Below are 72089 nucleotides of genomic sequence, written 5' to 3'. Positions count from 1 at the left end.
GCTGGGATCTTGGACAGACTCGATGCCTGTAGCCGTGTTCCTTATCAGATATTCTTGCCATTCTGTTCTCCTTCACCGTTTCCCATTGATGCTAAATTCCCTTGCTTTCCTGCCAATGGCTCTTCTTATCAACGTCCAGCACCTGGTCTGACTTCTTTTATAAGAAGACTTCTAGAATAAGACCCTATTGTATCTGGGCTGAGAAAATCCACCGAATGCCAATAAAGATACAGAAAACTCTCGATTCTTTGCTGCCCGCTAGTGGGCATTCAGATTTCTGCACCCTAAGTATGATTTCCTTTACCTTTATTGATCAACTTTTAGACCTGCCCATCTCTGACAGGTTTTGGAGAACCGGTAGCTGAAATTTTGAGTAGTTCGGAGAACCAGCAAATACTACCTCTGGCTGGTCCCAGAGTGCGGTGGGAATGGAGATTTTGCAATATCCTTCCCCTGGAGTGGGGAGGGAATGGGGATTTTGCAGTATCCTTCCCTTGCCGTGCCCACCATGCCCTTCCTTTCCAACGAAAGGAAGTTGTAAGTGAAGGATTACCTATAGTGCGTAAGCATTTGGCCAGCACGCACACAGTCAAACTTGCGACGACGTTCCTTCCAAGTCTCATCTCTTTCCTTTGCTTATCACACTCCTCAAGGCAAAAATAAACAAATTAAAAATGAAATTGCAAAAAAAACAAGCAGCTGCAAGTATAAAATGCAGGTAAATGATTTTTATGCATATAAATAGGGGTTTTTTTGAAAGAGTGACTTACTATTGAAATAGAAATGTATCTCCAATGCGTATTAACAGCCTAGTTTGCTGCTGTCCTGGTTCTAACTTTGGTTAGAACGTTGAGTAATGTTACGGTATCTGTTTTCTCTCTCGTTTCTCCCCCTCCCCTCCCTTCGCTTCCTTCTATCTTTAAACTGGCCTAGTTTTCTTGTTACTTCAAATAGAACATTGTCTTCTGTTAAGTAAGATGCATGACCATACAACCAAAGACTGACGATTTCATTACTCTTTGATCAGCGAAGAAAAACAAGCAAGGTGGAAATCTAAAAGAGAGGTCTATGCTTCCAGCAAGGGGTTCAATTCTCAGCGTAATGCCATTGGGCAATATAAGAGCCATGGTGGCGCAGTGGTTAGAATGCGGTACTGCAGGCTACTTCTGCTGCCTGCCGGCTGCCTGCAATTTGGCAGTTCGAATCTCACCAGGCTCAAGGTTGACTCAGCTTTCCATCCTTCCGAGGTGGGTAAAATGAGGACCCAGATTGCTGGGGGCAAAAGGCTGATTCTGTAAACCGCTTAGAGGGGGCTGTAAAAGCACTGTGAAGCGGTATATAAGTCTAAGTGCTGTTGCTCTTCCTTCCTTCCCTCCCTCCCTCCCTCCCTCCCAGTGGTTAAAATGCAGTGTTGCAGGCTAATTCTGCCCACTGCCAACAGTTCGATCCTGTCCAGCTCAAGGTTGACTCAGTCTTCCCTCCTTCCGAGGTTGGTAAAATGAGGATCCTGATTGTTGGGGGACAAGATGCTGACTCTGTAAACTGCTTAGAGAGGGCTGCAAAGCACTGTGAAGTGATATATACGTCTAAGTGCTATTGCTATTGCTATTACTCTTCCTTTCCTTCCTTCCTTCCTTCCTTCCTTCCTTCCTTCCTTCCTTCCTTCCTTCCTTCCTTCCTTCCTTCCTTCCTTCCCAGTGATTAGAATGTAGTATTGCAGGCTAACTCTGCCCACTGCCAACAGTTCGATCCTGATCGACTCAAGGTTGACTCAGTCTTCCATCCTTCCGAGGTGGGTAAAATGAGGACCCAGATTGTTTGGGGCAATATGCTGACTCTGTAAACTGCTTAGAGAGGGCTGCAAAACACTGTGAAGCGGTATATAAGTCTAAGCGCTATTGCTATTGCTAATACAGATAGTCCTCGACTTACAATCATTGGTTCAGTGATTTAGACTTAGAAGAACTTCATTGTTCCTTTGAATGTACACTAATTGGCATACATTAAAATGAAATTTCATTGCATACAGCGCTCAGAGGGTCACCACCTCTAATATACACCACATAAACAAAGACAAAATAAATAAATACAAAATTATGCATATACCCACATATATTATATGACATGGAGAAAGAACACAGTCTAGTCCGGATGTATACATGTACATGGTGAGAAAAATGAAACTTGTGCGTTTACCAGATGGATGGCCTAGGGAACAAAGCTGTTATAGAATCTGGTAGTCCTGCTAGAAATACTTTGAAACCTCCTCCCAGAAGGGAGCTACAGAAACAGACCGTAAAGTGGGTGTATGGGGTCTCTAACGATGCTTTCAGGTCTAAGCACATAGCGTTTATAAGCAGTATCCTGAATAACAGGAAGCGAGCTTCCTATGATCTTCTCGGCTGTCCTCACCACTCTCTGTAGGGACTTTCTATCTGAGACACTGCTGCCACCAAACCAAACAGAGATGCAGTTTGTTAAAACACTCTCAGTTGTGCCTCTGTAAAAAGTGGCTAGGATAGAAGGAGAAAGATGTGCTCTCCTCATCCGACGCAGGAAATGCAGACGCTGGTTTGCATGCTTCACTAAGGATGACGTGTGGAGAGACCAGTTCAGATTGTTAGTTATCTGCACCTCCAGTTTGAAGTTATAACGGCACTGAAAAAAGTGACTGATGACCATTTTTCACGCTTATGACATTGCAGCAGTGCAGTATCCCCATAGTCACGTGATGAAAATTCAGACACTTAGCAACTGGTTCATATTTATGACGGTTGCAGTATCCTGGATTCAAATGATCCCCTTTTTTGAGTTTCTGACAAGCAAAGTCATTGGGGAAGCCAGATTCACTTAACAACCGTGTTACTAACTCAACAACAGCAGTGATTCACTTAACAACTGTGGCAAGAAAGGTCGTAAAATAGGACAAAACGTACTTAACTGCCTTGTTCAGCAACAGAAATTTGGAGCTCAATTCTGTTCGTAATCTGTAAAGTAGTTAAGCAAAAGTAAATTTTGCAAACAGGACTGGGGGGCCTGTGCCCTTACTGTGATGTTCTCCTTAACTGAATTAACCAGTGAACAATTTTGGTCCATTGTTTACTACATTAATAAGGATCAGATTTGGGGAGAATCCCAATATATCTTGAGCAGCTTTAGATTTGCTCTAAAATAAAATCTCCTGTTGAATAAGGATTGATTTTTCGGAATGCTATGGACATATCCATGTAGATTTTTCAACAGTATTTTGGAAAGCTTGCTGTTTTTCGACTTCCCAGTCTGATCCATGGTCCTGAAATTTCCAGATTGCCTCTCATTCATGTACTCATCAAGTCTTAACCTGCTGAGATTTTCAAAAACAATTCACAGAGCCTGCAATATATCAAATCTGGGCACCCCACCCAGATGACACCCAAATGTCTTGTGGACATTTTTGTAGCTCACAAATAGGTAACAAAAGTAACATACTAATGTTACCTAACATTACACACACAGGAGTCCCTTTGGTTTTATAAATTAAAAGTAATTTGTGATTTATAAAACCAAAGGTACTTTGTGTGTGTGTGTAACATTACACACACAGGAGTGCCTTTGGTTTTATAAATTAAAAACAACTTGTAATTTATACAACCAAAGGTTTTTGAATATTTGGTGCGCTAAAATCGTACCTGGACAGAAAATCAGCCCTCATTTAAATCAAATCCCTGTATTTTATCTCTGACATTTTGCAGTATATTCTCACAAACGCTAACTCTGAAGATTGTAATTCAAAATAATGGGAGTTTATTGCCAGAGGATTGCAACTTTGGGTACAAACGTTCCTCATTTCTGGTTAAAGCCCATGGGAACATTACAGAGCAATCTAAATATATATTAAAAAGCTGAATCCACAGTCTTTATCTTGTACCACAAATATTTGCAGTTGGGTTATTTTTCCCAGAAAAGGCACTTTCTTCGACTGTAGATTGTGTTGCTTTGGTGCAGCAAAAAATATGTCACATTATACTTCAGATGGTCTCCAATTTTCCATCAGCTGTTTTAGATGTAGACTACAATGGATTATGTCTAGCGACAAGGACATGTGTTCTCGCAACCAAAAATATCCACATCCTTTTCCGCTATAGCTTATAAGGCCCTAATAAATGCAGTGTTTATTTATATTTTGTTTCTATTTAAAGGTCAGTTCTGCTTTTGTTTTCCCTCATAAACAGACTGGAATTAATTAACCAAGTATGAAAAACCCGCCCAGCCTAAAACAATGAAAATACAACAATTAAGGCAGCAGAATAAATATCAACACATTTAAAATCAGGAGTACCAGGCGTGTGTGTGTGAAAAATCTTAAGAGGCAGAAATTGTTACCTCCTTGTAAGCTTTAATGTGACAGAATGGAAAATGCTTAAATATATGACTGGAGTAATCCCCTTAACGGCATTTAATGTTAATTAAGTGAAATGAACTGTATTGTTGGCTGTTGTCCCATCTTCTCTTTTCTGAGGCAAAGACTTTGACATGTTCTCCATGACCAAGAGAGGATGTTTAGCCTGGGGGGGGAAAAGGCACATCCTTGACCTGAAAGCCAAATGAGCAAATATCCATCATCCAAGGAACAGAAACTCAGTTTTAAAAGTATCTAGCATAAATAAGGAATGAAGCCATCAGAGAAGGGGTATATTCTCTCTTAATCCACAGCTTCCTTCATCTCCAGCATAAATACAGAATGTTGCTTCATTCAATATTAACTGCGCCATATTTTTTCCCCCGAAACTCTATCTGTAAATGATGGAGAGTGCGCTTTTAATCAACATTTCATGAAACATGCCATTTTTATTTATGCTTATTTTTTGTGACTTGCAGGGAATGTTGGGGAATTTTTTTTTTCTCTTTTGGATTGAAGACTGAAGGTTCTTATTTTTTACCGAAACTCTTGTGGGGATCTGGGTCACACAACTCACTAAATGCACTGTAGTTTATTTGACTTTCTTTCTTTCTTTCTTTCTTTCTTTCTTTCTTTCTTTATTTATTTATTTATTTATTTATTTATTTATTTATTTATTTATTTATTTATTTATTTAATTCAATTTGTATACCGCCCTTCTCCTAGTGGACTCAGGGCGGTGCACAGCCAGAACTAAAACACATACCAATACAAAATTTAAAATTATTAAAAGAATTACATAACTTTGGCCCAAATTTAAAACAATTCAAATTAAAACCCATTGACAATTTAAAAGCTAAAAAACTAAAAAAGACTAAAGAAGGGGGGGGTTTCACGCCAGCCCTGCTTGATGGAAAAGAAAAGTTTTCAGGGCACGGCGAAAGACCCGGAGATCCGATATCCTTCGTATCTCCGGGGGCAAATCGTTCCAGAGGGCCGGAGCTGCCACAGAGAAGGCTCTCCCCTTGGGGGTCACCAGCCGACATTGCCTGGCTGACGGCACCCTGAGGAGTCCCTCTCTGTGGGAGCGTACTGGTCGGTGGGAGGCTATCGGCGGCAGAAGGCGGTCCCGCAAATACCCAGGTCCTATGCCATGGAGCACTTTAAAGGTGGTAACCAACACCTTGAAGCGCACCCGGAAGACCACTGGAAGCCAATGCAGCTCACGCAGGAGAGGTGTCACATGGGAGCACCCCCTCGCTCCCATAATCCCCCACGCGGTCGCATTCTGCACCAGTTGGAGCCTCCGGGTGCTCCTCAAGGGGAGCCCCATGTAGGGAGCATTGCAGTAGTCCAGGTGGGAAGTTTAGAAAGGTTTATGTAACAATCATTTTAAATCAGGCATATGGTTGTGCCTAGTAGGTTAAATATGCAGTATAAATAGTCCTCGACTTGTGACCGGGGCCACATTCAAAGTTATGACAGATCTACTTTGGAGCTACTTATGATCCAGTCCTGAAGTTCCGATGGTCGGCCCCCGCCTCCATGGTCACATGACTGGACTTTGGTTGCTTGGCAACAGTTGCATTTACAGCTGTTTGCAGCATCCCATGGTCAGGTGACTGCAATTGACAACAGATTTGCCCAAAACTGGCACTTATATCCAGTTTTCAGCAAAACCGTGCCATAGCAAACCATTCGTTCATTGACCGACCATAGAGTTTGCTTTACAACTGCCATAAAACAAGTCATAAAATGGAGTCAGTCATGTGACTGACCCAATTTACCACCATTACGACTTATGACCGTAATAATAACCATGCTCCATTACAGTCGTAGGCTGAGGAGTATCGGTAATATGTCAAGATACAGATTAAAATATGGTACGTTTGCACCCTTAAAGAGGTAGATATTTAAAGCGGTGAAAAAGCAGATGCATTTCCCAAATACCAAGACGCAATACTCTGTTTAAAGAAAGTGAATTTACCTTGGTGTAAATGTTATTGTTGCAGGATCAAATTGCATTTTTTAATTCTTTTATACCGTGCGGCTTTTAGTGTTACAGATAATTATGATAGTATAATAGTCATTACCAGCATCTTTCTTTTCAAAGTTCAAGGTTGATGGAATCAGAGCTGATGGCCGAGGCAGAGGGACAGCAAAGGTTGAAATCAATACACTTCACTAGTCTTCATTAATTCTAAAGCCCAGACAATTATACTAATGCAGGCAGTAAGAAAGCAAATTCATCAGTTACTAGGAAGCTTGGCTGATGCCATGCATTAGATATTTAAGGGGGAAGGGGAATGTTTTCTGGTCCTTTACCCTGTTCACTTTGCTTTTTCTGGTCAGCTTTTTCCCCGAACATGTTGTATTTTTTTAACATAGGATACCTCTGTGTTTACCGACTTACAATTCAGAAAGTTTCTGGCATGTTTTTATTAAATGTCTTTATACACATAGACGACAGTTTGCACCACAGAATGAGGTCCAGATTGCTCTCAAAGCTGTACAAAGGATTTGAAGGTGGGGTCCTTGGTGCTCTCTGAACTTGGGTGATTTTCTTGCAGATGTTTCATTACCAAACTAGGTAGGAACATCAGTCCTAGGACAAATGAGCCAGCACTGATGATATTACCTAGTTTGGTAATGAAACGTCTGCAAGAAAAGCACCAAGCTCAGAGAGTACCGAGGACTCCACAGTTCAACCCTGAGCTACCAATGTTGCCTTCTCTTGGTTTTGAAAATGACGAGTGCTTCTGTTGCGGTCCGCCAGCAGCCTGTGGAGCTGGCAGCGGAGTCGGACAGTGAGGAGGCGGGGGAGGACCATGGGCCAGTCCTGGAGTCTGGGGAAGGCCCAGACGAGGGCTCTGCGTCGGAGGCAGAGATGGGGCCAGGGCCACCTGGGAGTGATGCGCAGACTCCGGAGCCTCCAGAGTCAGACAGCAGAGAGGCAGAGGAAAAGGAAGAGCCTGTTCCTAGTGTGTGCATGCACAGAGGTGCCAGAAGGCATGAACAGTTAAAACAAAAGGGACAACTCGGGAGTAAGGCCTGGAGATGATTGGCCCCTCCCATAAGGCTTAAAAGAGGAGCAAAGGCACGTGGGCACTTTGCATGAAAGCAACATCGTTAATTCTGTTCCCAGTCAGCATCTCTGTTTGATTCTGGACTCCGTGGGGCTTTGCCAAGTAGGTCATTGGCAGAGTGTCAAGGGAGATAAAGGTTGGTGATTATCCCGAAGGACTTTTTGCAACTAATTGGGACTCAGCTGTGAATGAACGTAATTCACAGCTGTTGCAATAAAAGAGGTTTTTGGGACTACTCGTGTGTTTTAATGACTCAGGAAGCCTAGGTCACAACAGCTTCACATGCACTAACACCCGTCCTTGAAGTGTGACAGCAGTTATACATCAGCTTCAAAGGTGGCCTTGGTGTTTGCGATGGCCACATTGATTCATCCACTTCTCACCTTCTAAGGATCTTGCCAATTTTCTTCACTCGTCCTTCATATTATGCGTTTTGCAATTCAATTCTCATTTATTTCCTCTTTGTAACCGAATGAACCCACATCGTGTCTTAAAGGTGATGCTTTTGTTCATTCCACATTCATTCAGCATGCATTCGCTCTTGCATAACACACATATACCTAGTAAGGACCATATACCATGGAAAAAATAAATTTTTCTTGGAAATAATAAAGGAGGAACCTCAAAAGGGTCAAATCTGAAAGGTTCACAAGGATTAAAAATGGTTGGTGTTTATAAGGTTGGTGTTTATTGCTTTAGTTTGCAAAGGAAAATTCAAGAGCAAATCCAAGAAAATAATTAAAATAAATACATCTCAAGGACAGTAAGATTGATGTCAACTACACAGGGTAAACCAGATAGGAATCACAACTAGGTGAGCTAATTCTACAGTATTGTAAAACCACATTGACAAAATGTAGCAAGTCTGAAAGGACATAGGACAGGAGCCAGCAACCCATGTGGCTCTTTCATCCTCTGCTGCTGCTCCCAGTTGCCACCACAATTTTGAGAGGAGCTTCCAGTTATGGGGAGGAAAAGCACGGCACACCAGGAAGAGACTCTATGGCAAGGGGTGGGTTTTCCGTTCAGCTCCACAATTGATAGGGCTTTCAGTTAGGACAGGTAGAGGAAAAAAGATGCCGCGCTAGGAGGAGACTCTATGCTGGGGGAACCGGACTTCCGGTCAGCTCCAGAATTGAACGGGGGGCTTCCGGTTAGGACCTTTGTGGCTCTTTGAGTGTTGCCGACCCCTGACATAGGAGAACAAACCCATCAGGACAAGATTCAGAAGTCTATCTGCATTTAAAAGTTAAAGGTCGCTCTTGAAGACAGCAAAATCCACATTTTGGACAGAGAGGACTGCTGATTTAAAAGAGGGGTCAAAGAGGACATCTATGTTCAAAACTGAACAGCCCTCTCTCAACAGAGATGGAGGGATACAACATCATCTATCTCTACTCCACAACACAGTCCTTTCAGCAGTTCCAAGAAGGCTCCCCCCGCCCCATTTGCACTACTCAGGGGATACAAACCTCCAAGCGGCCTCAACAACTCTCTAAAAAAATACAAACCACCAGCAGTCTGCAAGGAATATACATCCTTCCATTCCCCACCATCCAGTCAGAGCTGAAGAAGCTTCTTGGATGAGAAGTGAAATGTCTTCAGAGAAAAAGAAGCCTGGATAGCTCTGCAGACAAGGCACTGTAATTTAACACCAGCTGTCTGCAATTAAAGTAAGTTCGAATCTTGCCAGGCTCAAGGTTGACTCAGCCTTCCATCCTTTCTAAGGTAGGTAAATTGAGGACCCAGTTTGTGGGGGCAATAAGCTGACTTTGTATAAAATATACAAAAGGATGAAGGCTATTGCTTAGCGCATTGTAAGCCGCCCTGAGTCTCCGGAGAAGGGCGGCATATAAATCAAATTAAAAAAAAAACAAAAAAAACAAGAAAGTCCAGTTGCTTCTTGAAAAAGCAACTTTAGGACAACTATGACCTGGATGACTAAGAATCTCCATAGATGTCTGAAAGAACACTTCTCCATACCTGTCTCTTTCACAATCTGAAAAATAGGGAGGGTCCTTCCTGAGCTTCTTGTCCTACCCATTATCCATCTGAGGGCTATCCTGTCTCTTACTGACCTTTCCCTTGGCAGAGTCTAGTCTCTCAAGGCCATTCCCACATACCATCAAAGTATGTTACAGATTCTGTCTATGAAGGAGTTACATCTGGCAGGACCCAGGAGGCAGATCTTTTCTGCTGTGGCACGCACCCTATGGAACATCATCTTCCCCAAGATAAGGTTGGCCCATACCTGATATCCTTCCAGAGGCCCCTTAAAATGGAGTTGTATCATCAGGCTTCAAGAAAGTGGTGAATTAATGAGATGGCAGTATTGCCTATAATAACAACTCCCTCTGCTATTCTGTCACTAGTAACTTGTCCTGCCAGTATTGGTGCAGGTTCAGCTTTCTCCTTAGTAGTTATCTTGATTGGGGTATTGTTTTCTGCTTGTTTGTCTGTCTTAATCCCTGCTTATCTGAGTGTTGGTTGCTGGAGAGGATGCGTTCTGGTATTGTGGTTTCTTTCTTAGCTTTTTTTATTGTCTCTTTTCAAAGGTGTGTAAATACCATTTATATCTATGTGTTTATTGATGGCTGATTTATCCAAAATGCCTTCCTGCTTCCAGGAATTCTCTACTGTTTTTTGCATTTAGCGTGGTCTAGGATTCTCTGTTTCCCAGTTCAAACTATGGTTTGTTTGTTCGTTTATTTTGTCAAACATGTACAAGATAGCAGGTATGAATATGAACATGGACATGAATGAAGGAAATGAATACAAATACAATGGGGACACAATGGGGACAGTAGGACAGGGACGGTAGGCACGCTGGTGCGCTTATGCACATCCCCTTTACGGACCTCTTAGGAATGGGGTGAGGTCCACGGTAGACAGTTTAAGGTTGAAGCTGTGAGGGTTTGAGGCTGTAACAATGGAGTCGGGTAGAGCATTCCAGGCATTGACCACTCTGTTGCTGAAGTCGTATTTTCTTCAATCGAGTTTGGAGCGGTTTACCTTGAGTTTGTATCTATTGTTGCCCGTGTATTATTGCGGTTGAAGCTGAAGTAGTTATTGACAGGTAACGGACAATTTTTTTTTTTTTTGATTTATATGCCGCCCTTCTCCGGAGACTCAGGGCGTCTTACAATGCGTTAAGCAATAGCCTTCATACTTTTGTATATTTATACAAAGTCAGCTTATTGCCCCCACAAACTGGGTCCTCATTTAACCTACCTTAGAAAGGATGGAAGGCTGAGTCAACCTTGAGCCTGGTGAGATTCGAACCTGCAGAAATTGCAGGCAGCAGATGTTAATTACAGGGTGCATTAAACCACTGTACTACCAATTTTGTGTACTACGCTTAGGCCAGACCATAGGCGGCATAGTTCTAGGTTGTCAAAGCCCAAAATTTCGAGCCTGGTGGCATAAGGTATTCTGTTGTGAGTAGAGGAGTAGAGGACTCTTCTCGTGAAATATCTCTGGACTCGTTCAATTGTGTTAATGTCCGATATGCAGGGTGGATTCCAGGCAGACGAGCTGTATTCGAGAATTGGTCTGGCAAAGGTTTTATATGCCCTAGTTTGCAGTACAATGTTACCAGAGAAGAAACTTTTTTTGTTTTGCAAAAAAGAAAAAAAATGGTTGAGTCGGTCCATGCAAGATTAAGAAGGTCTTATTGTCTTCTGACTGATAGTTGACATTCACACCTATTCACATTCTCTTCTCTTAGGATCAAGAACAACTACTAATCATTTGCAGAAGGAGCAGAAGATTTTGTCCAGTTTAAAAAAAAATCTGATTATCCAAATTTTTGAGGTGGGGAAATCTGTCTAATAATTGCATCCTAATCGGAGATCAAGAAAGGCAATTACAATTGTATCATTTCTGGCATTTTTCAAAATCCTTCCCCTTGCCCCAAGAAGATGTCATCTCATTCTAAGGCAATCCTGTTGTCCTGTTGGAGAAGGGCGGTATACAAATTAAATAAATAATAAAAAATAAATAAATAATCCAAAATATACCTAAAGGAAAAGGAGACACTGATCAACATACTAACTAAAATGTGTGGCTGCACAACAGGCATGAACCTGGAAAAGTGCAGCAAAACAGCTCCTTTACATAAAAAAGATAAAAAAATGTCTCAGCGTGAATGGAGTCTGCTGAACAAATTAAAAAAAAAAAAAAGAAGAAGAAGAGATGACATGGTTATATTACCTGAGGAAAACAATGCGATAACACATTGTCAAAAGCTTCTCTTTTATGGCTATTGCAAAGATATTAATGGCACTTCAGAGAACTGACTCTGTGAACGCCAGTATTGTATTGCAATGAGCTTCTAACAATGGAAAGAGCAGATTCTGATAATGAGCAATCTTCTTCTGGCAAACTCCTTTTTCTCTGCTTTATTAAACAGCCCTAAGACTCTTAACAGGGATGCAGTGGCTCAGTGGTGAAGATGCTGAGCTTGTCGATCGAAAGGTCAGCAGTTCAGCGGATCAAATCCCTGGTGCTGTGTAACGGGGTGAGCTCCCGTGACTTGTCCCAGCTTCTGCCAACCTAGCAGTTCGAAAGCACGTAAAAAATGCAAGTAGAAAAATAGGGACCACCTTTGGTGGGAAGGGAACAGCGTTCCATGCGCCTTTGGGGTTTAGTCATGCCGGCCACCTGACCATGGAGACGTCCTCGAACAGCGCTGGCTCTTCGGCTTTGAAACGGAGATGAGCACCGCCCCCTAGAGTTGGGAACAATTAGCATATATGTACAAGGGGAACCTTTACCTTTTAAGACTTCTGGTTTAAAAGATGAGAGTATTTTCCTCTAGCCAAGCAATTATCAATTACCTCCCTAAGTATTCTCAAGAAATCAACCATAGACTGTCTTCACCTAACAATGTGTTTAATAAATTTAACATGTGCATTGATTTTTTTTCTTCCTGTTGGCTAGACCTTTCCCAAATACGTTTTAATAGAACCGAAAATCATTCACCAAGAGAAGCATATTGGAAGACTTCTGATTTCCCCATGTTATCTGTTGAAGTGAAACAAACGACATTCTCATTACACCTCGTTTCAAATGTCAAATTTTCCCCTGTAAACTTGTAACCAAGCTCCTACAGTGTCTAAGTAGATTCTCAAGTCATCCAGGTCATGGTTGTCCAAAAGGCAACTGGACTTTTTTTTTCCCCTTGAAGACATTTTGCTTCTCATCCAAGTAGCTTCTTCAGTTCTGTTCAGTTCAGAACTCCAGAGCCTCTCTAGGAACCTGGGGAGGGTGAAAATGGCCTTCCCCACCGCCCTGGAGGCCAGAAACGGCCTGTTTGCTGACTTCCAGTGGGACCGGAAGGCCCGTTTTTTGCTCTCCCTAGGCTCCAGAGCCACTCTAGGAGCCTGGAGAGATTGAAAAATGGGCCTTTCCCCCCCCCCAGGTCCTCTGGAGGCAGGAAACAGCCTGTTTCCTTACTTCCGGTGGGCCCAGAAGGCCTGAAAATCAGCTGGAGCTGAGCTCGCGTGCCCACCAATATGGCTCAACGTGCCACCTGTGTTACCTGTGCCATAGGTTTGCCATCCCGGTCTACAGGAATCTAAAGCTATTTTCTATAGGAAAATGGGTCAGATATTGGATATATTAGCCCGTAAAGAAATGGATATACTCCCAAAATCTAAACTTCCAATTGAATCAAAACAACACAATCAGAGTAGCAACCATAATGGTCGACATTGAAGGAAATCAACGAATTCTTTATTCCTTCGTGAGGAAGCATTTAGAAATGTTCTCAACATGTTAAAATTGTTAAACAAAACAAAACCTTCTCCCTCCCACATTATTTACTGCATAATCTTCATCAAAGGTTCTCTCAGTAATTGGGCTATGCAAAATTGATTTTATATAATAGCAGATTTGCATTTTTTTTTTTAAAAAAAAAGGTTTCACTGAAAATTTGGTATGTTAAGAGATCCACCAAATCAAACAAGATGTATGCAAATATTGAGCTCTGCCTTCCTTCACATCTTTGCAAAAGTAAGCCTTGCCAATTTTAGTAACAAGCAGTATATTTTAGCAAGGGACGCAGTGGCTCAGTGGCTAAGATGCTGAGCTTGTCGTTGGAAAGGTTGGTAGTTCAGCGATTCGAATCCCTAGTGCCGCGTAACAGGGTAAGCTCCCGTTACTTGTCCCAGCTTCTGCCAACCTAGCAGTTTGAAAGCACGTAAAAAATGCAAGTAGAAAAATAGGGACCATCTTTGGTGGGAAGGTAACAGTGTTCCATGCGCCTTTGGCATTTAGTCATGTACACGGAGAGATCTTTGGACAGCGCTGGCTCTTCAGCTTTGAAACGGAGATGAGCACCATCCCCTAGAGTTGGGAACGACTAGCAATATGTGCAAGGGGAACCTTTACCTTTAACATATTTTAAAAGTATTTAACACAGAATGTTTTTTTTTAAAAAAGAGAAAGAAAAGCAAATAGGAACATCAAATGCTACAGCAGGAAAATAAAAGTTATATTGTTTTAAATACTTTAAATAATGCCCGCTTTATTAGTAGATGGCATGCTATTTTATACAGATCTCATTTGTTTCCACTCAAAAAACTATTTAGGAAATAAGACCTTCCAAATTGTATTGTTGGTGAAGTGTTATACTGTTCAGTTCCTTAAGATATTGTCATTATGTTAATAATTTCAAAATAGTGAGCAAACTGATCAACTAACATTCAACAGTGATACAGTTAGCATTGCAGTTACTTGCAATACTGTAAATAAACAATAACAATACTACACTGAGATGATTGTTCCGAATCACAACGCAAGCACCTTGGCTTCTGGACTCTTTATACCTTAGGAATTCATTACCAACACATCCCAGTGGTTAAGAATGAATTCTGGGCTATTGACAGCTGCTCAAAAATTATTAAAACAGTAAGATTATTATTAACAAAAAATATGCAATTATGTACTTAAAAATAATGATAGTTTTGATAGTAAAAGCATCAAGTCACTTCCACACACAAACATAAATCCCTAAATATGCTGATTAAAAACTACCCTTTTCAATTACTCTCCAAAGCTGATAATTTACAGGTTTGAGCGATCCGTTATTCAAGCTAGTATACTTTGTTTAATGGACTCTATCACCATAATCAGTATCTGTTTAAATAATGCCTGTTAACCCTCTGAACTGTGAATGCTCTCTTTTAAAGAGTGGAACATGATGGATTTATGCAATTTGCCAATGTGACTTCATTGTTTTTCAGATTGTTTTCTTGGTCGTAAGCAAGCCCTGTCTGACATCTTTTAAGAAGATATTGGACAGCCATTTGTCTGGAATGCTATAGGGTTTCCTGCTTGAGCAGAGGGTTGGACTAGAAGATCTCCAAGGTCCCTTCTAACTCTTGTTATTTTGTTATCCTTTACCACTTCTTCTCAAAGTTTCTGCTTTGGATTTCCTCATCCTGAATCGCCTTCTGGTCCACCAGCCCTTTTTCGCTCGTACTTTCTATTCTAGGAAGATGGCTGTTTAGACAAACCTCTTTAAACGTATGTGCTCTACAAAACTGTTGACACTTCTTTATTTTCCAACTCATCTTGAAGCTCACTCAAAATCATGTTGCTTCAGTTCACTTCTGCCTCCACTTCCTTGTGACATCTTTGTCCTTTTTTTGTTGTTCCCTTATTTCTAAACATTTTCATTCATTGGTAAACTAGCCAGAGTTTCTGGAAGTTGGGTGCCATGTAAATAAATAAATCTATGGTTATTTTTGGCAACTTGTCCTCTTTTATGTTCTGCAAAACAATTTAAACGCTCCCATCTCCCATATTTGGAGCTATAATTCCAGGAATTTCAAAAGGCACCAGACTAGGGAAAAACATTCTTGCCATATTACTGGAGGGTTTTCCTAATTTTCAAGCCTCTCCGCTGGTTATGTCAGTCCTTTGAATAAAATATTTCCCATTTCTCAGATATATTTATTATTAACCTCTAGTTAATGTATTTCAAATGGTTATGACGGTTCCATTTTACAGTGGTATAATCTGCAATGCATACATATGGCTATCCATGCAAGCGTTCAAAGATAAGCAATTACAACTCAGATTTTAACTATTTTCTTGCTTAAGAAGTTCTCTCTGGATATTACATTTGCATATTATATTCCCAATGCAATGAGGGAGTGTGCATAGTTGAATTTTCTTTTGTTTTAGTGACTCCTGAAGAAAGGAACAGCTGCCCTCCTACTTTTGATCTTCCTGGAGAAAAAGTTGACCCCGTTTCCTAAAGATTGCATTCTTGCACTAGATTATAATTTTAAATGACCTAATTTTGTTAGGCAAAGAACTTGCATGCTTTTAAAGCTATAGAAAATTTTACTGACAAGTCAGAATAATAATAATTAAAACCTTCCTGAATTATTTTAAAATATTACACATTGCAATACACGTGGTGGGAAAAATGTTATCAGCAATATACAAATCTCACCTTCTTGACTCAACTTCAAATTTGTGAGAATTGGAAATGCATGGAAAATATACTAGGATTTAGCTTCATGCATTGAATTAATTAATTCCTTTTGGTTATGGTGCTGATTACTTTTCACCTTCTCTTAAACCAAGCTATTAAACGTTTTAAAATATTTTTTTTCCAGATGAACTTGCCTTATGGGTTAGAATTGCGGTAATGACAAACAAAAGGAAATGCTTTCTCAGTTCTGTGCTATTTGTTTTCAAAAAAATGGATGCTCTTAAGAGTCATAAGATTTACTTCCGAATGCACATCCAGGGAGCAATACATCCTGCATTTTCCTTCCCCCCCCCCTTGATTTTTGGCCATCGTTTGCACACTGAATTTCCTGAGCAACTGAGGACATTCCTGAGTACATTTTAGATATTACTGCTTTTTAATTTAATTCATTTAGGTATGTTTCACAGCATTTTCGGTCTTTCTTGCATTCTGAGGCACTTTAAATGCTTTTATGGATAGAAATGGATACTTCAAAAAATAATAATAATAAATAACTGAAAGACCTAGTTATGCCGTAGGCACAATTCCAATTCATTTCACACAAAAATATATGTGTATATACACAAAACAATTTTCTTAGCAGTAATTAAAATTATATTAAAAAAATGTTCCATCTCAAAACATTTGTAATTACTGTGTAATTTATTGGGGAAAATTCCTCATACATTTCAACAGTATAAGTGATGGGTATCAATATAAATCTGAAGAATATATTAAAAATATTTTAATATGTTGGCCTACTTCATTCCTACCTAATTCCATTACTTAGTTCTATTATTCTGCAGAGCTCCTGAAGGTAGGACAAGACGCAATGGATGGAAGCTATTCAAGGAGTGAAGCAACCTAGAACTAAGGAGAAATTTCCTGACAGTTAGAACAATGAATTAGTGGAATGCCTCTAGAAGTTGTAAATGCTCCAACACTGGAAGTTTTTAAGAAGAGATTGGACAACCATTTGTCTGACGTGGTGTAGGGTTTCCTGCCTGAGTACATTAGACTAGATTTCTAAGGACTTTCCAACTGTTATTCCAGTCCAAGCTCTTTGATGTATTTTAGATTCATGTAAATATGCATAGATTTGATTTCATCTCAAGGCAAGATCCTTTTATAAAAGTTGGGATAAAAGTGCTTAAATACTGTACAATGCTGATTAAGAAAGCAATCACCACTTTTAACACCATCACGCAGTTGATATTTATTTGAATTTATTAGTTGACCAATTACAATGGAGCTGATCCTCCAGATCTTATTGCGAGGACAAATTAAGAGCATCCGAATCATGAGGAAAGCTATGAAATAAAATACGACATATAGCAATATAGCCGCCCTGAGTCTCCGGAGAAGGGCAGCATATAAATCAAATAAAAAAAAAATAAAAATAAGCTTGTCCAGACAGTCACTCAGGAACCAAGGTTGACTTGAGGGTCCAAAATTGTTATTCTGATTATTATACCTTTTCCAAGAGGCAACTGGGCTTGCTTTGTTTTTCTTTGAAGACAATTCGCTTCTCCTCCAAGAAGCTTCTTCAGTTCTGGCTGGCTGGTGGGGAAGGGAGGAATGTCTGCAAAGAGCAGGGATGAAATCCAGCAGGTTCTGGAGAACCGGTAGCGGAAATTTTGAGTAGTTCGGAGAACCGGCAAATACCACCTCTAGCTGGCCCTGGGATGGGAATGGAGATTTTGCAATATCCTTCCCCCAGGAGTGGGGAGGGAATGGGGATTTTGCAGTATCCTTCCCCTGGAGTAGGGAGGGAATGGGGATTTTGCAGTATCCTTCCCCTGGAGTAGGGAGCGAATGGGGATTTTGCAGTCTTCTTCCCCTGCCACGCCCACCAAGCCAAGCCACGCCCGCCACGCCACACCCACTAAGCCACGCCCACAGAACCTGTAGTAAAAAAAAAAATTGAATTTCACCACCGGCAAGGAGTATAAAAAAAGCACCTTTGGGTCCCCGGTTTTTCACGCTGCAGCCAATTCCCCTTGAATTGCAAAGGAGAAGATGGGACCTGGAGGTCGTTTCGCTCGCAGGTAAACTTGCATAACCAAACTCTCTTTACGTCTTCTACCCCCCAACCCCCAACCCCCCCTCCCTTTTAAGTCCTGCACGAATCCAACTCCTGCAAATGCAACGGAAAAACGGAGCGGCGGATGCAATTCAGGAGCGCTTTCCCCCCCCCCCCAAGGGGGTGGGGGGGAAAAGAAAAGGTTTAGCCGGGAAAGCCCCCCCCTCCCCAAGGCTGATTTTTGCAGCCCAACGAAGGGGGACCACATACCCCCCACACACACCCTCCAATTCGTACCCTAACCCAACTGCCAAGTGGTCGCATGGCAGTTTTGGACTTTTTTTTTTTTCTTTCTTTGCAAAGAGGGTCCATCGCGGTCCTTCCAACAGGAACAGGTGGGAAGCCACCACCCTTCCCTCCCCCCCTTGACGCCCCCTGAAGACCCCCCAACATGCCTGCGGGGAAGCGAAGGGGCGGGATGTACCACCGCTCCCCCCCCCCCCGCCCGCTTCATCCTCCTTTGCAAATCCCAGGGGAAAAAAAAAAAACTGGCGGACTCACCGCCGTTCCCGGAACGTGGCGCTCCTCCCTCCCCCCCGGCCAGGCTGGCTGGCTGTTGCCGGCCAAGCATCTCCCCCCCCCCTCCGCCGCCGCCGCTGTTCTTTCGAAGCGCGCGCGCTGGACTCTCTATCCCCCCCCGCCGCGTTCGCGCGCGCCACCCTTCCAAGCCGGGGCTGTTCCTCGCAAGAGCCTCTCTCCCCCCCGAGGCTGAGAGGCGGGGGCAGAGACTGTCCCGGCCGGCGCTGATCTCGAGCGGCGATTGGCCGCTGTCTACGCTGACGTCACGATCATGATGAGAATTAATGATCGGAGGCGCTGATTTCATTGTGTGACGCCGGGACCGACCCAGCCGAAACCGGCTGAATTCGGAGCCCTGGGGCCCCCCGTGGCCGCCCCGCCCGCCCCACAGAGCACGGTGGGTCCGGTAGAAGGGGGGGTTTGGGCTGGCGGGCGGGGAGGGGGGGAGGGCGCGCGGCCCCGGAGGGGGGAGGGGCGACGGTGGGGGAGGTGGGGGGGCCGGCCTTCCCGCCAGGCCTTGTCGAGGGTGGGCCTGTCAGAACGGCCCTTCCTCGCTTTACGGCTTGGCGGGCAAAGGCGCCGACGGGAGAAAGTGGGGGACAAAAAAATAAATAAAATAAAAATAAAGAGAGAAAGAATTGACGAGTTTCGTTCGGGGCTTCAGTCCGGAGCTCGCGGAGCAGAACTCGGGACGCGCATGCGTGCCGCTCGCCTCGCTCGATCTGCGGCAAGAGACGCTTGGAGCCGTCGGCTGGAGAGCGCGAGGGGAAGGCTGCGCCTGCGCAGAAGGGCGCTCCGTCGCCGGACTGCCCTCGCTTTACGTACCTTCGTCTTTTTGTACGTAAAAGTCGATTTGGACAGGTGGGCGGGGGGGTTGTGTGTGTGGAGAGGATGAAGGCGGCCGGCGAGGTCCAAAATACCTTTGGTGTCGGTCCGGCGCTTGCTTTTCATGCAGGCAGCCAGTTCTTTTACTTTTTTTTTTTTTAAAGTGGTTTGCGAACGTATCTTATGGGATCTGTCAAAAGAATGAGTTAGAGTCGGGGAGAAGCATCGAGGTAGCTTTTTGAGTCACCTGCCTGGAGTTTTACCGAAATAGGCTTTTGTCTATTTTAAAAAGTTATTATTTCTGTCTCTGCATCAGTACTTCTCATGCTATAAAATGCCTAACAGTTTATTGGCTCAGTGTGTGAACCCAATCAAAAGGTTTTCCATATATATATATCATAGTGTTGTACATAGGAAAGCCAGACAGTTGATTTCATTCAATGAAACATGGTTTGTTAAACCATGGATTAGTGCAGTGTTTTTCAATCTTGGAGACCCTAAATTCTGTGGACCTCAACTCCCAAATTCCTCAACCAGCAATTTGCCTGGGGGATTCTGGGAGTTGAAATCCACACAACTTAAGGCTGAGGAATTCTGGGAGTCAGGAGTAGAGACATCCTAAAGGTTGAGAAAGACTCACTATGCAGGTTAATATGTGTCATCTAGGCTGCTGCGCTAAAGATCTCTCTCTAGGAATCAAGGGATTAAGTAACGCCTCTTGTAGGGACAGACGTTATTCCATAACTAGTCTTCTGCAAGTAACTGATCAGTGCTTTGAAAATGGGAGCATTGCAAGGTTCTGGTGTTTCAGAAAACAGTTCTGCTTAGTTTAATTTAACTTAAATGTAAAGATGAGTTTGCATTTCCCATTGGGAATGCATGAAATGGGCCCTGTGTATTGTCTGATCTATTTATTTATTTATGATTCCTATTCTATTCTATTCTATTCTATATCCTATCCTATCCTATCCTCTTTTCTTTTCTTTTCTTTTCTTTTCTTTTCTTTTCTTTTCTTTTCTTTTCTTTTCTTTTCTATATCCTATCCTATCCTATCCTATCCTATTCCATTCCATTCCATTCCACTCCACATTTTCTATTCTATTCTATTCTATTCTATTCTATTCTATTCTATTCTATTCTATTCTATTCTATTCCATTCCATTCCATTCCATTCCATTCCATTCCATTCCATTCCATTCCATTCCATCCCATCCCATCCCATCCCATCCCATCCCATCCCATCCCACTTCACTCCACCTATTCTACTCTTCTCTACTCTACTCTACTCTACTCTACTCTACTCTACTCTACTCTACTCTACTCTACTCTACCCTACCCTACCCTACCCTACCCTCTACTTTCTATTCTATTTTATTCTATTCTGCTTAATTTGACTTTGAAATGAAACCTGTATTATATTAGTCAGCTCAGTATGGTAAGAAAATTGTAAGTTTTCCATTAGTCAGCATATTGCATATGTCCAAAGTAGGACACGGCAGAACAAAGGAAACTTTAAAAAAAAAAGCATAGAAGTTGGCCACAGTTATGCAAACAGGTGTCGGTGGGAATAAAATAAAATGGTTTCAATGTCATGCCTCAAATGCAAAAGCATGAGTGGCACCGTGAGCTTTGTGGAATATTTATTTATTAGTTCAATTTATATGCCGCCTTTCTCCGAAGACACCAAGGCAAGGTGTCACCTTGTTGCCAGTCTGTGAAAACATTGGAACAGACAATTATGCTTTTGGGGAATGAGCAGGTTCATATGCATATGCACTGGTCTTTCGTGGTTTCATTCATTTTTCTTTTAAAACTGTTTGAATAGTGACCAGAAACGTGCCAAGAGTTCAATGTAAAGTCCTTCAGTTTGGGGAAAAATACTTTTATGACAGTGAACTTTTGGTTGCCATATTAATGACTGTCAATTGGATTGGGATGGGTGGCTATAGAAATTGAATGAATGAATAAATGGATGAATAGATAAACAAATAAAGAAATACATGATTCAGCTGATACTGGTATTCTGTAGACTTGTGCTTTGAATTACAGCGTTGCTTAATAATTTCAGGGAGTGAGATGTGGCTTCAGTGCAGTACCCACCCATGATCTACAATATGGAGGTAATAGGGAGGGGTTGCTTATGTGGTTATATATAAAGTGCTTTGAAGTCATGACACTAAGTTATGTAATTTGTCTAGTCTAATTTTAAGCCGGCGTCAAGCTGAGATTGCTTTGGTCAATCCCAGAGCTGGCAGCTGTAAGGGAGAATACATTCCTGTTGGTTCCAATAAATCTCTCGGCTACATTTTTTTAAATTATTATTATAAAGCCTTATTACCCTTCCTGGCCTCCTGACATGGGAGATACCAGTTTGCAGGGTCTCTAATCCATGTTTAGAAATTGATATCTGAAGCTGGGGAGGGTTTCTGTGATGTTAGGTTTCAAATCCATCCCTGTGATATGTTTGCCTGTTTTCTTTTTCATACTGTCCCAACGTTTATTTAAAATATTGAAAGAGATAATTGGGAATTGTACTACCCTGTTTCGCCCCCAAATAAGACATCCCCTGATAATAAGCCCAATCGGGCTTTTGAATATCACTAAGTGACTATCATTAAGTGTTGTATCTTATGATTCTTGATGAATGTATCTTTTCTTTTATGTACACTGAGAGCGTATGCACCAAAGACAAATTCCTTGTGTCTCCAATCACACTTGGCCAATAAAAAAAATCTATTCTATTCTTGAGCACATGGCAATAAGGCCAAGCGCTTATTTCAGGGTTCAAAAAAATATAAGACAGGGTCTTATTTTCGGGGAAACATGGTATTACAATGATCGTTGGTCTCATGGTCAGCCAGATTGATTGATTGATTGATTTTATTTTTTATTTATGTAATTTATATGCCGCCCTTCTCCCGAAGGACTCAGGGCGGCTTACAAAGAGACATTCAACAAATTCGAAAATTACACAAAAATTAAAATCCAATTAAAAATTACTTTAAATTATTTCAATGTAAAAATCCCCCAACGGGTCAGCCCATTTGATGAAAGAGCCACGTCTTCAGTTCGTGGCAGAAGGAGAGGAGGTCGGGGGCTGTCCTAAGCCCGGCGGGCAACCCGTTCCAGAGGGTCGGCGCTCTCACAGAGAACGCTCTCCCCCTGGGGGCCGCCAGCTGACATTGTCTGGCTGACGGCACCCTGAGGAGGCCCGCTCTGTGGGAGCGCACAGGACGATGGGAGATGGTTTTACCCCTCCCATTTTTACATATAATTCAATGTAAAAATACTTGGTTCCCCTGCCATGTCCTCTTTTTCCCACCACAATCCTGTGAGTTAGGTTGGGCAGAGAGAGATTGGCTTTCAAAGGGAGACCTAGAATTCACCATCTCCTGGTTTATTGACAATCCCTACAATCAAACTGGCTCCCGTATTTATTATATTGCAGAATAACAGAGTTTTTTGGGGGGACCTTCTCGGTCTTCTAGTCCAACCCCCTTCTCAAGCAGGAGACCCTCCTAGACAATTCCAGACAAACGGCTGTCCAATCTCTTCTTTTAAAGGCCTCCAGTGATGGAACACCCCACAACTTTGTTTCTCTTTGTTTCTCTACCAAGGTAGTTTTTGTCATTGTTTCGAATCAATATCTGGCACAATAATAGAGTAGATATAAGGTAGTAAACTGAAGCATTCAGTCAAATCAAAGGTCCTTTTCATTAGAAAAAAAAAAAAGGCTGTTTTTTTTTCTCAGCTGGAGTTCGATCCAACCCTGGGGTTTTGCGAGTTGCAACTAATTGCATGTTGGTTGCAAACAAGCATTTCTTCTGTTAGCTTTCATATGCCGGACTTACTATGTGGTTGCTCAGTTTGCTATAATGGTTCTTCATTTTTCTGTTCATGCCTTCCTCAAATAAACATGGACAGTAGATTAATATAGTTAAGTAGAAAGCATGTTATTTTGCTGTTGTTAGTTGTGAAGTCGTGTCCGACCCATTGCAACCCCATGGACAACATTCCTCCAGGCCTTCCTGTCCTCTACCATCCCCCTGGAGACCATTTAAGCTCACGCCGACTGCTTCAGTGACTCCATCCAGCTACCTTGTTCTCTGTCGTCCCCTTCTTCTTTTGCCCTCAATCTTTCCCAGCATTAGGCTCTTTTCCAGCGAGTCCTTCCTTCTCATTAGGTGGCCAAAGTATTTGAGTTTCATCTTCAGGATCTGGCCTTCTGAAGAGCAGTCAGGGTTGATCTCCTCCAGGACTGACCGGTTTGATCGCCTTGCAGTCCAAGGGACTCACAAGAGTCTTCTCCAGCACCAGAGTGCAAAGGCTTCCATTCTTTGGCGCTCAGCACCAGAGCTCAAAGGCCTCATAATGTTCTTCGTTTTTCTGTTTATGCTGTCCTCAAATAAACATGGACAGTAGATTAATATACTTAAGGAGAAAGCATGGTATGGGCAGCGCCAATTTCTGTTGAGTTTAGGTGGCAGTCTGATTAAAAGTTAGCTTATCGAAATTTCTGGGGAAAATCATGCAGAATCACTCATAGCTCCAGAAACAGTATCTGTATCTTCTTTGCAACTTGCCAGCAAGGAACAAAATTTGTATTTTATAAAATACAATATGAGTACAAATGGTTCTGATAGGCTGCATTGCATTGCTTATTTGTGTCTTCATTCATTCATTCATTCATTCATTCATTCATTCATTCATTCATTCCCCGCCTTTATTATTTTCACCAATAACTCAAGGCAGTGATCTCATCCAACACAACTTCCTTCCTCTTCCTCTTATTTTCCCCACAACAACCCTGTGGGGTTGGTTGGGTTGAGAGAGAATGACTGGTTTAAGGTCACCCAACTGGCTTCATGTCTAAGGTGGGACTAGAACTCACTGTCTCCTGGTAAGTGGCCCTTAATGGCTTTGGCACTCAGCTGGCTTTCCTGGCTAAGGCAAGACTTGAACTCACAATCTCTTGTTTCTAGCCTGGTGCCTTAACCACTAGATCAAACCAGCTCTCTCAATTATGGCAGTGAAGAATAACATCTACTCCACTTTATACCTTATTCATCCTGAGGTTTGCTATGTGGTTATAGTAGTAGAAGGCTCTATTTATTTGTTGTTTTGTGGCGTGAAAATTACAAGGGGTTATACATTTATATGGTTTTTCAATTAAGTCTAAGCTTGTGTTTTAGAGAGGCATTTGTGTTGATGTGCCAATACTTGTGTTTTTAGCATCATAATAAGGGGGGGGGGATCCTCAGAGTGGTTCTAGCCAATTTACGCATTCTCTGGAAGTGAGCATATGGCTGCCTTCACAATAGAGCTAGAGAAGAACAAATGTGCAATTCATTTATTTGTAGTACATATAACACACATCTTTTGCCACCTTAAAGATAAAGAAATGTATCATGCCATTATTTTATATGTACCAGAAGCTATTTGTGGAGGGATTAATGAATGGAATGACTTGCCTTCAGAAGTTGTGGGGGCTCCAACACTGGAGATTTTTAAGAAGAGATTGGACAACCATTTATCTGAAATAGTATAAGGTTTTCCACTTCAGCAGAGGGTTGGACTAGAAGACCTCCAAGGTCCCTTCCAATTCTGTTATTCTGTTGTTCTGAAATAAAGAGATCGGTTGGCCTAGGTATAAATCATTTAGGTGATCCTGTCAACTTTTCTGAAATAGAAAAGCAAGCAAAACGCTTTAATGATCTATTATGGGCACATCTGATGTGATCACATTTACTTTAAAATACACGTGGTCCTCGACCGCAATTGAGTCCATCATTTCTGTTGCTAAGCGAGATAAAGTGAATTTTGCCCCATTTTGCAACCTTTATTGCCACCGTTGTTAAGTGAATCTCTGCAGTTGTTAAGTTAGTAACACGGTTGTTAAGTGGAATCTGGCTTCCCCATTGACTTTGCTTGTCGAAAGGAGGCAAATGGGGATCATATGAGCCCAGGACACTGCGACCGTCATAAATATGAACCAGTTGCCAGTTTTGGTCACATGACCATGGGGAGGCTGCAAGGGTTTTAAGTGTGAGAAACAGTAATAAGCCACTTTTTTCAGTGCTGTTGTAACTTCGAACAGTCACTAAACAAACTGTTCTAAGTCAAGGACTACCTGTAAGTTAATAACGGTAAGGATGGTTGTTATCGCTCAGCGCAGAACCATTGAGTCTCAGTGTGGTGGTGCAGTGGTTAGAATGCAGTACTGCAGGGCTAACTCACTGCTTCACTGCCAGCAGTTCGATCCTGACCAGCTCAAGGTTGACTCAGCCTTCCATCCTTCCGAGGTGGGTAAAATGAGGACCCAGATTGTTGGGGGCAAACTGCTGACTCTGTAAACCGCTTAGAGAGGGCTGCAAAGCATCGTGAAGCAGTATATAGGTCTAAGAGCTATTGCTAATACTATTTTCCCTTCCTTCCTTTCTCCCTCCCTCCCTCCCTCCCTCCCCCCCCTTCTTTCCTTCCCAGTAGTTAGAATGCAGTATTGCAGGATAATTCTGCCCACTGCCAAGAGTTCGATCCTGACCGACTCAAGGTTGACTCAGTCTTCCATCCTTCCGAGGTCGGTAAAATGAAGACCCAGATTGTTGGGGGCAAGAGGCTGACTCTGTAAACCGCTTAGAAAGGGCTGTCAAAGCACTGTGAAGCAGTATATAAGTCTAAGTGCTGTTTTCCTTCCTTCCTTCCTTCCTTCCTTTCTTCCTTCCTTCCTTCCTTCCTTCCTTCCTTCCTTCCTTCCTTCCTTCCTTCCTTCCTCTGCCCACAGCCAGCAGTTCAATCCTGACCGACTCAAAGTTGACTCAGTCTTCCATCCTTCCGAGGTCGATAAAATGAAGACCCAGATTGTTGGGGGTAAAAGGCTGACTCCGTAAACCGCTTAGAAAGGGCTGTAAAAGCACTGTGAAGCGGTATATAAGTCTAAGTGGTATTGCTACAGCACACATACTAGAAATAACAGCTAACTAGCAATCTTGAAATGGCTTCAGCAGAAGTGCTTTTATAGCATTGATTTCTTTGTGCCATTTCTTTGTTCACTGACTTCTATCGGAAGTCGTTTTCATTCGTGTTTGCTTCATTTCAGCTATCGACTTTTCAATCAAACTTGATGTCTCTCTGTTTAAAGAATGGAATCCATAGGCACCTTTGAGAGCCTGATTGATAATCCCAATACATTGATGCAAGGTTGTCAAAAGAGGAACAACTTTCAACCGAGATATAGATCAGCATCTTGCTCACCTCTGTTATTAAAGAAGTGAGTGCACAACAGGAGTAGAAAACAGGAGAAGCAACTGCTTAAGCAGTGTCCAGGTTCTTCCTGGTGGTGCAGCCCAAGTCCTCTGAATATTCAACAAAATCAGAGTACATCTTAGCCAAAGTCACCAACCATGTTAAGAAAAATATGCTTGAAAGAATCTGTTCGATATAACATAACATAACATAACAATGTTAATAGCATTTAGACTTATGTAGTGCTCCATAGGTTTTTACAGCCCTCTCTAAGCGGTTTACAGAGTCAGTTTATTGCCCCCAATAATCTGGATCCTCATTTTACCGACCTCGGAAGGATGGAAGGCTGAGTCAACCTTGAGCCGGTCAGGATCGAACACTGCTGGCAGTGAAGCAGTGAGTTAGCCCTGCAGTACTGCATTCTAACCACTGCACCACCACGGCTCAACCTTGAGCCTGTGAGAGTCGAACTGCTGGCAGTCGGCAGAATTAGCCTGCAATACTGCAGTGTAAACAAGTCACATTTTGCCATGGGTTGGATAAACTCATCATTCTAAGCCAGAGGTCTTCAAACTTGGCCGCTTTAAGACTTGTGGACTTCAACTCCCAGAATTCTCCAGCCAGCTATGCTTGGAGAATTCTGGGAGTTGAAGTCCACAAGTCTTAAAGCGGCCAACTTTGAAGACCTCTGTTCGAAGCCATGATGATAAGGGCATTATAGATTACTGGACAAATCATATCTGGCTCATTTCATGCTATAATGCAGTGGTCCCCAACCTTTTTATCACCGCGGACCAATCAGCCTTTGATAATTTTACCGTGGCCCGCTGAGCGCACGCAGGGGTGGGGGCTTTGGGCCACACGTGCATACCTGCGCGGGGCTCTCTTCCCTGGAGCCTTTGCGCACGGCCCAGGAGCTTTTGCGCACGGCCCAGGAGCTTTTGCGCACGGCCCAGGAGCCTTTGCGCTGCAGCGTTCATGTCCCCCGGCCGCTGCGCGGCCCGGTGCCAGGTACTCCACGGCCCGGCACCGGTCCACGGACCGGGGGTTGGGGACCACTGCTATAATGTCTCATTTCCAGCTAAAGTGTTAAACTCCATACAGTCTTTTGACTTACGATCACAATTGAGCCCAAAATTTTGGTTGCCAAGTGAAATGTTTGTTAACGGAATGTTGCCCCATTTTACGGCTTTTCATGCCACCGTTGTTAAAGTGAATCACTGCAGTTGTTAAGCTAGTAACACCTTTGTTAAATGAATCCGGCCTCCCCATTGACTTCGCTTGTCGGAAGGGGATCAGATGATCCCGGCACACTGCAACCGTCGTAACTACGAGTCAGTTGCCAAGCGTCTGGATTTTGATCATGTGACCATGGAGGCGCTACGACGGTCGTGAGTGTGAAAAAAAAGGTCACCAGTCACTTTTTTCAGTGCTGTTGTAACTTCAAACGGTCACTAAGGGTGGCAAGTCAAGAGCTACCTGTAAGAGCTTTGAGCTTAGTGATAGCAGACCGCTATACCCGTCCTCTCTGCAACTTTCCAGATATCTTGAGACTACAAATCACATTAGTCTCAGCTTAGCATTCATCAGGAGCAATAAAAGAGATTCAGGTTAGGAAAAACTGAATTAAGTTTCACAATCGTGTCTCTCTGTCTGCAACTTCACCCAGTATCCCTTTTCTTGTTTATTTTGCTTGTTTTCGTTGAGTGTTACAAGCCCATTTTTTCTCTTGTAAACAAACCTTTTAATCATTTTAATAGTATCGAAGTTCTATTTGTGTTGAGCTACACTTAATTCCTGTATGTAAATAGTTACTGCTTCATTTTGTTTCTGAGTTGTTTGTAAACTATATTTAAGAATATCCACAGGGGAACTGGAATAAATTAGACTCAGTCTGCTGTAGTTTTCTATTTCTTTAGATAAATGGGAGCCTGTACTTTTTTTTTTTAATGCCCTGTAAGTATTAAATTATTCCTCTTTTCAGAGTATCTTCTTTTATTTTTAGATGAATCTGCGTTCTGTATTTACTGCAGAACAACAGAGGATATTGCAGCGTTACTATGAAAATGGAATGACAAATCAGAGTAAAAATTGCTTTCAGCTCATATTACAGTGTGCACAAGAAACTAAGCTGGACTTCAGTGTAGTCAGGGTAAGTACTGAGGTTTCCATGCTCAAATTTACATAACAGTCTTAACAGACACAGGTGTTTGCTTACCTTATCTACAGGGCATGGAGCTGTGGGGGAAAAAAATCAGTAGCTTTATGCTTCAATAGAATGTGTGTTTAGAAATTTCTATTGAAAACCTGAGTTCTACTTTATTTATTAAATTTATTAAACTTATATGCCACCCATCTCACTGTTGCAGATTACAAAAGGATAAAAAGGTAAATATATAATACAAAATGATTAAATTTAAGAAGAGTGCATTTATTTATTTATTGTTTGTTTGTTTGTTTGTTTGTTTTATTTTTTTTGTTTATTGCACTGGGTATAAACCCAAAGGTGCTTTTTTTTCAGGAGGCAACTGGACTTCCTTGCCTTTTTCTGTTGCAGACGTTTCGCTTCTTCATCCAAAAAGCTTCTTCAGCTCTGACAGGATAGTGGGGAATGGAAGGATTATCCTGTCAGAGCTGAAGAAGCTTCTTGGATGAGAAGCAAAACGTCTGCAACAGAAAAAAAACAAGACAGTCCTGAAAAAAAGCACTTTTTGGACAACCATGACCTAGATGGCCAAGAATCTCTACAGACTTTCAGTGGGTATAAAACGCACAAGAGTCCCTTTGCGTATAATAATTTGGGAAGGATTTAGAAAGAGCCTTGGTGGCGCAGCAGACTAAAGCACTGTTAAGTAACACCAGCTGCCTGCAATTACTGCAAGTTCAAATCTCACCAGGCTCAAGGTTGACTCAGCCTTCCATCCTTTCGAGGTAGGTAAAATGAGGACCCGGTTTGTGGGGGCAATAAGCTGACTTTGTATAAAAAAGAACACAGCTTGGGGGGCCCCGAAAGCCGTACTAAGCAGGTATATACAAAAGTATGAAGGCTATTGCTTAACGCATTTTAAGCCACCCCGAGTCTCCGGAGAAGGGCGGCATATAAATCGAACCAATCAATCAATCAATCAATCAATCAATAAACAAACAAACATTATTGTATATGTGCAACTGTAAGTTTAAAGCATTCATGCAACAAATTGTACTTGTGCAAAAAAAAACCCATATTAGGCAAGTCAGGTTGTTATAATTGGCTTCGTAACACCTCTACTAGTTTCCAGTTAAATGGCTGCTTGGTGGCAAAATTTTGTTTGCTTTTGCGAAATGAGTGAGAAATGCCTCGCTCATAAAAGCGATTGTTGTGTGTGCCAAGCCTAGTTAAACGTTAAGATTTAGCTTAGTTCTTTTTTCTTAATTTCTTAATTCTTTTAACAGTAGGTTAAAACAGAACAGCTCATGTGACACCTCTGCTCTGTGAGCTGTGTTAGCTGCCAGTTTGCGTAGGTGAAGGTAAAGGTAAAGGTTTCCCTTGCACATATGTGCTAATTGTTCCCCACTCTAGGGGGCGGTGCTCATCTCCGTTTCAAAGCCAAAGAGTCAGTGCTGTCCAAAGATGTCTCCGGTCATGTGGCCGGCATGACAAAATGCCAAAGGCGCACGGAACCAGGGTGGATTTGATTTAAATCAAACTGATTTATGCCTGCCTTACCGATAGGTAAAGGAACTTCATTAAAATATTGCCAAACTGGGTCTCTTTTACGACCTGCCGCCATATAGGTTTTTTCCTCCAAGGAAAGAATGTGATAAACCTCAGGTCATACACACAAAAAGATCCAAAGACTTGTCTGTCTGTGGCTGTGCAGTATTGTGCTCAGAAAGTTTCACTTTCATTTTGTACTGCTTGTCTGCTTGCCCCTTCCTCCTCACACTTAGTTTCACTTTCTCCTTGTGCAGATCTATTCCACTCCAAACAACCAGAAAAATATTGTTTCTACTCTATTCACTGAACTTCTTGAAACTTAGCACTGAAGGGGTTGATTCTGTATTCATAGGTTTGTAGAATGATAGGATTAAGGTCTTTTTCTCAACTCTGTTCATGTTATAACATTTTTGCTGTGAAGAAGAGGCATGTGATCTCTGCTGAGTCAAATTCAGTTTTGAGAACTGCAAAAGTAAACCAAGCATCTGTGATAATATCTTGTAGGCAGAGAAACTGCCCAATAATCTTACAAAAACCTCTGGAAGAGCATGACATTGTGAATGGATTAATGGAATTTATTTACCAAAAAAATTAAACATATACAGCCTTATTCTACATAATTAAAAAACTAATCTTTATTTCATGATGGAGTAACCTTTGGATGGTAATATATTTTCCTCAAAAAGCATTTTATTTAAAAAAATCCGATTTAAATAAAAAAAAAATCTGATTTTTTTTTATTTTTTTAAAAAAATCATTGATTTTTATCCAGCCTGCACGGAACGCTGTTCCCTTCCCACCAAAGGTGGTCCCTATTTTTCTACTTGCATTTTTTTACATGCTTTCAAACTGCTAGGTTGGCAGAAGCTGGGACAAGGAATGGGAGCTCACCCCATTACGCGGCACTAGGGATTTGAACCGCTGAATTGCTGACCTTTCAATCGACAAGCTCAGCGTCTTAGCCACTGAGCCACTGTGTCCCTTAGTTTGCATCTAGTCCCAATTAAAGATGCTGGTTTTAACCTTTGATGCCCTTCATGGGACTGGGCTACCTGAGGGACTGCCTGTCTCCGGTTACACCTTCCCATTCCATTAGATCTGGCAGAGAAGACCTACTCCAGGTACCATCAGGTAAGAACCTACATTTGGTGGACCCCCGGAGACATGCCTTCTCTGTCTTGGACCCACCTTATGGAGCATGCTTCTCCCCAAAATTAAATTAGCTTCATCCCTCTTGACATCATGGATGTCCCTCAAGATCTGGTTATGTTATTAGGCTTGATGCTCCCCGAGAACCAGATAATGCTTAAGTTGGCTCCATTGTTGAGGTGGCCATTCTTCTCCTCTCTCTGCCCAGGCAGTTTTTAAGTTTGTTTTTATTTACACATTTATCATTTTTTTTATGTGGATTTGTTTATTTTTACATCTGTTGCTTCTAGAACCATTTACCTTGCTCAATTGTTATACGCCATCCAGAGTCGCTTTTGGTGAGAGAGGCGTCCATACAAATTTGATTAATAATTAAATAAATAAAAGTAGATGAAATTGAGTGGCAAGAATTACCCTCTGGGTTATGGCAGTTGTTTTTAGAGAGTGTTCTTTGTCACAAAACTTGTCTATTTCTCTTTTTTAAGGTCAGGGTGAAGGACGTAGGGCCGTGACAGGTGGCATGCAGTGCCCACTCTGGGCACGAGAGCCGTTGCCCCAGTTCAGCTCCGCTGTGCATGCGGTGTGCCTACCGCCATCCAGCTGGTCGTGGGGTCTCTTCTGTGCATGCACAGGGGTGCATGCAGGGGGCTGTGCACGCATGTGCAGGGGATGGGGTGCATGTGGGGGTGTGCATGCATGCATGGGGCACATGCGCAGGGATGCGCACCTGCTTGGGGCAGGGGTGTGGGGGACGCGTGCACAGGGGCAGAACACGTGCAGGGGGCCACTCGCACATGCACAGAGAAGGTACGGGGGTAGGGAGCATGCATGGGAGCCACCCGAGCATTGCATTTGGGGGATTGCGCGGTTAACCATCACTGACGTAGGGAAACATTTTAGGATTGAGATTTGGATAGGATTTTGTAGATTGAGATGGCATTTTTTTTTTTTTTTTTTTTGTAGGTAGCAACAAAACTGTCTGGTCTCAGTCTGAAGGGCATCAGTTTGATGGAGTGTAGCCTAAATTATGCTCGGTTAAAATACCTAAAAAGCAGAATACAATGATCGTAACGCTTCTGTTCGGCATACTCTGTGAATTGCAGGTTTTGTTTGTTATCACTTACCTGTACAAGACGGGACCAAATACCTTGAGGAAAATGCTTGTGCGGTAATGAAGTCTCACCCGAAAATCCATGATCGAGAAAATTAAAAGTATATCTAGATAAGGATTACCTCTAAAGTAATAATAAAAGGAGAATGTGTGATTATCTCTTTTAAGCTGTGGTTTGTTAATAAGAACAGGATATTAAAAACAATGGGGGGGGGAAATTCTTGTACAGTACATCTCCACGAAACTTTACGAGCCAGGCAGGATGTGTAATAAGATTGGGTCCTTTTTGGTCATACCTATTTGACAGAAGAATTTTACAGTTCTTACAAGTTATTCGACACTCGAGTTCACATATTCTCTTATCTGTTCCGTAGCCCGTGAAGAAAAATGATAAATGCTCGATCGTCGGTTGCTTAGACGATGCTATATTATGTATTGTTTTCTTGGTTTGTTTCTTTGGGGGCTTAGGACAAGAACTTCTTCTTTTCTTTAAAAGGCAGGTGTGGGCAGTTGTGACTCCGTTGAATGGCTAGAACTTGTCACTTTTGCGGTGACGCTTTTTGGACCAAACAAAGGCTTAGAAATCAGAATTGATTTCCACTAGAAAATGAACCACGTGACTTCTTGTTGCTCCGAGAAGCAAAAACAAAAGATCTTCCTGGTCTCTTTTCTCTTTTCAATTTTTTTTTTTAACACCGGTCTATGAAGATAATAAAGTTTGATTTGATTTGACTTTCCTCTTCTGCATCCAGAACTATATACTTAATAGGACTCTTGGTCAATTCTTATTCACAGTCACCAATGTGTTTTCTTTCTGCAGCCTGTATTCAGAATCACACGTATTATGTTAGTTATCCCTTATTAATCATATGTGCACAGTTTGATACAGTACCATAAGGGCTCCTTTCCTGTGCTACCCTGTTTTCCCCAAAATAAAACATCCCCTGATAATAAGCCCAATCGGGCTTTTTGAGTGCATGGCAATAAGGCCAAGCGCTTATTTCAGGGTTCAAAAAAATATAAGACGGTCTTATTTTCAGGGAAATGCGGTATGAAGATACCAATAGGGTTATGATAGATAGATAGATAGATAGATAGATAGATAGATAGATAGATAGATAGATAGATAGATAGATAGATAAGATATGGTGCATTTTGCTTCTGCATTTTAGTGTTTAATTGGATTTAATTGAAGAGTTTATTATTGCTACTTCTAATACAAGAATCCTGTCAGCTAAATGGTCAAAGCTAAATTGATGCCATATAAGGGGCAATGAAATTCACTGGGGAAGGGCTGGACGTAGGTCTTTTGTGACAATGCAATGATTCCAAACTGATGACACATTTAACCCTGCCTTCCAGCTCAGTCTCTTCTTCTCCTACATAGACAAGGCTATCCTTGTCTCTAAACAATTCTTTACGAATTGTATCTTGTCCTTTTATGTACCCTGTTTTTCCCCAAAATAAGACATCCCCTGATAATAAGCCCAATCGGGCTTTTGAGTGCATGGCAATAAGGCCAATGGTTTTTTGAACCATTTCAGGGTTCAAAAAAATAGAAGACAGGGTCTTATTTTCGGGGAAACACTGTAGGTGTGGGGAGTGAGGGTCTCATATTTTTCATTATCTATTTTTGGTTCGAAATTTACATTGTGGCTAAAAATGCTTTTGCATAACGGATCCTCTTTGAAACATTTGCAGCATTGTAAGATACACTTATCATGAACATCCTATGCTATACAGCAGGGTTCCCCAGCTCCCGGGCTGCAGCCCACTACTAGCTGTGGCCTATGTGGAACAGGGCCACACGAGTGGCTAGCGTGGACAACAAGCAGGCCACCGCATGCACACCCACAGACTGACCTGTGTGAGCGGCAAGCCGGCGGCACTCGCGGGCATGCACGCCAGCCTGCAGTTTACACAGGTCGAGGTGCGCACCGGCCCACCACTCGCAGAAGCCAGTTTGCGCCATCCCGCTTCTCGCATGGCCCAGTTCCCTCTCCCTTCCCCCAGTTGGGCCACCAAGCCGCAAAGGTTGGGGACCGTTGGTATACAAAAAAGGAAGTCTTCCTATGAGAACAGAAATGAGGATTTCTGAGGAAAGAATTAGTGGCCCTTTCTCTCTTAAACCAGATGTGCACCAAAAACATAATTTTATTCAGTTAATAAATGGTAGAAGAAATATGAAACTGATATCCAGTCATAAACTGATCTCTATCTATCTATCTATCTATCTATCTATCTATCTATCTATCTATCTATCTATCGTATCTATCTACATACACACACACTTCTTTATAGTAGTACCCTGTTTCTCCTAAAATAAGACATCCCCTGATAATAAGCCCAATAATTGAGCCTGAAAATATTTAACCGCATGCACAGCCGGTCCCCGACTTTTCCTCTGGTTAGGGTTAGGGAAACAGAGCTGGAAATCAGGTAAGACTGCAAGAGGAGCCCCATCTTGCTCCATGTGCCCCAAAGTAATAAGACATCCCCGAAAATAAGGCCAAGCGCTTATTTCGGGGTTCAAAATAATATAAGACAGGGTCTTATTTTCAGGGAAATACGGTATTGAAATAATAAACAGAATTTTCATCAACTATGGTATGTCACACTGATCATTGCCAGCGATGTTTATACGCTTGTTAGATTTTTAGCGATGACGTGCATTTTAAAAACGTATTTTATGGAAAGAACTCATAAAATAGAACTTGAGTGACATTTCTAAACAGTTAAAATTCGAGGAATTGAATGGGGCCATTCATGTCTTTGTAAAGATTGATTATTTTTTCCCCAGTTTCTAAAATAATATAATTACAGCATTTAATATAAAATTAAACATATAAAACAGTCCTGGATATTGTAACTTCTCAGATGGGCAGGTTCCTAGTCACAAAGTTACTGTGCATTGAATCAGTGTTGACTCCTGGTGATTGCCTGGATAAGTCCCTGCAATTTTCTTGGCAAGATTTCAGAAGTGGCTTGCCATTGCCCTCTTCCTGGGGTTGAGAGAGACTGGCTTCCTCAAAGTCCCCCATGGGCTTCATGTCTTAAGGCAGGATTAGAATTTACAATCTCCCAGTTTCTAGCTGATGCCTTAACCACTACACTGAACTGTTTTTTACATCCTTAATTACTTAACTGTCTTTCGTTCCCATACATATCAGTCAAGTGTTGAAAATGTTTATTATTTTCTCAGAGCCTTAAATAAAGTTTCGGTTGGCAGACGTAAGGGAGTGAAGCTTTTGACATAATGGTGGAAAGGCCACCTTGAAGTCTGGCTGAAAATAATAAGCTTGAGGCCTGGAAAACCATCTAACTTAGAATTATAGGTGAGGCGTGGAAAGCCATCTCTGAAAACTAGCTGAAAATTATAGTTGAGGCCTGGAAAACTACCTAGTTTGAGAATGATAGCTGAGCCGTGAAAGGCCACCTCGAAAGCTAGCTGAGAATTACGAATCCTCTTTGCTTACAAATTCCCTTTTTTGTTTGCAGACGTGGGTGGGAAACAAAAGAAGAAAGATGAGCAGTAAGAACGCCGTGGATTCTGGAGGAAGCCCATCAGCCACGTCCAGCAGCACATTGACAATGCCTCCAGAAGTGGCCGTTCAAAACGTGGTCAGCATAGCCCGTTCCCAGAGCCAGCAGTCCTCGTGGACGTCCTCCAATAACGATGTGATAGTCACCGGCATCTATAACCCGGCTACTTCCTCTGGCAGGCTGGTTTCCAGTAAACAGACTAACTCCTTGATGAGCGATATGCATAAAAACTCCCTGTCGAGGTCAGGCGGGAAGAGCGATCCCGAATTCCAGCGGCAGCACATCGCGGTGACCCGCCAAGCGCCCCATTGTAAAAACGCTTCGCTTTTCCTGGGCGAGAAAACCATCATCCTCTCCAGGCAAACCAGCGTGCTGAATTCAGGGAATTCTATTTATAACCACACGAAGAAAAGCTACGGCGGCTCGTCGGTTCAGACGGCGGAATTAGTGTTACCTCAAAAGCCCGTCCTGTGCCACCGGCCGTACAAAATGGACCAGGTGGGCTGCCAACGGTTGCAAAAACCAGAGCACCCTATCCTCGCTTCCTCCGTTCCATCTGGGCAGAGATCGAACATTAGAGATCCTTCCTGCAGCACCCACAATTTGGAAATCCGAGAGGTTTTTTCGTTGGCTGTTACCGATCAATCCCTGGGAGGAAACCGAGAGAAGGCCCTGTCGTCTTCCGGAGAAGGCAGTTGTCTGTCTATCGCGATGGAAACTGGGGATGCGGATGACGAATATGCCCGAGAGGAAGAGTTGGCCTCCATGGGTGCCCAGATACAAAACTACTCTAGGTTAAGCGGCACGTCCCTCCGCGTTGAGAATCCGGGATCTGGTTTTTCGGGGTCGGGCAGGAACATGGGTTGCAATTCGCACGTGCTGAACGCGCGGAACTTGCACAACAATATCTTGTATCACAACAGAGACTATCGCTTACCTCCACGGACATCGTTGCACAGCACATCCAGTACACTCTATAGCAGTTCCTACCCATCCAGAAGTAACCTTTCTTCTCATTTTGCAGCATCCAATCAACTAAGGCTATCTCAGAACCAAAATAACTATCAGGTAATTGGGCTTTTCTTCCTAAGTTGCGATGCTTAGAACAGGGGTGTCAAACTCAAGGCCCAGGGGCTGGATTCGGCCTGTGGGGTACTTAGATCTGGCCCCTGGAAACAGCGAAGGACCAGCCTGCGGTGCTTCTGCCAGCAAAAATGGATTCCCGAGCTCTGTTTTCAGCTGCCACCCAAGCTCCGTTTTCACTGGCAGACTGTTGCAGGAGGACGTTGCAGCCGAAAACGGAGCTCGGGAGCCTGTTTTTGCTGGCAGAGCACTTGGGCCACCACAGGCACCCACCCAACATGAGTGATGTCTTGCTGGCCACGTCCATCCCGGCCCCCCGAGGTCAAACACAGCCCTGATGCGGCCTTCAGTGAGATTGAGCTTGACACCCCTGGCTTAGAAAATGTGCCACTTCCATTTCTTTAAAATTGTAAATCACGAACTCCAGCTCATGAGTGACTGTAAAGGGAATTGCTACTTTTGTTTTCTGCTACCAGGAAATAAGAACAGTTTTCTATTTTTCCCCTCTTTATTTATTTCATTTATTCATTTCTTTATACATGCCCGTTTTTCTCTTACGTCCCTGACATTTTGATATGCTTTATTCCTGTATTACAATCCTGATGATACCTGAATTTGGAAACGGATCGTTCTGAAAACGTCTTCAGAACCATATGAAGCCAAGAGTACATCTTGATTCATATTCTGGTTTAGAGAATATCAATTTAAACGTTTAAATCAATTGAAGAATATTTAAAAAAACAAAAAAAACAACCCTTAGCTGAATTTACAAGAATTCAGAACCATTCAATACGTTTGAGATCCAGTAAATGATGATTTATTCCAGTGGTTCTCAACCTGTGGTCCGTGGATCCTGGGCGAGGGGGGGGGGGGGTGTTCCGTGATATCATCACAGGGGATCTGTGAAGGCTTGAAGAAATATTATGATTTAAATCTTAAGTCTTGGGGGCCCATGGCCACAGTCTGTGGTCACAAAAGGTACTTAAAAGGGGGGTCCATGGTGAAGAAAAGTTTAAGAACCACTGGTTTATTGTCTCTAAATCAGATTTCTTAGAGAAAGAAGAATGGTTTATGTTCATCTCGGTGGTGGGATCCTACTGGTTTAACAACCGGTTTGGTGTTCGTGTGTTTCGCGCGGGCGCAATTAAACGAAAAATCACCTTCCGCGTTAGTCCTTGGGAATTAAAACAGTTGAGCTGCGGCAATCCGCTCTGCCGCACTAATCAGTTGCGAAGATATAAGTAAGTAAAGCATGGGGGGGTGGGGGGCGGGGCCAGCTGATTGTCGGAGCTACCGGTTTGCCCAAACCGGTAGAATCCCACCCCTAGCTCATCTCAAAATAATGCATTCCAATACACTCATGGTAACTGTTCTTCAGATGATTATCTGTCTATGCAGCATGCAAAATGTACCTTTGTGGTGATTTTTTATTTTCCACAGATTTCAGGAAACCTTACTGTGCCTTGGATTACTGGGTGCTCCAGGAAAAGAGCAGTAAGTACACCTTACTGCTTACAGTGAAACTGCACCAACCTTCAGCTTTAGATTGTTATGTTTATTTATTGCATATATTTATACTATATACACACAGTTCTGAGTAGGTTATAATGAATTTTCGCCAACAACGAGAAGCATTCGTTATTTTTTCCAAGAAACGTTGCATGCAATAATTCCGATTTGAGTTGTTTTTATTTTGCAGCCCTGAAAATTTGGGATTGTTATCAATGCAGGCAGTAGTCAATTAAAGTTATTATGCTCTGTTATTCAAAAATCCTGTCCGTTAGCTCTTATGAATTGGCTTAATATTAATTACGGTATATCAATCAACAGTTTTCATTGTATTTCAGTGACGGCATCACCATAATAAAGACGGCTGGAAAATAATTGTACCAATGGTGCCGTATTTTTAAAAGCAACTGGGAAACCTAGTGAGGGTTAAAACAACGTGGCAATCTTCTTGGAAAACAAAATAAATCTTTTTAAAGATGAGCCTTGCTGATCCCAAGAGTAATGAAGACAGTTTCAATTGTGGGCTATCAATGTAAAACCTTCATAGTCCCAATTTATAGTCCATTCCAACCGAACATTAGTCTCAACTTAAATTCTGTCTGCTTCCAAATAGTTCTGTCTTTCTTTCTCTTCTTTTTTTTCCCTGGTTTAATTTCAAGCAAGTGAAATCAAGGCTGTGGGGCATAAAGGAAAAAGCAAAGTAGAACAGAAAGGCTGTGAATCTTTTAGATCTGCAATAACTCTAAATCTATCATTAAAAAAAAAAAAAAGTTTTGCGCAGATTCCTCTTTAATGTTGTTGGTTAACTATCTTATATTAATTTGTGTTGGTGTTAAATAGCCTGAATCTGTGCAATTAAAAATGCTTTCAAGGCCGTTTTAAACCTGTTTGCAGAAGCTGTAGTCTTAACAAATGGCAGCAATTTCTAGACTTTTATATAATCTTCATTTGCACAGGGAAATTGTATTCAAATGGGTTTTGCAAATGAAATAAAGTAATTTGTCATTGTCTCCAATTATAGTAGGATAACAAAGTTGGTTTTGTGACCAGAATAATTTTAAGTGCCATTTTTTTTAAACAACACATCCTGAAAACTGATCTGGAGCAAAGTTTCTTAATGTTTTAAGCCATGGTCTATAAATGGCTCCTTAATAAATATAGATATCCATTAATAAAGGGGTGAGCTTTTCTCTCATCTAAATCTGTGTATGATTGAGTTCAGTGATGAAATCCAAACCGGTTTGCTACCCGCACATACGTGCTACATGCCAAATGGGCACTGTGGGCATGCGCACTGCGCACCAAAAGGAGGCTTGGGAAGGTAAGTAGAACAGCGAAGAGGAGGATCAGCTGTGCCGCACGATTTAGCTTTGCTAGAAAGCAGGATTTCCCAAACCGGAGAGAACCGGTAGCATTTTACCCCTGATTGAGTTGGATTATGGCACGCTAATCTCTCCACTTCTTATCAATACAATCAAAAATACTAGTGTGAATCAAGCCAATTTTTTTTAAATTTTTCATTGTTAGGGGAGAGCATGGGCGAGGATAGCAATCCTGTTTTTAACGTACTAAGAATCCTAATGTAAAGATCAAAAGTTCAAGTAATCTTTGCGTTTTGAACGAAGTTTGGCCGGATCTCCTGGGAAGCTCATGAGCGAAGTATGAAGCCTTTCCTATCCTAAGACGTTATATTCTCCTTTTTTTTTTCAAATACTGGATTAGTTATGTAGGCATTGACATAATAATTGCCTGAGTCTTTTGATAAGCTGTTCAGGTTGTTGGACAACACGGAATGTATTGGTTGTGAATTGCAAAAAAAAAAAAAAAATTATGTATAATTTATTGCCTATGAGATTCAGGGGCTGATCCTGAGGTACAGGTAGTCCTCGACTTGCGTCCCTAATGGAACCTGCTGCTTATGGTCACTAACTAAACTCTTGTAGGTGAGGGCTACCTGTATTATATATATTGTATTCAATTATTGTTTCTGGGGTTTTCTTTTTTTTTTAACCTTGCTGATCACTGACTGTAGTTTTAAAAGATTTAATTTGACCGTGGCAATTTCCTGGAACATTGCTATGTTCTTTTTCCAAGTTTCTGGACTTTTAATAAGCTGCATTTAGTAATCTTTGCATATTTGTGCCTGCACGCCCATGTCCTTGTACTTTTCCCAAACAGCAAGTGCATTCTGTTTTTCAAGGTAAAAGAAGATTGCAAAATTCTGCAGCTAAAGCCAGCCATTTTAATTTGGTCCAAGTGACTAAGCTTGTGTTAATTTGTAACAAGTCTCCTCCATTTTACACCTATTCCTTTAAAGTAATTTGTTTTAACCGATGTTATAAATAAACCAAGAATTTTGACTAGACGGTATAATTAAAAGTAGGACTTAATGTTGAGAAAGGGGTCTACGACAACTTGCCACAGCCAACTCGCCATTCTCAACTTGCCAACTTGTTATGGCCAACTTGCCACGGGACAATTCGCCATGAGACAAGAGTTACATTAAAATTGAAGAAATAATCCAGTAGAATTCTTAAAGAAAGGATGCTAAAGGAGGGAGGGACAAAATTAAATGTGAATGACAAAAATTAAAATATTTTTCAGTTATTTTAAATAATTAAATTGAATTGTTGAATTGTCCCGCCGTGAGTTGGCCATGGCAAGTTTTCCCACGAGTTGGCTGCAGTGAATTGACCATGGTGAGATGGCTATGGCAAATTGGCTGCAGCAAGTTGCCCCATTCCGGTTGAGAAGACCTTCATTTTCACTGTCTGCCCTTGTCTGGTTTTTTTTTGCACTCTTCACTGAGAGGGGGGAAAAAAAGATATGTGCTTGTTTCACAGTTACAGGACCGTACACAATTCAGCGACCGAGATTTAGCCACCCTTAAGAAATACTGGGATAAAGGCATGACCAGCCTTGGATCGGTTTGCAGAGAGAAAATTGAAGCCGTTGCTGCAGAGTTAAACGTTGACTGTGAAATAGTAAGGGTAAGAAACTTAACGTTTGTAGAAACCAAAATAGCCTCGATGAAAGATTTCTTTTTTTTCTCTTCTGAATTGCAAGAGTGAGATCGAAATAGATTGCACGTGTTATTGAATAGTTACATTAGGAAGTGCTGTGTTTCCTGTCTATTTATAGATATCATGCCTTAGGTGAGACATTTATTGATAGCTACTATATGTTAGATGTCTGATACTTCAGTTGTATTGAGATTTATATCCGTTTTTTTAAGAAACTGAGAGCTGAAAAGGAGTAACAGTTGTTTTTCAGTTCTTTGTATTGTAGAAGGAAGCTGAGTTTTGTTTTGATCTCCACCTCCCCACCCCAAAAAGAGGAAAAGATAAGAGCTATGCTTTGCATGTATGGAGTTCCAAGTATATTACCTGATAGCAATAAGCCCTTAGACTTACATACCACTTCACAATGCTTTACAGCCCTCTGTAAAGTGGTTTTACAGAGTCAGCATATTGCCCCCAACAATCTGGGTCCTCATTTTACCCACCTCGGAAGGATGGAAAGCTGAGTCAACCTTGAGCCTGGTATGATTTGAACTGCCAAATTGCAGGCAGCTGGCAGGCAGCAGAAGTAGCCTGCAGTATTGCATTCTAACCATTGCACCACCATGGCTCTGATCCTTCTTCCCAATTTCCCAAACGCTGCTTGAATACCTGCGGACTTGAGAATACAATACGTCGTATGTGTAGGAAAAGAGCAGTCAGAGCTGGGAGGAGGAGTAAAATGTGTCATCAGCTTAGAATCCTTCTGTTGCCACAAACAAGCCAGGGCCAGTCCCCCTTGAATTCCATTGGTCCTTATCTGGTCCCAATTTAGCGCTGACCATTACTTGACCAGATTCTTGTGCATAAGTTTCAATAAACCATTTCTGCTTCATCCTACATGAATGGGCCTGATATTGTCCTATATCTGTAACAGCACTGATGATTGTTCCTAAGGTGCTTTTTTTCAAGATGTAACTGGACTTTCTGGTTTTTCTTTGAAGACGTTTCATTTCTCATCCAAGAAACTTCTTCAACTCTGACTGGATGGTGGGGAATGGAAAGATTTATACTCCTTGTATAATTTCATTCCATACCATCCAGTCAGAACTGAAGAAGCATCTTGGATGAGAAGTGAAACGTCTTCAGCGAAAAACCAGAAAGTCCAGTTACGTCTTGAAAAAAAGCACTTTTGCAACAACCATCACCTGGATGACTGAGAATCTCCATAGACAAGTAGCACTGATGATGTTACCTCATCAGGTGTTGTGGCCTGTGCAGCTAGTAGCTGATTCCGACAGCGAGGAGGCTGGTGTGGTGCTGCAGGGAATTTGCAATTTGCAGGGAACAACTTCGTTCACTCTTCTTCGTGTCTTGATCTTAGTTCTCTGCAAAATGCTTCTGGGCTTTCTGCCAAACATAGTAAGATTACAATTATTTATTCTTTGGATTCTTGTAGGCTGTTAAGAAAGTTAATTAACAGCCTTTGTTTGAAAAAGACTGATTTAATTTAGTAAACTAAGGTTTGTACAGACTTTGTGTGTGCTGCGTTCTTTGGGGTCGGTAGCTGGGGCAGAACAGTTAGGGTAATGAAACATCTGTAAGAAACCAAGCAAGCTCTGAGGGTACCAAGGACTCCTCATGTCCTATATCTTTCTGTTCCTCCTTCTCTATATAATACTGTCTCAAGACCAGTTTTTAGAATAAATAATCATGTGCACATCATCTCACTTGTGCTTTTAAGTGTTTCAATTTAGAAATCAGGTATAATTAGGGTAGCCCTTGCCATCCGATTCTTTCTAAATGTATTTTCTCTGTATTTCTTTCCTTAGCCACAAATCTGGTAATTGCCATTAAGGTGCCTCTAATTCTAAAACGTCAGTACGATACATTTTAGACATTCATTCATTGATAATCAATATGTAAACAGCTTTTCATCCAAAACTAATTGGATTAGAGGTGATAAAATTAGAAGAGAAGAAATGAGAACATATGTTGAAATTCCATTAAGTTTCTCTTGGATTCTAAATCTTACGTGGAATTTGCCATCCACGTATCTCCAAAGAAACTTCAATAATGCAAGCGTGTTCCTTCTTGAATGATTGTAGTTGTGATTATGGCTTCCTTAATATTTCAGCTTTAGGATCAGTGATAATGTCTTAATTTTTTTCCCCTATCTGTTTCCTCACCCAAGACTTGGATCGGAAATAGGAGACGGAAGTATCGTTTGATGGGCATTGAAGTCCCTCCTCCGCGAGGTGGCCCTGCCGTTTTTTCAAGTCAGTCTGATTCCAGTGATAAATCGGTACCCACTCCAGGCGATGACCCCTTGACTGACATAGGAGATGATAATGACAGGAATGATGAAGTGTCCATCTGCTTATCAGAAGGAAGCTCCCAAGGTGGGTCTATGACTCTGATGGCGAACCTATGGCACATATGCCAGAGGTGGCACGCAGCCTCCTCTCTGTGGGCCAACAAGCTGTCATCCCAGTTCAGCTCTGCCGTCCATGCTAGCACACCTCCTGCTGGCCAGCTGGTCTTCAGGTCTCTGCCACGCATACACGGGGGCAGGGCACATGCAGGGGGCCATGCACATGCGCGCAGGGACGGGGAGGGGCGCATGTGCGGGGGCCATGTGTGCATTGCATTTTGGGGTTTGGGCGCACATGCACTCTTTGGGCACTCAGTCCGGAAAAGGTTAGCCATCACTGGTTTTATGACAACTTGCCTTGGCCTACATGGTCAACTTGCTGTGGCCAACTCACCACGGAACAACTTGCTGTGGCCAACAAAGAAAGAAGCTTTCATGGATCAGCTTTACACAATGTTCCTCACATGTGGGATTGTGTTAAGAGTTTTCTACCTTTTTAACTTTTAACATTTTAACTAATCCTAGTTTAAAAGTCAGTCTGGGCCAGGATGTATGCCCAACATAATTTCACTTATATAGCTTGACTGAATATTTCATTGCTCATTTGGACAGTCCAAGTCTAGATAAACTTTTTGCTTTTCAGACCAACTCTAAAGGGATAATTTTTCAGGAGAAGAGAGGCACAAGACTCATAATTTGGCACCGAACCTTTAATACGGCTGAAATGATCTTTTAGAGTTAGACCCCATTTTTAGTAACCCAACAAGCGACAGAGGCAGGCTGTTACAATGCAGGAAGTGTGTTTTAAAATGTACAAGCAACAATACCTGCATCAGTTAAAAATGAACAAGGGTTCACTTTTTACCGACTTCACAGTTCAGCTAATTGCTCCTGGTAGGTTTGACTGGAACAAATTGCCAAGGTTTTGCCTTGGGTACTTCAAAAATAGTCTGTTTCTAGAGCACATTAATGGATAGATAGATAGATATGCCAAGCTCGATCTCATCATTTTGTTTAACCAATTTGGAGAAGGCAAGGGTAAAATATATATATATATATCTGAGAACTTGAGCGCTTCTGATGAGCCTGTCAGAATTTCAGTTACAAAAAGAATATGACATAACAACACAAAATTGGCCGGGAGTAACTCAAAAGCCAAGTGGATCGCTCAAAATCTGCAAATCTTTTCGTCTGAGGTGAAAGAAACTCCTCCAACAACAAGAGGACTTGGGAAGTAGAACATGCTGCAGCTCTAAGAAGAAACTTCTCTTAAAATTAATTGAGTCTGGCACTCTGAAGCCTACAATAGAACCATCAAAAGAGAGGCACCAAGAAGATCAATGCATTCAATTTTGCAGCTATTAAGATTGTTGGACGAGCAGGCATAAAAACAGCCAAGGAAGTGACTGAAACAGGCCCTTCATCAGTCAACAGGAGTGCTGATTTACCACCAGCCTATCAAATGCTTAGAAGGTGTGGACTGGACAGCACAAGCAAACAATAACCAATGACTTAAAAGCCAGCCATCAATATACCTTATTTTTCAGAATATAAGACTCACCCGTTTCCCCCCTAAAAGAGGCTGAAAATTTGGGTGCGTCTTATACTCCGAATGTAGCTTTTTCGAAGCTTTTTTTCAGCCCTAACGAGGCGCTAACGAGCGAAGCGATCTTCCCAGCTTTGCCTGCTCCCATGAGTCTCCGCTGCGCTTTAATGAGGAGCTAGCGAGTGAAGCGATTCCATGCTTTGCTCCGACTCTCAGCTATTCTCTTCAGCTGCCCCCCCCACTTTTGCCTGCTTTTCTCATTGCTGCTTCCTCTCAGCTGTGCCTTAGAAGCTGATTATCCCCAAGCAGAGGATAAAAAACCAGCAAACTAATGTGCTGAAGCTGACCAGACTAAGGATGCTAGCCAGATGAATACCTGGTAAGCAGATTTTTTTTTTTTCCTATTTTCCTCCCCAAAAACTAAGCTGCGTTTTATACTCCGGTGCGTCTTATACTCTGAAAAATATGGTACCCTAATCAACATCTAAAAGGCCACATACAACAGGCACTATAAATACCACACAGAGAACAACTCACACTCTGCCAGAAAGAAGTTCCCTGAAGATGGGCCCTAGTATGAGTACCAAAGCGCAGAATACAAAACTGATTACATTATTAGTTTTGACAGTGGATCTCCCTCAGTTCTTCTCTTGTTTGGCCATTGCAAGATTAGAAATCCAGCTCCACATCAGTAACAGTGGATAGATTAGAGAGTTCCAGAATAATTCCTAGACACCCATATTGCTTCACAGTTTCTATCCTTTTTTTCATGAACACTGATGATCTGTTGGCTGGACTAGAAATATCATTTAGATAAGATAACATTTATTGTCATTTTTTTTTACTGTGAGCACACCGGCACACATTAAAAATAAAACACATATATACATACCGTATTTTTCGGAGTATAAGATGCACAGAGAATATAAGACGCAGCTTAGTTTTTGGGGAGGAAAATAGGGGGGGGGGGGAAATCCACCTACCAGGTATTCATCTGGCTAGCATCCTTAGTCTGGTCAGCTTCAGCACATTAGTTTGCTGGTTTTTTATCCTCTGCTTGGGGATAAACAGCTTCTAAGGCACAGCTGAGAGAAAGCAGCAATGAGAAAAGCAGGCAAAGCACGGGGAGATTGCTTCACTCAGCTAGCGCCTAGTTAGGGCTGAAAAAAAGCTTCTAAAGAACAGCTGAGACTCGGAGCAAAGCATGGAGATGCTTCACTCGCTAGCACCTCGTTAAAGCACAGCGGAGAGTCGAGGGAGCAGGCAAAGTTGGGAAGATCGCTTCACTCACTAGCACTTCATTAGCACCTTGTTAGGACTGAAAAAAGCTTCGAAAAAGCTACATTCGGAATATAAGATGCACCCAAATTTTCAGCCTCTTTTTTGGGGGGGGAAAGGTTCGTCTTATACTCCGAAAAATGTGGTACATACATGTATGTGTGTGTGTATACACGTACACACACACATACATATATACGTTAATCACTGTCCATTTTGAATACATAAGGGAAAGAAGAAACTTGAGAGTTCACAAGGTTGATACTGTATGGAACAAAACTGCGGCTGAATTTGGATGTTCTGCTTCGGATACCACGAAGCCTCCTCCTCCCAGAAGGTAACAAAGAAAACAGGTTGTGATGAGGAGATGTGTCCCAGACCCTGCTCAGGCATCACTTATATTCTATGCCTTGGATAGAAATAAAGCAAAGAGGTGCTCAGTACTGACTCCAAATAATGATTCATTATTTTTGTCACTTATCAGGTGGAGTTAATTCTAGCATTACTATTTCAGGAGAAAAACAAGATGATTTAACAGGACAATTTATCCTGAGGGGAAGGAAGGAAGGAAGGAAGGCCACTTCTTTCTTGCAACCAAGACAACTCCATGGTTTCTGAATTCACCAGATTTGAGGAAGTCTGATGTAATTTACTTAGGTAATTGGAAGAGGATATTAATATAGCATCATCAAGACCAGAAGCCATTGAAAGCTCTATTGTGCATCAATCCCTCATGAATGAGTGGCAGCAAATTTTTGTGCGAAGAAATTCCTTTTATTGGCCCTAGGAGCATCTGAAGGAAAAGTGAAGAAAAAAGTCAAGATGGCGACTGTGACCATATATTTCAGGCCCCATACTTTTTTTTTATTCAAAGCCAGAAATAGAAGAACAAAACTCGAGTCAAGTATAGTAATCAAGGCGGCCATCTTGATTTTTAAAAAAGATTGCATGATCCTGATTGGTTGAAAACCTCCTTGCATTTCACTGGATTGTATCGTGTTTCCCCGAAAATAAGACCCTATCTTATATTTTTTTTGAACCCTGAAATAAAAAGCCCGATTTGGCTTATTATCAGGGGATGTCTTATTTTGGGGGGAAATAGAATAATATCAAGAGATCTATCTCTTTAGCAGAATTCCCTGTCAACTTGTGCGTTTGTCACATGATAATGTTGAATGCTTTGGGGAAAAAAAGTTCTAACAACCTTGGGGAGGTTTAATTCATTTTGTAATTAACTCTTTTAATTACAGTATATAGACAAATTTGATTTTACTTAGGTAAGTTTCTCATAACTATCTGTGAAGTGGACACACTTTCTTTCTTTCTGGGGATTTTCTGACAGTCTTTAGATCAGCACTTTGCTTAGCACTAAATCATTGTTTATTTCTGCAGAAGAACATAACGAAGTTCTTCCAAATGAAGGTATTGGCCACAAAGAAGAGGACCACGCTACTGTATCTTCAGATAATGTGGTGAGAATGCTTCCTAAAATTAGCTTACGAAATTAAAACCACAAAGCTTGATGAACTGATATCTGAAGGGCTCCGGCGTTGTGCCATGGAATTGGAGGGAGGAAAAAATCAAAACTCAGAATCTCCAATCTTGGAAAGCTTTTGTGGAGGATGAAATCCTGACCGTGTCAAAAGGTTTGCTTTCAAAAACAAAATACACTTGTTTGTTTCTTTTTCTTTTAAGAAAATAGAAATAATAGATGATGAAGAAAGCGATATGATCAGTAATTCTGAAGTGGATCAAATGAGCTCTCTTCTGGACTACAAAGTAAGTGCCCTGCATTTTTGTTTAAACAGAAAAAAAACATGATCCTCTAAATCAGAAGTGGGGGGAACCATGGCCCCTTTTATGACTTGCGGACTTCAACTCCCAGAATTCCTGAGCCACCTTCTGGTCATAGTAGAGGGCTCGGTGCTGCAAAGTCTTGAGTATAAATTAGGGACCGTGAGAACATAACTCCAGGCAGATGGTGCTGAAGCAAACATTTTTAAAAGTAGGATGAATGATTGCATTTTATTTTTAAGGCAGAATGTTCCAATTTCACCAGCTTGTAGATTGCAGGCTATAATGTTTGCTTTTGATGCCATATAGGCAACAGCAGTTGGGAATATTTAGATAAGGGCGGCTTTTTGCCAAATTTGCAAAGGTTACATCTATACATAAGAATTGGAGGTGGATCACTTCTAACTTAGGTTTCATTTGGTGTAACAATATAGAACACACGTTATCCTAGAACGTTGCCAGGTTTAAAGTAAGTGGAGGCCTTTGAAAAAAACACGATATGTGTGCAGCTGAGCTTCACATAGTTACTTCATGATCTCTGCTTTAAGAGAAAGTACAGTGCCAGATGAATATAAATGTGAAGAAAGTGATTTCTTTAATGTCACTTGCCACCAATCTGAATAGTGTGATGTGATAACTACAAGGACCTGTTGTTGTTGAATTTTGATAAACAGCTAATCTCAGTTAAATGAGCTAGTATCTGAGATAAATAGGTTATCCATATATTTTTTAAATGTTATCTATTGCAGTTTTTGTTGTTGAAATAAATGGAAAGAGTACTTCCTAATTACAAAACATAGGACAGAGAGAGAGATAGGTAGGTAGGTAGATTTTGAGATAGATGATAGATAGATAGATAGATAGATAGATAGATAGATAGATAGATAGATAGATAGATAGACAGATAGAGGATGGATGGATGGATGGATGGATGGATGGATGGATGGATGTGTGGTGGCCTACAGGTGGAGCTCTCGTCTCACAATCATGAGCCTGTGAGTTCAATCCTAGGTAGAGGCACATAATTCTCTCTCTGGGCACACTGAGAATATATCTGCTAAAAAAATATTGTGCATTGGCAACAGGAAAGGCATCTGGCCAGTAAACATTCAGCTCCATTCGGTTGCCCAGACTCCACCCCACAAGGGATTATGGAGTGATAGATAGATAGATAGATAGATAGATAGATAGATAGATAGATAGATAGATAGATAGATAAGATATGGTGCATTTTGCTTCTGCATTTTAGTGTTTAATTGGATTGTGCTGCTTTAATTTATTTAGTATTTCTCATTTTGAAAATATTTTGGTAAAATACTTTGTAAGTTTATTATAGATATCAAAACTTCATGTTTTGCATCTGAAAACTGTAAGTGAGAAAGTGATCCATTTTTATATTAACTGACTTTTTCTCAAGCATAAAACTCTACCTATTTGTACCACATATTTGCAAATATTGTTCCTCTTTTAAAAAAGCCAAAAAGAGGGTGGGGGGACCACATTTAAGAAGAACAATTGAACTCCCTTACAAAATAAAACATTACACTGAAAGTTATATGGAACTTTTTTCCTCCCTCCAGAACGAGGAAGTAAGGTTCATTGAGAGTGAACTGGAGCATCAAAAACAGAAGTATTTTGAACTCCAGACTTTCACGAGAAGTTTGATACTTGCTGTCAAAACAGATGATAAAGATCAGCAGCAGGTAAGACTGAAGGAAGAGGAAGCAACTTTTTGTCATCTTTTGCCTCTGCTATGAAGATACAAGCGAGTTTCAGTGGGTCTCCTGCAGGGGTGAAATGCTACTGGTTCGGGCCGGTTCACTTGAACCGGTAGAAAAAAATGCTACCAATTTGCCTGAACCGGTAGTAAAAAAATGCTTTTAAAAAGTAAAAAAAAAGCTTCCGACGATCATGCGGCACAGCTGATTGTCACAGCTGATCGTCGGAACCTTTTTTTTACTTTTTAAAAGCATTTTTTACTACCTATTCGCCCAAAACCGGTAGTTAAAAAATGCTTTAAAAAGTAAACAAAAAAAAGTGCCAACAATCAGCTGTGCCACACGATTGTTGGAACTTTTTTTTAACATTTTTAAAGCATTTTTTTACTACTTATTCGCCCAAACCGGTAGTAAAAAAAATGCTTTAAAAAAGTAAAAAAAAAGGTTCTGCTGATTGCGCGGCACAGCTGATTATCACAGCTGATCATCGGAACCTTTTAAAAGACTTTTTAGTTAAAAAATGCTTTAAAAAAGTAAAAAAAAATGGCCGCGCCCACCCAGTCACATGACCCACCACCACCAAGCCACGCCCACAGAACCGGTAGGGAAAATTTTTGAATTTCACCACTGTTCTCCCAGTTAGAACAATTCTCTGCCACCAACGATATACATGTAAATATATACACAGTGAGGATGTTGCCTCTGAATATTTCTTTATGATAGAGCTTTTTAAATGTGGATTACAGAGATTGGGATGGATTTATTTTATCTATTAAATATTTATGGCATCCATCTCCCCTACAAAAGATGACTTTACAATTCATAAAAACAAGCCAAAATTGGTTAAACTATTGAAAGATTAAAATGACAGACATTAAAATATTATTAAAATGTTAAAACACGATGTGTGAAATAAAATGAGTGAAATGAATTTCACTGAATGAAGAACTTCAGAAATGCAACTCTTGACCTAGCATTAACAGAATCATCCTATCACATTCATTCACTCCCCATTTTGTCTTCCTGGGCTGAGTCCCTTTCTCTTGGTGTGGGGGACACACACACGTTAGACCTAGTTTTTTGCCTAGTTTGGATCTTGGAGCAGTTGGAGACATGAACAGGTAATGCTGAGATTTAAAACAGGACAGAATAACAGAATTGGAAGGAACCTTAGATACTTTCTAGCCCAGCCCTCTGCTCAAGCACGAGACCCTATACAATTCCAGACAAATGACAGTCTAGTCTCTTCTTAAAAGCCTCCAGTGATGGAGCATCCACATGTTCTGAAGGAAAGCTGTTCCACTGGTTAATTGTTGATATGATAGGACCAGGGGTGGGATTCATCCAGTTTGAACTGGTTCGGGCAAACCGGATGCTTATTTTACTTCTGGTTCACTGAACCGGTAGTTGCAAGGACTGGCTGGCCCCGCCCACCCGTCCCAGGAGTCTCCACGCAGCCCGTTTTGGATGCCTGGTAAGTGCAGGCCCCACGCAGAGGCTCTGGGAGTGCGAAAAACGGGCCTTCCGGAAGTATCAGAAGTCTGGAAACAGACTCGTTTCTGGCCTTCAGAGGGCCTCCAGAGCTCGGGGTAGGCCATTTTCGCCCTCCCGGAAGCTCAAGGAAAGCCTCTGGAGCTTGGGGAGGGCGAAAATGCCCCCCCTCCAGCCGTGGTGCAGGAGGGCCGAGTAAGCCATGCTCACCATGGCCACGCCCACCAAGCAACCAGGCAGAGAACCGGTTGCTAAAAATTTTGAATCCCACCCCTGGATAGGACCCCGAACTCACAAGAATAAATAGCAACTTTTCATTGTTTCCATTTTCTTCGTAACGCAGGCACTTCTAGCCGATTTACCTCCAGAATTGGAAGAGATGGATTTCAATCATACATCTCCAGAACCCGACGATACCTCATTCAGCTTGTCATCTTCATCTGAAAAAAATGCCTTGGACAGTTTGTGATCTTCTTCTTCTTCTTCTTCTTCTTTTTTTTTTTTGACAAAGAAAAAAAACCACACAGTATATAGTTTGTCTAACGTGTATGTCTCCGAACCGATTGCATTGGGTTAACCCATATCCTTAAATATGAAGGAAGACGTAGGGTGGGAAGGCCGGCGAGCCAATTGTATATTGAGGGCATTTTAATAAGTTTCTGCAAATTCAGAGTTTTGTTGTTGACAAATGTGAAAGCTACTTGAAAGCTGCTTCCGGCAGCTCTCTCTTGATGATGGTACCTTCATTATAACGCGAACTTAATAATAAACACTTGACCTAAGGATGGCACTGAGAATGGAAGAATAGTAGTGAATTCTGTTAATAACTTCCTAATGTTAGTCCGTCAGTCCTTCAGTGTGATATTTTGCCTTTTCTTGTTCTTTTTCTCCTTCTCAGGTAGATGGACTGATCACTGGAAATTATAGGTTTCAAAAGATGAGTGGGGGATAATTTGAGCCTTCATTCAAAGGATGATCATTCTAACCAGGGATCAAACAAAGAAGCGTTGGTCTTTTTAGTTTTTTCTTTTTTCTGTATATAGCAGCAAATCTCTTCTCTTCATTTTGGGATGATGAAATATCCTGGAATATTTTCATTACTGAAAAAAAAAAAAGCAAATCTATTTATCTTAGCTCTAATAAATTATTTTGTGTATATCAGCAGGTGGAAATTCCAAACAAGCAAGGAAAAAAACACTTGACTCTTTTAAGTGCACAATTCAGAAAATACAATTTCCAGTTGCACAGCCTTCCCCTTTAGTACGCTGTAGAGATCGGTAATAGTAATCCCGTCAAGCTCGAAGATCCACTATATATCCTTGTCTGAAGGTCTGGCAGATGTTTGCGGCTTATTTACAAGTGACTGGTCCATGAGCCTCATATAAAAAAAGATGAAAATGCGGAAATTGTTACTCGAGAGAAGAAGAAAAAAGCTTCACAAGTGGTGTGAGAAATGTTGATGAGAATTCCCTCGAAGGGGAAATATATTTCTGGACTTTTAATGTGGAGCAGTTACTTAGTCCATATACTTCTTAAGATAATTGTTTTTTGTTTTTTTTAAACAAACCAGCCAACCAGCTAGCCAACCAGCTAGCTAGCAAGCAAACACTAATTTATGGATTAGCTCCGAATAGGATTTAGCAAATGTACAACACATTTATGCAGCCAGGCTTAAAAGTTATTTTGATCGATTTTGTTAGGCAATTAGTAGGCCGTGTAGACCTGAATTCAGTGAGAAATATATTGGAGTTCTCCATCTTTGCTGTGTGCATCAAAATCCTCAGTACAACCTCTTAAAGAGTCCAATGCATAATATGACCATGGTCCTCTTTTTCAACTACTGCTGGAAATTTAAGATTAATGTTTTTAATCTTAAACATATTTTTTTTTTTTTTAGAATTTTGATCTAAAGTTATGTATGTTGTGTCTGAAATAGGATAATGAAAATGTTACTTACCAATTTGTATGCTTTGTTCTTTGGGATAGTATTTAACCAATTGATTAGGGTGCTTGTCACGTCCGCGTTGATTGACTCCTAGCGACTACGTAGGTAGGCTTTCTCCAGGCTGAGACGTCCTTGGCGTGTGGCCTTTGAAGGCCTCTCAGTGCTGCGTTCACAGAAATGTAAGATAAATAAGTGACGCCCCATTGATGCCCCATAGCACAAACCTGGGAGGCTTTACATTCGATGGAAAAGTCGGTAAGAAAACTGTGTAAAAAAATTGTCCTCCTTCTTGTACGTTATTCTTAAATTCCAGCTCACAGCTTCTTCACCCTAGCTGCCACCACCTCCCTGTTCTCTTCCTTCCTTTGCATTTTATCTCGCTCAGGGGTGAAATGCTCCCGGTTCAGACCGGATCGCCTGAACCGGTAGCAAAAATCCCTGTGCCCCCCCCCCCACCACCACCATGCCCAGCTGAGCCGCACGATCATCAGAGGCTTTTTTTTTTTTTTTTTTACTTTTAAAAGCATTTTTTCTACAACTTCTTCCACCGAAAATGCTTTTAAAAGTTAAAAAAAAAGCCTCTGATGATCACGCGGCTCGGCTGGGATCTCAGAGACTTTTCAAAGCATTTTTTAAAACGATCAGGCAACTCAGCTGGGATCATCAGAGAGACTTTTAAAGCATTTTTTTTTCTGTAACCTCTTCAGGAAAAAATGCTTTGAAAAGTTAAAAAAAAAAAAAAGTTGGCCACGCCCACCCAGTCACATTCCCCCCCGCCCCCACTACAGAACCGGTAGTAACAAATTTTACATTTCACCCCTGATCTCGCTGCTCTCTTCTTAGAGTTGCTCTCTAAGAACGAAAAAGCACAGGAGAAACAGGATTGCAACTCCTCTTAGCCTAAGAAGATCTTGCCACAGAAGAAAGGGTTTTTGCAGAGGAGAAATTAAGAGGGGTTTCCCACCCCACCCCTGTTCAGGGGTGGGCTTCAAAAATTTTAGCAAGGGGTTTTCTGCCCGGTTGCTGGGTGGGCGTGGCCTAGTCGGCCTCCTACACCATGGTGTGTGGGGGGGTGTTTTTGCCCCCCCCCGGGCTCCGGAGGCTTTCATCGAGCCTCCGCAAGGGCGAAAACGGCCTCCCCAGGCTCCAGAGACACTCTGGAGGCCAGAAACGGGCCTGTTTCCAGCCTTCCCGAACTTTCAATAGGCCTGTTTTTCGCCCTCCTCGAGCCTCCCCGCACACCCTGCACTTAACCTGCATTCAAAACGGGCCGTGTGGGGACTCCTGGGAGGGAAAGCGTAGGAGAGGCCAGCCAGGAGTGTCATGTTCCTCCGAACTGTACAGAATCTTAGCTAGAGGTTCTCCAGAACCCCTGCGAACCCCCAGCAGTCCACCCCTGCCCCTGTTTAGTCGCACCTCTGGGTGAAAGCGAATGTACTCGACTATGAGCAATGATGTGTTCCCTCTCAAGTAAAGATAAAAAGGGCGGTGGGATTGGGCACTGTTCCGCGTCAAAATCCAAATGCCAAAAAAGGCTGTATTTCTTTTGGCCCACATAAATTATGCAAACTGATTTGACACGGGATAATTATGGCTTCTTGGGTTTTTCCTTAATACTACTCTCGTTTGAAAGGGACGGGGTGGTTCAGTGGCTAAGACGCTGAGCTTGTCGATCGAAAGGTCGGCAGTTCAGCGGTTTGAATCCCTAGCGCCGCGTAACGGGGTGAGCTCCCGTTACTTGTCCCAGCTTCTGCCAACCTAGCAGTTCGAAAGCACGTTAAAAATGCAAGTAGAAAAATAGGGACCACCTTTGGTGGGAAGGTAACAGCGTTCCGTGCGCCTTTGGAGTTTAGTCATGCCGGCCACATGACTATGGAGATGTCTTCGGACAGCGCTGGCTCTTCGGCTTTGAAACGGAGATGAGCACCGCCCCCTAGAGTCAGGAATGACTAGCACATATGTGCAAGGGGAACCTTTATCTTTACTCTCGTTTGCTTTCCGGAAAGGGGTCAGGCGGTCTCTGCTGTTCCCCTACCTCCAAACACTGGGAAGCTCCCGAAGCCACGCCTCTCTCGCTGCTGAGTTTTCAGCAAGCGTTCCTTTACAAAAAAGTTTGTATAGCACAATTAGCAGCAATAAAACAAACTACACGAGATTCTGAAGAAGCTGTTCTCGCTGCCACGTTGATCGTCGCGTCTGTGCGACGTGGCCTTTGTGACTTGTTTTCTGGAGTCACAAAACGCAGCTTGACGTGCTTGTCGTCCATATGAACAGTCAGCACTACATGCATTTTTTTTAAAAAAAAATGAATGTAAAAGGTAGGAAGCATAAGATAAGGCAATGCATGATAAGGCCAGCCTAATAGAGAAGGAAGGTCGCGATGGAGAGCCCGAAAAGACTACAGGGAAAAATCTGCAGATCTGAACTGCATGTTGTTTTTTTAGGGTCAGCTGCCTGTTGTTTCAAATGCCATTTCTGTTTGCATTTGCTTAGCCAAACGCACTGCAACGGATAATCATTGGGTGGAGAGGGGATGTCCTAGTGGTAAAATCCAAATTTTACCACTGGTTTTACTACTGGTTCGGTTGGCATGGCAGGGGAAAGATATTGCAAAATCCCCATTCCCTCCACACTCCTGGGGGAAAGATACTGCAAAATCCCCATTCCCTCCTCACTCCGGGGGAAGGATATTGCAAAATCCCCATTCCCTCCACACTCCTGGGAGAAAGATACTGCAAAACCCCTATTCCCTCCCCACTCCAGGGGAAGGATATTGCAAAATCCCCATTCCCTCCCCACTCCAGGGGAATGATATTGCAAAATCCCCATTCCCTCCCTACTCCAGGGGAAGGATATTGCAAAATCCTCATTCCCTCCCCACTCCAGGGGAAGGACATTGCAAAATCTCCATTCCCACCCCACTCTGGGGCCAGCCAGAAGTGGTATTTGCCGGTTCTCCGAACTACTCAAAATTTCCGCTACCGGTTCTCCAGAACCTGCTGGATTTCACCCCTGCGATGTCCTAAACACCTCCATGATTACCTCGGACAGTGTTTCTCAAGATGTGTGGATTGCTGTGCTGGCTGGGGAATTCTGGGTGTTCGTTTCACAGCTACCCAGGTTGAGAAACATTGATCTACGCCAGGCATGTCCAACCTATGGTTCACGGGCCACATGCTGCTCAGGACAGCTAGTAACGAGGCTCCATAAGACTGCAAACTTTAACATTATTGTAAACTAGGTTACATCCACTGATGATTAGATTAGATTGAGTTGGGTGGGTTGGAAGGGACTTTGTAGTCCAACCCACCCACCCCCCATCCAAGCAGGAGACCCTACACCATTTCTGACAAATGTTACAGATGTTACCTAGTTTGGCCAATGAAACATCTGCAAGAAGACAGTCAAGCTCAGAGAGCACCAAGAACCCCTCTTGGTCAATTGTGTGTGATTTATATACATTAACTATATTCGTAAAAAAGGAAGCAGACATACTGCGAACTCCGGAACTTAAAATTTTAAAAGAATTAAAATTTTATTTTACTAAGCTTTCGTCGGCCATCTGCTGACATTGTCTGAGTATTAAACTACCATTACAGAGATCTCTGTAATATGCTATACACCGCCCTGAGTCCTTCGGGAGAAGGGCGGTATAGAAATAAAATTATTCTTATTCTTATTCTCTGCCTTTATACGCCATTAACCAATTTAGCCCTTGTGCGTGTAATAGGCCCTTCCAGCCGTCTCCCACTTGTAATCAGCTGTGTTAAAATTTTAAGTTCCGGAGTTCGCAGTATGTCTGCTTCCTTTTTTACTAATATACCTGGAACTCGTATCTTTAGAATAGTTTGTAATTAACTATATTCTGTATTTTACTTGTAACCCAAGTCAATCCTCTTCACTCAATGCAGCCCAGGTTGGACATCCGTGACTTAGGCACTTCTTGTATTGCTTAGTCAAAGAGCAGCAATCCAGACATCATAAAAATTGGGTTTTAGCGGAAATGCAAGCTGAACAGAGTTTTGAAAGAACTGAAAAGCTATTTCATACAAAAGGGTTGGGATTTTTTTGTTTATGTTTTTGTATTTTCTATTTAGCTACCTCGGATGTAGATGCCCATATTCCTAAGCTATAAAGATGCCTCTCAGCTTTGCAACTATTCCAGAAGTTCTAATGGAAAGCTTATATGCTGTTTAGGCAAAAACATATTTGTGAACTGGAAAACGTTTTATTTTTGCCAGTAATTTGTGTAGCACTTTGGTTTACGTACGCCTGGTTCCAACTTCAAGACGCTTATTTTGATTTTTAAAGGCATGACTCTGGCTAGTAAATCCCTAGGCCTCCAGTGTGATCTAAATACAACTCTGCAAATGATACACCTTTTTGTTTTTTTTAATGGCTTGCAGTTCCTTCATCCTTGCGCGTCCTTTGAGGCTGAATGTATGATCTGAGTCTACAGTGAAAATACTTGTCTTTTTAAAATGGAGAATGCTTGTCGCGCTGAGACGTCTCACTGATGCGAGACTTCATTTGATGTTAAGGCTCATCCAATGATGAGAAGACGCGTTTTATTTATTGTCTGTATTAAAATAATCCTTTCCAGACCTCACGGCAGTTTATAATAAAATCGCTGAACATGTGTTTGAACCAGCTAGCCCGTATCCACTGGGACTGTAGCCTTTACAGGTTGTCCTCGACTTACAGCCGTTTTGTTTAGTGACCGCTCACAGTTACCTCGGCACTGAAACAAGTGACTTATGACTGTTTTTTCACATTATGGACATTGCAGCAATCCCTCAAGGTCATGTGATCAAAATTAGGACGCTTGGCCACTGGTTCCTATTGATGATGGTTACAGTTAACTGCAGCGATTCGCTTAACAATTGTGGCAGGGAAGGTCATAGAACGGGGCAAATCTCACTTAATGGCTGTCTCGCTTAGCAACAGAAAGTTTGGGCTCAATTGTGGCCATAAGTCAAGGACTGCCTGCATTATTTTCCAATCCAAAATGGGTCCTTAAGAGAAAGGTATGGTTAAAAAGTGGTTGTTTTAACCAGAAATTGTAAGGACCCATTTTTTTAACATCACAATCTTTCATACCCCCTTGTTTCTCTCCCTCTCTGAAGCCTTGAGACTTTATGGAGATGAGGCTTTTATGTATCTTTTAACAATTGCACTGAATGGAGATACCTTTAATAGAATCAGATTCTTCAGGGGCAGGGGTCAGCAACCATAAACACTCAAAAGAGCCATTTGGACCCGTTTCCCACAAAAAAGAAAACACCGGGAACCACAAAACCCTTCCTGTGCTGACTATTTCTTCAGCGGCCACAAAACTAGCATATGTAATTGAATTAAACGTTCTGTTTTCTTCTGAAACTTTTCTTTTCTTGGATTTATCCATGGTTGATAAAGCTCAATAAATCACATGCCGGCGGGTGTCGCACATTGGCGGTTGTGATGCGTATTTTGAGCAACAGGGAGCCACAGCAGAGGGATGAAAGAGCCACATGAGGCTCCAGAGTCACAGGTTGCTGACCCCTGTTCTTGGGTAATGCAAGAGGTCTGCTTAATTTTCCTCTGGTCCCTCACTCATTGTTCTCCTTTTATTTTATTTTAGTTTTTTTAAAAATGACAAAAGCAACAAAAGATGACTGATGATACCTCTGCTTGGACCGTGAGGTTTAAAATATTAAAAGTGTATTGTACTTCACAATGTCCATCTTGTATGTGTGTAAACACTCCATTGTTCGAGGTAATTTAACACTATTTTCAGGGAAAGGATGTCGATGGAGATTCTCCATCAGCCAGGTCATGGTTGCCCCGAAGGTGCTTTTTTCCAAAACGACAACTGGGCTTTCTTGGGTTTTGAAAAGGTTTCACTTCTCATCCAAGAAACTTCTTCAGTTCTTCAAATTCAGTTCAATTCAAGGAGAGAAGCAGCCTAGAACTAAGGAGAAATTTCCTAACAGGGAAAACAATTAACCAGTGGAACAGCTTGCCTGCAAAAGTTATGGGTGGTCCATCACTGGAGGCTTTTTAAGAAGAGACTGGACAGCCGCTTGTCTGGAATGGTATAGGGTCTCCTGCTTGAACGGGGTTGGACTAGAAGACCTCCAAAGTCCCTTCCAACTCTGTTATTCTGTTATCTCCCTTTTGGAAAAAGCACCGTTGGGACAGATTGAAACATGTGAACATGAAAATGGGTAAATAATCGATTCCATTACTTATCCTTCTTTTAAAGCATGAATTCTGGTGTTCTCTTTTCATAGGAAGATCTTTATCTTGATTGCCAGGGGACATCAAACCTGAACCTTAAATACGTTTAAGTGTCATTTTGTTTGGAAAAAAAAATGTGGGATGTTATAGACAAAGAGCAAATTCAGCAAATTCATATCTGGTATGTGAAATATTTTTACTGAATTATTTAATTTACATAATGCTTAAGACACACATCTATACATACATTTTACAGGCTACCTCTGCAAAATGATGCAACCTTGGATGTGCACTAGATCAGGAAGCTCCAAACTTGGCAATTTTAAGACTGGTGGACTTCAACTCCCAGAATTCCCCAGGAAGCTGACTGGGGTATCCTGGGAGTTGAAGTCCACAAGCCTTAAAAGTGCCCAAATTTGGAGACCCCTGCACTAGACTACAATGTGACTTCTTGGTACATTTGAAATGATCAAATAATTTCCAACTACTTGATAATTTCAGGTTTGGGAAGAAGGGAACGGGTCATTTTTCTCCCAAATATTGTTGTCTTTTGCTTAGGTGGCTCTTTTATCTAATCTAACGTTAGCAATATGAAAGTAATTGATGGTTATATGAATGGGGAATTGGAAAGAAGCTTAGGAGCACTTTACATGTGTTGCCAAGTAAACATGGCAACATGTCATGGAGTTCCCAGCTCAGTTCAGAAGAAAGTTGGTGTGTCCATTTGATGGGCAAACTGTTTGCATATCCATGTAAAAGACTCTGAAAGGGAAATGTATTCTACAATAAAGGTACAGCTGACGGGGGGAACTTCCTTCAAGAGATCCATTGAGATGAATGGGTATTGTTGAGTTTCTCCACAGGAATGTGCCTTGGATATTAATTACTAGTTAGTTTCAGAATTGCCCCTATCTTTAAACTGCTCAGTTATAGCCTTACAATAGGCAACTTTCTACTGCAGATGCAAGCTGCTTAGGCAAATAAGTTTAAAATTGATCCCTTTTAGACATCTTCTGAACATCATCTAGAAGTGTCTTCTTTTGCCACTTCTATTTCTAGCTTTTAAAGTTAGCTTTACTTTCTTTTGGGTTCTGACATTCCCAATACTAGCTGTCTGTTACCAACATTCATACTCATACACACACACACACACACACACACACATTTCTAACCGAATGGACATAAGGCAATTGAAACATTCAATGTGGTTTTACAGAAATTCAAATCAGATGTTCTTTGGGAAATAGAAACCTTTCCCCCTTGTTGGAGACAACAAACTTAATATTATAATAATTAATCCAAACAATTAAAAGTGTGTGTTATTTATAATGTTTCCATGTTCTGATGATCCTTTTAATTTCCCAGTATTTTATCAGGAAAAAAAAAGTTCAGGTGTTGAACAGTCTCCAGAAACCGAATTAACTCTCCTTACCTATTTAAAACACAACAGGTCTCAGAATAGATAATCCAAAAGGCACTTAGAAGGTGAACATGATACAATTTCCTGGAAAGAAACAGGAAAACAATGTACTTTCCCACTGAAAAAGTGGGTTTGGTCCTTTTGCTGCCTCAAATCATGCTAAGCCTACATTATGTTAACCCATCCACCATGATTTACAAATTGTGGTTTATTGGGTGAACCCATCACCCATCTTGTCTTCAATGAAGAGACTAAACAAGCTATGGCTTAGAATGACAGAGTACCTCAAATTTGGAAATCACCAATTCAGTTAGAAAAGAAGGCAGTTCAGTTCTTCTTTGACACGGTCCCTAAATCATGCTGATGTAAGTGGTTATTGCAAGTGTGGCTAAGGTTGTATCAGATATCATTGCACAGAATTTGGGGGGGGGTCTTTATATATGCAAGCACTCCATTTAAGGCAAGTGTTTCTCAACCTTGAAAACTTTAAGATGGATGGACTTCAACTTCCAGAATTCTGGGAGTTGAAGTCCACCCATCTTAAAGTTTCCATGGTTGAGAAACACTGATTTAAGACATTCCCCTGCCCAGTACATCCAACTCCCTATTCTTCTACTCATGGTAGCATCATAAAACTGGCATGTTGAGTTTTTAAAGAGAACAATGTGCGAGAAAAATATGTATGTTCCTTGTTCCATTGGTGGAGTACTGGCAACTGAACATCTGCTCAAAAATCTTTGGGCAGTTGGAGGAGGGGCAATTTACTGCATTTTCCAGCTGTTAAATCCACTTTTGGTTACAATAAAACAGAGATAATGATGTTTGTCCTCTTCTGCTTTTTTGTTGCAATTCTATTTTGTCAAAGGATACAGAATTCACCTGTTTCTGGTCAATGCATGGGAAGAGTGAAGCATGTAATATTTTTTAAAAACCCATATTTATTTTAATGCTTTTTTGAGTGCACCTTCCAGCAGGGGTACGGGTTCTAAGTTTCATAATTTCAAAGCAAGATGAATGCAAAATAAATAGAAGTTGAGTACGAATACGCTGTAAAAGTTCATTTGAATGGTAAGCTGGCAGCTTCATAAAATGCTCCTAACATTTGTCCATCCAACCTCGTCTGAAACCTCTCTTTAGAAATTTCTCTGCTTTGGGAGATGGTAACACTTGATTTAAAATTTTGTTGATGCTTTGGAAAATTTTGAGTATCTTGTCTTTTTTTTGTTTTTTTGTTAATGTAAGATGGTTTATTAAAATGTGCCACTGAAATTGAAGGAATGAACAGAATGTCCATTTGGCTAACTTGGGTGAATTTTGTAAATTTAGGATGATTTAAAGCTGAATTTCTCTATGAAACTCAGTGTTTATACTGCAGATTTACAGTGTGTAAAATGGTTATGTGTAGCAAGAAATCTATGACAGATTCTTATCTTGAGTACCTCCATTGTAACCCAGGATATGTGATCTTGGTTTATTGCTAAAAGGGTTTCCACCCAATTGTACTGATCTTTTTCTCTGTCTGTATGTGTCTGTGTGTACTGTACACACTCACATACACACCTACATACACAGATAACATATTTATAATCTTGTATTATCAAAATCCAGAACACACAGCAAAAAGATTATTCGCAAGAAACCGATTCAGCTATTTTTATATGAACTGTTGGTCTCTGCCTTAACTTTTTTTGTGAAAATTTTGTGCCATAGGATTTTTAACTTATCAACAGATAGCTTGAGAAGTTTGGTTTGAAAAAATAAATAAAAAATAAAAATGTGAATATTGGATTTGGGCTAATGGATACTTTCAAAGTTTCCTGTCTTCATTAAGGGTTCTGAAAATATACACCCTGTATAATTGCATGTATTAATTTTCTTACTGTGTTTGTTCCCCCTCCCCATTTTTAAGGGGGGGGAGGGCTGGATGGGAGAGATTGCATCCACACTGAAATCCATACTTTTAATAATTTCAAGAACTGTCTGTTTGTTTTCTGACTACGTCAGTTATAGTTTGACAGACCCTTAATAAACCGAGTCATTTTAGTACTACACTGTAAACTGTTAGGTCACCTTGGTTAGAGTGAAGGTCTACGTGCCTTTGCTTATCTTTATTTACTCCATTCAAGCATATTTTTCTACATCTACCAGATCTAAAATACTGGAGAAATTCAATAAAGGATAAGTACTGTATTTTTTGGAGTATAAGACGCTCTGGACTTTAAGACACACTTACCTTTTTTGGGGAGGAAAACAAGAAAAAAAAATCTGCCTTTGCCTCCCAGCAATTTTCCTCCTTGCAGCAAATAGCAAACAGCCTGCTTTAGTTTCATTTTCGTTTTCAGCACAGCCTGATTAACACACACAAAAAAAAACCAATCTGCTTGCAGCAAGCAGCGGAGGCCGAAAATGGGCCTCGTGGAGGGGGCAATGGGCTATGGCAATCCCTGCAGCCTAAAACAGCTGAGGGTCATGAGGCCGATCCAGCCAACAATCAGCTGCTTGTGCTAATCAGGCTGTGCTGAAGCTGAAACAGGCTGTTTGCTGTTTGCTGCAAAGAGGTAAATTGCTGGGAGGCAGAGGCAGGGGTGAAATCCAGCAGGTTCTGACAGGTTCTGGAGAACCGGTAGCAGAAATTTTGAGCAATTCAGAGAACTGGTAGCAGAAATATTGAGTAGTTTGGAGAACCGGCAAATACCACCTCTGGCTGGCTCCAGAGTGGGGTGGGAATGGAGATTTTGCAATATCCTTCCCCCAGGAGCGGGGAGGGAATGGAGATTTTGCAGTATCCTTCCTCTGCCACGCCCACCAAGCCACGCCCACAGAACCAGTAGTAAAAAAAATTTGGATTTCCCCACTGGGCAGAGGCCAAAGTGTGGGGGCCGGTGGTGGGGCTACATTTGGTGTATAAGGAAGAGCCTGTAGTACAGTGGACTCAAGCACTGTAATTAACATCTGCTTGCAATTACTGCAAGTTCAAATCTCACCAGGCTCAAGGTTGACTCAGCCTTTCATCCTTTCAAAGGTAGGTAAAATGAGGACCCAGATTGTGGGGGCAATAAGCTGACTTTGTATAAATATACAAAAGTATGAAGGCTATTGCTTAACGCATTGTAAGCCGCCCTGAGCCTCCGGAGAAGGGCGGCATATAAATTAAAGCAAAAAAAAAAAAAAAAAGACACACCCAAATTTTCACCCTCTTAGGTGAAAAAATTTGTTACCAAAAAATACGGTAAGCTGATTTCCTACATTAAGTTTCTAGTTTCTGTTTTCATAACTAATGATTTAGAAAGATTTACTCTTGTTACTCAAGCTTGATTTCACGTTCTTGAAGTCAACTCCAAGGATAGTAACATATGCTCTCTTACTTTGCATTCAACCCCTACCGTATTTGGCCCTCTGCTTACCTGTTCTATTCTATATATTAACTCAAACTAGCTACCAAATGTTGACTCCGTTCACATATTGTACTAGGACAATTTTGTTTTGGGGTGAAAGACAGACAGAAACTTTATTGTGGTCATTGATCAGTAAAAATACCTTCAATAAAATGAAGCAAAGGTAAGTTCTAACATCAAAGACTGTAGGCAGCCTTTCGTGATTGAAGCTTACAACATAATGTAGCAGAATGTTGGTATTTTTAGACAAAATAGATTTATTCTGGTTGTTTTGGGGTGTGAGATGCATCCTCCAAGCAATGTGATTTTAATAGCTTATTGTAATGTACAAACTTTGGCATCGCAGCTCAAACATGCAGAGAATTAAAATAGAACACGGATTAATATGAATTTCCATTCTATTAATTATAATGATGTTTGGTGTTTTTTTTTTTTTTTTTTTAAAGAAGTGATTGCAGTATTCATCACAGAAAAGGAATTTGCCATTTTTATACAAACACTTGCCTAGTCAACAGATACAGTAGATAATTAGGTGACTTGTCTGGCTGTTTGCTGAGAAGAATGTGTGAACCAAGCAATTATGCTTTAAGCATTTATGTGCAAGCCGTAGGCTGCTGTTTTTCCTTTTAACTAAAGTGTAAGCAAAAATAACAACGCCCAAACCTAGCTTAAAATCTTGTTTGAGTTCAGCCATCTTCCTCTACAAGAATATATTAACAACTTTGTTTAATTGTTTGTTGTTGGGTACCAAATCTGTGGCACAGCAGCCTGTAAAAAATGAACTTCAATGTCTTCCTGTCTATATAGGAAAAGGTTGGAGAACAGCACATGACTTAAATAAAGATTGCTAATAGCTTTTTCTCTCGATGACTTCCAGAATGGTTGTTAGGTAGGTAGCAAAGAATTAGTTCCGTGGCTGAAGAAGGGTTATTGATCACTCACTTCCAGACCACGGGTGTCCTATCCTGCTGATTCAATTACTCAAATATCTTGCCAATTAATGATGTTGCAAAATGCAGCTCTCCTGTGATGAGGGCGAATCAGGCATTGGGCTATAACAAAAGTGTAAAAACGAAATGACAGCTCTTTTATTCAGTCATCCTGATTCAGTCCTTTTAGAGTCGATTGTTATAAAAGGAATTTATTCAGTCCTTCATTCCTCTGTTAAAAATTCTTTATTCAGTCATCTTTATTCGCACGCACAAACACACACAAATTGAAGAGTGATAACGAATCAGCAGGAAGCCAAAACCATCCTAATTTTGCCACCCTATGTGTAGGATTCAATATTTAAGATTGAGTTGATTTTGAGAATATTACGTGTGTGTTGAGAGCTATTAACAACCCTCTGGTAAAGTGAACTGCAACTCAACAAGAGCTGATAATAGTAGCAGTTCACTTAGAAAAGTGTCTTTAGATTCCGGTGTTTTAGTCCTGGGCTGAGTGATTTTATGAGGACCCAGAATTAGAGTGCTGAACTTTGCAGATCTGAGAAGCTGTCCAAATAATGTGCAAACCCTAATGAGAGAGCAGCTATGTTTAATAAACCCTGTTAATGCTCTGAATGGAAGCTGAGTTTGGCTTCTTGATGGTGCTCACTTACTTTGGACAATAAGGTAAAGGAGTCCCTGCAGATTTTACTCTGCTAGTCGTTGCTGGCTATAGGGAGCGGGGGGCTCATCTCTGTTTCAGGACCATGGAGCCAGCACTATCTGAAGACATTTTCACGGTCACGTAGCCAGCATGACATCATGGAGCGCTGTTATCTTCCCACCGAAGTGGTACCTATTTATCTACTCACATTTGCATGCTTTCAAACTACTAGGTTGGCAGGAGCTGGGGCGAGGACGGGAGCTCACCCCATCACGTAGCATTCGGGTCTCGAACCTGTCAGCTTTCCAGTCGGAAGCCCAGCATCTTAACTGTTGAGCCACCACGCCATCTGTCCTTTGGACAGTGCTGAGAAGAATATACTACAACCTCAGCAATTGTCTGTGAATTGAAGTCCAGCCAACCCTAAAGTTGCCAAAGTTAAAAAACCCTGCTTCCATCCTCAAAAGAGAGTGCAAAAGGACTTTTTTCAAAGGATGCTTTGTTTCAGATGAAAGGAAGTCCATCTTTCTTATCTCTCACCTCTTGAAGTTCTACTGTATTCTCCTTTGCCTCCTGGAAGCAAACCATCCATGCCAGCATGGAAAAGGGAACGTGCTATGTGTCATGATCCACCGGCGGCCTGCAGAGCTGGCAGCAGAGTCGGACAGTGAGGAGGTTGGGGAGGAACATGGGCCAGTCCTGAAGTCTGAGGAAGGCTCTAACGAGGGCTCTGCGTCGGAGGCAGAGAGGGGGCCAAGGCCATCTGGGAGTTATGTGCTGACTCTGGAGCCTCCAGAGTCGAACATCAGCGAGGCAGAGGAACAGGGGGAGCCTGTTCCCAGTGTGTGCATGCAGAGAGCTGCCAGAAGTCAAGAACAGTTAAGACAAAAGGGACAACTCAGAAGTAGGTCTTGGAGATGATTGGCCCCTCCCATAAGACATAAAGGAGGAGCAAAGGCTCGTGAGCCTTTGCAGGAAGCAACTTGGTTCATTCTGGTCGGTTTAAATTCTGAAGCTCTGTTTTGACTCTGTGCTGCGTGTGGCCTTGCAAAGCTAATTGCCAATTACCGTATTTTGCGGAGTATAAGATGCACTTTTTCCTCCCCAAAAAAGAGGGTGAAAATCTGGGTGCGTCTTTTACTCTGAATGTAGCCCTGCCCAGCTTCTCAAATGGAGGTTTCGGAGGCTGAAAAAAGCATCAGAAACGAAGTTTCAGGAAAGAAGTCCCCAAACAGAGCTTCAGGGGCTTTTTTTTCTGAAGCACTGTTTCGGAGGCTTTCAGAGGCAGGACAAAAAGCAAAAAAAAAAAGCAAGGCACAGAGCTCACAACCAAGGAACCTGTTGCTAAAATTCACCTGAACAGCTGATTGGGGGTATTCTGGGAGGCCGATCCACCCGCCAATCAGCTTTTTTCTTATTTTCCTCCCCAAAAACTAAGGTGCGTCTTATACTCTGGTGCGTCTTATACTCCAAAAAATACGGTAGGTCTTTGGTGTCAAGGGAGATAAAGATGGGTGCTTATCAGCCTTATCCCAAAGGACTGTGGCAGACTTCTGTCGGACTCTTTACAAACTATTACGTGCTGTGAATGAACAGAATTCACAGCCGTTGAAATAAAAAGAGGGTTTTTGGGACTATTCGTGTGCGTTTTACTGTCTCAGGAAGCCTAGCTCAGAACACTATGACTGTCTTGATGCATCATATCTAAGGCAGGTTTGATCTAAGCTACTTTCACGTGAGCAGACAGGAACAGGATATAACCCCTGCCTGTTTCAATAAGGTTAATAAAATCCATGCAAAAGAAGCCCTTGGCATCATTTTGAAAATCACTTTCATCATCCTCTCTCTGCTTGGTTTCCTGCTTGCTCATCAACACAACAAGAAGGATCCTCTTAGCCTCACTGGATCTTTGCCGATTGCCGTTGCTTGTGTTGGGGCAGAGTTGAAAATCTTACACGGAGTTATAGTGCTGCAGTTGCAATTGCTGGCACCCTCCAACTCTAGAAATTGTGTTAATTAGCAGGATCGACACCAGAGTGAATCAGGAAAGCCAGCTCAGAGTCGTGCTTGCTACGTGAGATTTGCAATATCGATGGAGCTATTAGCAGCCTGCTAAAGGTTCATGAAAAACTCCAAAGCGCTTGAGGGCAGGACAAGAAGCAATGGGTGGAAGCTTGTTAAAAGAGACGTCCAGCCTGGAATAAGGAAAAATTTCCTGACAGTGAGAATGATTAATCAATGGAACAGCTTGCCTTCCAGAAAGGTGGATGGTACATCATTGGAAGTTTTCAAAGAAAAAAAATTGGACAATCATTTGTCTGGATGGTATAATGCATGGGTCCTCAAACTATGGCCTGTGGGCCACATGTGGCCTGTCGAAGCCATTAATCCGGCCCACACAAGGACCACGAGGCTGCCCTGCCCACATCGCCTCGCCCACATCGCCCCGCCCACCTTTCGGCCAAGCACAGGACTTAAGTTCGCTAGCCCCGCGGGCTGGAACTGAAAGGTAAGGCCAACAATTTTGGCCTGCAGAGATGTTCTGGAGGTGGGGGAGGTGAAAAACGGGGCACACAGATGCCCCAGGAGGCCAAAAATGGGCAAAAACAGCCTGTTTTTCACCTCCCCGCCTCCAGAAGATAGAGAGAGAGAGGTAGAGGCAGAAAGAGAGAAGAGAGACCGATTTCTCAAGCTTCTTGGGACTGAGAAAAATTGCTGCAAAACTGAGTTTTCTGAAGTGGACCACTAGACTCCTAAACAACTGAAAAAATGATCTAGCAAAAAGAAAAGTCAACCAAAAGAGCAACGTGCAAACAAAAGCAAATAAAACACCCCAAGGAGCAAAACAAATTAAAGTTTAATTTGTGTGCATTGTTTAATGGATTGTTAAATTGGCCACGCCCACCTAGTCACGTGAGCTAGCCATGCCCACCCACCCAGCCCGTCCGGCCCCCCAACAGTCCGAGGGACCATGAATTGGCCCCCTGTTTAAAAAGTTTGAGGACTCCTGGTATAATGTCTCTTGCCTTGGGCAGTGGGGTTGTACCTTATTGATTGATTGATTGATTGATTGATTGATTGATTGATTGATTGAATTTCTATACCACCCTTCTCCCGAAGGACTCAGGGCGGTGAACAGAATAAGATTTCATATACATATAATATATATTTTTTAAAAAACAGTAAATAATAAATTGAGCCAACTTAGTGTATCTGCTAAGACCTTGGCATAGAATTTAGATGTTTATGCTAGCCCTGCTTGTTGAAACAGAAAGGTCTTCAGGGCCCGTCGGAAAGTGCAAAGATCTGGGATTATTCGTATTCCAGGGGGTATTTTGTTCCAAAGAGTAGGTGCCCCCATAGAGAAGGCTCTCTCCCTTGGAACTACTAGACGACATTGTTTTAATGATGGGACTATGAGCAGGCCTACTCTGTGAGAGCGTATTGGTTGGTGGGAGCTTATCGGTTGCAGCAGGTGGTCTCGTAAGTACTCAGGTCCTAAGCCATGGAGCACTTTAAAGGTAAGAACCAACACCTTGAAGCGCACTCGGAAGGCCACCGGAAGCCAGTGCAGCTCACGTAGAAGAGGTGTTACATGTGAGCGCCATGTTGCTCCCATAATTACTCGCGCGGCCGCATTCTGGACCAGTTGGAGCTTCTGGGTGCACTTCAAGGGGAGCCCCATGTAGAGAGCATTGCAGTAGTCAAGTCAGGAAATGACGAGGGCTTGAGTGACTGTGCGTAATGAGTCCCGGTCTAGAAAGGGACGCAATTGGCGAATCAGGCGAACCTGATAGAAAGCTCCTCTGGCCACGGCTGTTATATGATCTTCTAAAGACAGTCGTGCATCCAGGAGGATGCCTAAATTGCGAGCTTTCTCTGCGGGGGTCAATGACTCATCCCCAATAGTTAGTGATGGGACTAACTGGCTGTACCGGGACGCCGGCAGCCACAGCCACTCAGTCTTGGAAGGGTTGAGTTGAAGCCTGTTTCTCCCCATCCAGATGCTCTAATACTGAGCTGAGAGAGAGTAAACCAGGTGGTATCTACAAGGCCAAACCATATATGAGCCACGGTGGCACAGTGGTTAGAGTGCAGTATTGCAGGCTACTTCTGCTGACTGCCACCTGCCTGCAGTCACAAATGGGGTGACAGGTTCAAATCCACCCTTTTTATTTTATATTATTATTATTATTATTATTATTATTATTATTATTATTATTAATAATAATAATAATAATAATAATAATAATAATAATAATAATAATAATATTAATATTAATATTATTATTGCCTCCAACAATCTGGGTCCTCATTTTACCCACCTCGGAAGGATGGAAGGCTGAGTCAACCTTGAGCCAGTGAGATTTGATCCGCTGATCTGCTGAACTAGCAGTCAGCTGAAGTAGCTGCAGTACTGCACTCTAACCACTGCGCCACCTCGGCTCTTTAACCTTAACCACAGAACCCTCCACTATGGGTGCCCTTAAACCAGAAGTGTCAAACTTGATTTCATTGAGGGTTGTATCAGAGTTGTGTTTGACCTCAGGATGGTGGTGGTGGAGTGGGCATGGCCAGGGTCGGCATGCCCAGCTCGACATCACTCACGTTGGGGGCGCCTGTGGTGGCCTGAGTGCTCTTCCAGAGAAAACAGGCTCCCAAGTTCCATTTCAGCTGCGACGGCCTCCTGCAATCCTCTGCCAGCGAAAACAGAAAACGTGGGCCTCTTAAGCTCTGTTTTTCCTAACAGAGGCACTGCGAGCCAGTTTCCAGGGTGGCCAGATCTAAGAACCATGCAGGCCGGATCCATCCCCCGGACCTTGATTTTACTGTCCCTGCCTTAAACCATCAGCCTGTCAGCCCAATCTACTTGACCTTTAGGAGAAAGGCAACTGGAGGAGGAAGAGGATGCAGAGAAGGGAAAGAAATTTGTGAAAACATTTGGGGGATGTGTCCCTGCAGTCAATAGAAGTCACATTCAGCTCATCTCGGGACCTTTTCATCTTTTTAGGGCCCAGTGAATATCTAGAGGACTGCCGCTTGTCTCTTTTTGTGTGGTATGAACACAAAACCGGTCTGCCAATTCATTTATCAGTAAATTTTATTTTTATTTTTATTTTATTTTGAATTTATATACCGCACCTTCTCCCGAGGGACTCAGGGCAGTGTACAGCCAGATAAGAACATACAATACAAACATTAAAAACAATTAAAAAGATATATATTAATTTGGCCCCAATTTAAAATAAACCAATCAAAAATATTTAAAAAAGTTTTAAGGGCACGGCGGAAGGCACCGAGGTCTTGGATTCTCCTTATCTCTGGGGGCAGCTGATTCCAGAGTGTAGGTGCCCCCACAGAGAAGGCCCTCCTTCTAAATGGGAAACTCAGGCATTCATGGCTTGGGGATTCCTTTTATAATCTTGTCTGCATCCTTTCTGAATCAATAGACTAAACACAAAGATAAAAAGTGTGTTTCAGTTTTCAAAAAAAGAAAACAAAAACAAAAACCCCACAAAAAAACAAAACAAAACAGTAATTGGGCATTAGAAATCCCTGGAGGTTTTCAAGAAAAGATTGGACATTTGTCTTGGAATGGTAGAG

At 41.8% G+C, this 72089-nt stretch overlaps 1 protein-coding gene across 1 annotated transcript; it reads left to right on the top strand.

Moving 5' to 3' along the window:
• The first annotated feature begins 28626 nt into the window (after positions 1-28626).
• Positions 28627-52696, top strand: HDX (highly divergent homeobox). Its single transcript, XM_070951912.1, has 9 exons — positions 28627-28773; positions 36077-37189; positions 38645-38698; positions 41557-41703; positions 43907-44114; positions 48303-48382; positions 48606-48689; positions 50285-50407; positions 52257-52696. Exons 1-9 carry the CDS (start codon positions 28627-28629, stop codon positions 52380-52382), a joined length of 2082 nt encoding a protein of 693 aa, XP_070808013.1. The 3' UTR covers positions 52383-52696.
• Positions 52697-72089: the final 19393 nt, after the last annotated feature.

The sequence above is a fragment of the Pituophis catenifer genome, unplaced genomic scaffold, assembly GCF_029215685.1.
Source record: "Pituophis catenifer annectens isolate HBS135680 unplaced genomic scaffold, rPitCat1.0.hap2 SCAF_11, whole genome shotgun sequence".
NCBI classification, from domain to species: domain Eukaryota; kingdom Metazoa; phylum Chordata; class Lepidosauria; order Squamata; family Colubridae; genus Pituophis; species Pituophis catenifer.
Note: the sequence above shows the minus strand (reverse complement) of the source record. Positions and strands in the feature narration are given on the sequence as shown.

Bases quoted from the DNA above. Each gene is read 5' to 3' on its own strand.
- HDX (XM_070951912.1), top strand. From the start codon at position 28,627: ATGAATCTGCGTTCTGTATTTACTGCAGAACAACAGAGGATATTGCAG. The intron at 44,115-48,302 runs GTGGGTCTATGA...TTATTTCTGCAG, and splicing joins ATCAGAAGGAAGCTCCCAAG to AAGAACATAACGAAGTTCTT. The intron at 48,383-48,605 runs GTGAGAATGCTT...TTTTCTTTTAAG, and splicing joins CTGTATCTTCAGATAATGTG to AAAATAGAAATAATAGATGA.